This window comes from Narcine bancroftii, chromosome 5, assembly GCF_036971445.1.
Source record: "Narcine bancroftii isolate sNarBan1 chromosome 5, sNarBan1.hap1, whole genome shotgun sequence".
Lineage (NCBI taxonomy): Eukaryota > Metazoa > Chordata > Chondrichthyes > Torpediniformes > Narcinidae > Narcine > Narcine bancroftii.
The window spans coordinates 246,970,732-247,028,032 of NC_091473.1; the positions used below are offsets into that span (position 1 = coordinate 246,970,732).

Here is a 57,301-nt window from a genome sequence, read left to right on the forward strand (position 1 = left end):
ACTTTATAAACATTGCTCTTGACAATTGATTGCAAGACTTTCCCAACCACCATAATTAAACTCATTGATCTATTGTTCCTTAGTTTGCCCTCCCTCCCTGTCTAAATGACGTCTGGCAAGGGGGTTGGACTGGTACAATGCAAGTTGCACGTACATTGGGCAAACAATGAGAGATTGGAGGGACAGTAAATCAAGCAGAAAACTCTCAGACATATACCTTAAAGTAGCAAAGGGTAGACAGTAAAGGAGAGAAACCAACATGTACAACCTTCCTGCGGGCGAGGGAGAATTACCACTTATTGGTCGTGCAAGGCAAGGAACCCACAGAGGCTGTGGGCTGGTGGAGACTGCTGTTGGGAGACTCATGCCAGGCTGCGATCTGCTGGAGACTGGCTTGAAACTGGCTGAAGGGGTACCAGGTGTCAGGACCGGGATGTGAGGGGGTGCTGAAAGATCCCTCACCATATCAGAGGATCTGGCGTTTGGGTTGCTAGAGGTTTGGACTGGTCTCTGCATGGCTGAAGAGGTTGCGGAAATGCTAGGGGCAAATTAACAGATGCTTGGTGACTTTTGTTTCTCTTTCTGATGCTTCAGGCAAATTCTGCCGATGGTGAATCTGTCTGCCTTACCACAGGCAAAAGAAATTTCAGTTACATATGACCCTGTTTTATTACAATGACAAAAAATTGAATCTTGAACCTTGCAAATAAAATGGACTCAAAGTACAAGTGTAAACAAATAAAGAAATGTAAACAATCTGACTGTGCAATACAGAAAAGAATAAATGATAAAGAGTCCTTAAATGAGGCCCTGGTTGAATTTATTGTTGAGGAGTCTGATGGTGGAGGGGTAGCAACTGTTAGTGAACCTGGTGGTGGAGTCTTGTGGCACCGATACCTCTTTCCTGATGGCAGCAGTGAGAACAGAGCATGTGCTGGGTGGCGTGGATCCTTGAATAACAAGGATTGTCATGAACACACGATATGAAATTTGTTTTGCGGCAGCAGTATTGTGCTTTTATTTATGTTATTTCTAATTATTTTAATACCTCTACATCAGAAGTGGTGTGTAAGCAATTGTAGCAGAGGATAGTTGATGTGTTATTTATCTGTTGTAAATTGCCTCCAGAGGGTGGGTGAATGGTAGAATGTAGGAAGAATTAGGGCAAATAATGTAGCATTAGTGACTGTTGGTCAGTACAGATTTTGTTTCTCAGTAACTCTTGCATTTTACAGTTCTTTTGTCATGTAACATGGTGTTTTTCTACCTATGTGTCCATGCCTCAACAGGTCGGGTTGGACATCCTTCCTTCTTGCCAGTTTACTTAGGATTTACATCTAGCTAGGCCAAGCCGGGGTTAATGTTTCATTTAACACCCCTCCTATTACTTTTTGTAAGGTCTGTAAGGCTAGAGACCGAACCGTGGGCGAGGAAGTGACAGTGACCTTAATAGTATCTTGTCTGGATGGCGCGGTCGCGCTGGGCTTAATTTCCACTAGACCCGACAATAACACTTGAGAGTGAAAGTAGCGTGTGGGTAGGACACCGCGGACTCCCGCAGCTGGCTGACAGTTCTCAGGAACTGAGGAGGGAATCCATCAGAAGAAAAGAGGGGGGGGGGGGGTGTGGAGAACCTGACAGCAATCAACACAGTGGAGGGGGGGGGGGGTGTGGGTGAGGAAGAAATGTTTCAGCGTCGATGAGTGATGGAGAGGTCGTGCAGACCCCTGATTCTTCTCGAGGGGGGCGGCTTGTGGGTTTGTGTGAGCTGGAGAGTGTGAGGGGAAGGGAAGGGAGTGTGAGGGGAAGGGAAGGGAGTGTGAGGGGAAGGGAAGGGAGGGGGAGGGAGAGGGGAAGGGAAGGGAGGGAGATAAGGGAAGGGAGGGGAAGGGAAGGAGATAAGGGAAGGGAGGGAGAGGGGAGGAGAGGGAGAGAGGGGGAGGGGAGGAAATACGAAGTCTTGGCCCCACATCGCCTCCCACCGTCGGGACAGAGCGACGGCGCCTTCTCCCCTTTTCTGCAGCTCCGGGAAATCCCCAACACACAGCAGGCGCGGCGAAATTAACAAGCGAGGAATCGACGGGCTCAGAGGTGGGGACATTGAGGAAGACCCGCGCCTCCAAATACAGAGGAAATGCAACCTTTACCCAGACTCTCTCCTTCTCCTTCCTCTCCGTTCCCCGAGCCCTCCTGTAAAGTGACCGGAGAGGCTTTTCTGTGCCCGTGAACCAGATTTTGATATTGTAAATAGAATGATCACCCTGGAACTGCCGATCCTAGAATTTGCAGACTCGCTGGAGTTGGGGTGAGTTTCATGCGTGTGTTGTCGTCTTGCAACATTGTTTCTTTCCCTTTTGTTCTTGGTTCGTGTGTTGCAAAATTCTTCACGAAGGGAGCTGGGGATACAATTGGATTAAAATGTATCGAGTTGGCGGATGTAGCGAAATCAAGCCTAGCTGTCGATTCCATGTTTGCGGTGAGCCAGGGAGCTAATTCAGGGGTTGGCAGTGGACTGACTCGAAAGCATAGAATAAAGTATGAGGATGTGGTTGCTTTTTTTTTAATGGGGTTGCTAAAAAACGGTTTGAATAAGCGAGGTAAATGTATATTTTTTAAAAAAGAACCGCCCACTCTTAAGATTGGGCCTTGTGCAGGCCTAAGTCTGCAGGTTTATATTTTATCTGGTCTCTGGGTTACTTCCCGCTCTGTTTCACACCCGCCAAATATAAAACTCTCTCCCTCCCTCCTCCTCTGCTGGTTCAGGAGCTCCCTGGGCGCGGGAAGAGTTGACCATCAGCTCCTGGACACCCGCCCAGCGATCCTTGCCTGGGAAACGGCCACGCGTGTGGGCAATGGTACGAGGCTGGAACTGACCCCACCCCACCCCACCCCCCATTGCAACGCTCTGACCCAGTTGCGGGCGTCCAGCACTTGGTCTTGCCTGCGATTCACCGTGACCTCGGAGGACAGATGCACCTGTGGCGAGGAGAAGTCGGGGTATGTAGGTGTGAACGTGCCAACGGTGGCCTCTGCTGCTCGCCCGGCCCAGGGGCTTCCACCAGGGAGAGAGAGAGGTGGGAAACCATTGCAAAAGTCATGCCAGAGGACAGCGGCGGCTCAATTAGCTTCACCCCCTCTTTAACCGTGTACATGATCCATCCCCGCGTGATTTCTCCACGGGGAGGCTGGGCGTCCACATCCAAGACGGTGTCAACCTCCCGACCCCGCTGTGGACGTTCCTCGTTCGCTGTCCTGAACAATAAATGCATCCAAGTGCTGGAGCAACTCTCCCGGTCCCACAGAGGGACCGGAACCGAAGTGGCCAAGATGCATTTGCTTTGGCTTCTGCTTGTTAAAATGCGGAGGCAACTGTGTTGGAAAATTAGCCCAAGGCAGGGGAATGTGTGAGGAAGGGCTTTGAGCTACGTCGCCGTGGTTAATTTCGCAGCTTGTTCTCTTGCCTTTGGTCCATAAGCCTCTAACACCTTAACCTGGCACCTTTTCCCAACACTACATCTTAATTGCACCAGTCTCCGCCTCCACCTCGGCTGAAGCATTCAAGGCACTGTCTATGTAAAAAGAAAACCTGCCTCTGACATGGGAATCAGAATTTGTGGCCACGAGTACATCAGGAAATGTGACTTTTTCGGTGTGGGGCAAATATTGCTATAGATGACCTTTTAAAAATAAATAGTGCAAGGAAATCGGAGGCCTGTGGCTCATTGACCATTCAGAAATCCGAGGCAGAGGGGGAGAAGCTGTCTTTGGGCTGCTGGGTGCTCGTCTTCAGGCTCCTGTACTTGGTGAGGTGTTTGAGGAGATTTGATATGTCACTGAAGACTCTCGAAAACCTCTGCAGGTATGTCACTTTCATTATTTCAATATTGAGCTATCTGCAGTGAGCTCATTCTGAAGTGATAAACTCTGACAATAACAATACTGAGCTGATTAAGTTATTTCAGTGATGTTAGTTGATTGATAAGCATTTGTTTGAAACATTTTTTTGACACCCCCCCCCCCGCCCCCCCACCACCACCGAGAGGATGAAAGGGATTTCCAAAAGCAGCACCTTACCTTCCTTAATACAGCTCTGCAATGCCAACCTGATCTGCTTAAGGCTCTGCAGTTCTGCTTGAGCAGCTAACTTCTGACTCTGGTTGTAACCCACCCTCGCTTTCTTCCATAACCAAAGAAAAGGAGTGATGCGGTGCCTCCTTGCCCCAGGGACCCAATTCAGTCCTGACCTTGGGTATAGCCTGGGCACAGCTTGCATCCTTTTATCTGCCACCTCATTCCTTTCCTCCACGTACCCCTGTTTCCTCCCTAATCACTAAGTTACGCTGGTAGATTAACTGGCTGTGTGAACCATGGCGAAAAGAAACAAGGCAAGTCAATGGATATTTGTGAAAGAATATATTTTTTAAAAGTACTGGAGTGGGTGTGGGGGGGGGGTGGGTGAGATTAGTGGGGCTGTTCTGTGAGCTGGCATGGACATGATGGGCTGAATGGCCTGTTTTTTTTTCCAGGGGCAGGGCAAGGCTGTGAACATTCACTTTATTTGTACTCCTATAAGGTCACTCCTGAGACCCCAATGCTTTTGGGGACAAAGACCTAGCCTGTCCCTATAATCTCAAGACCTCTCATCCTGGCACCATCCCAATGAATCTCCTCTGCATCCCCTCCAACTTATGATTATGAAGAGGGTCTGAAAGCAGCTTCATCAGTTTTTTTATATGTAGGTGCACTGACATTCCAATATTTTGTTTTAAGGACCTAGAGACTCTGAGATTAATTCGATTGATGTTTTATTTAATGCAATATTGTCCAGTGTGGCTTATTTCCCTGCAAAGGGTTGGCTAGGAGTCTGGTCACAGCTATTTGAATTTTTGATCAGTAAACAAAATTATAATTTCTTCCAAATGTTTAATTTCACTTTGCATGGCTTGTGCATTAGTTGATGCAAAGATATGACAAATCGCAGAGGGTACAGGATTTTTCTGCTCCTTTCGTTGCTGTGTTTGTTAAACAAAAATGTCTGTTTAGTATTGTGAGGTTTCCGAAATCAATGCTGCGGGCAGCCAACAATTTTTACTGGACTGCACTGAATTAACAAGCCTAGATATGGCCCAGTACTTGAGAGTTTCCATGCACGTTTTCAGGCTGAGAACAGTTAGAAAAATAGAATTTTTAATTGGATACAGACATGACTCAACAATGAGGGATTTTGTATCCTGCCGGTCTAGTATCATTTCTTCTCAAAGGATGAAGCAATCTTGAGAAAACTGCAGCTGCACTTAAATCCTCGAATGTTTCTAGCTGGCTACATTGTGAGGCAGTGAATGGAAAGGCATGATGCACTGTGCAATGTGCAGATGCATTTGCCTGTGGCATTCATAAAGACACAAGGCTGGAGAAATTCAGAAGGTCAAACAGTGCAGTTTATAGAGCAAAGATAAAGACACGTAACCAACATTTTCAGCTTGAACCCTTCATCAGAGCATGAGCAAAACGTGGGCAGGCCTCCAAACGGAATGGTGAGAGGAGGGGCAGGGGGAGGAGCACTGTCCCACAGGCAGGAGGTGATAGGTGGATAAGGGATGGAGGGAAGATCCTGTCTGTGTAGCAACATTACTCAAGTCCAATGCTGTTTGCCTTTAGATGTGAAGCTGCAGAGCAGAGGGTACTTCTTTGACCTTTAGCCTTACTTTTGTTCTGCATGCATTTCTGCCTGCCACATTGACCACCGCCAGTGGGCTGATAACGCCTCAAACCGTGCATCTTGGCGCCTCACAGTTTGGCGGGCAGCAACCTCCTTTGAAGAAGACCGCAGAGCCCACCTCACTGACAAAAGGCAAAGGAGGAAAAACCCAACACCCAACCCCAACCAACCAATTTTCCCTTGCAACCGCTGCAATCGTGTCTGCCTGTCCCGCATCGGACTTGTCAGCCACAAACGAGCCTGCAGCTGACGTGGACTTTTTACCCCCTCCATAAATCTTCGTCCGCGAAGCCAAGCCAAAGAAAAGATTTCTAACGGTCTCCTGTTACTTTTCCATTTGCTACTCTCTATATGCTTTTGTTCATCTAAAATTCCTCTGTACATATCCCATATTCTAACACACTACCTCACACTGGTACCTGTCAATATATGCTAGCTTCCATTTATGAATCTTTCTGTGATCTTCTCCCTTTTCGCTCAGTATTCTTTTCCAACAGGGAAGTGGGCCAAGGAATGGCAAATGGAATTTAATTAATGAGAGTACAAGGTGGTGTATTTTGAGAAGATAAATTAGGGCAGGACTTGCACAGTAAATTGTCAGATCCTGGAGAGTGCTGTAGAACAGAGAGACGTACCAGTATAACACATGCAGATGGGGTGTAGAAGAAGGCATGCCTTTGTGGGTCATGGCAGAGAGTACAGGAGTTGAAACATCATCATATTACAGGTGTGCAAGACATTAGTGAGGCTGCACTTGGACTATCGCGTGCTGTTCTGGTTGCCCAGCTGTTGGAAGGAAGCCATTAAGCTGGAGAGGATGCATACAAATTTACAAGGATGTTACTGGGCTGTTGGCTTTGAGTTATAAGGAGAGACTCGATAGGCTGGGTCTGAGAGGTGACTTTAAAGAGGTATATAAAATTGTGAGAGCCAATCTTCTTCTAGGCTAGGAGTGCCTACAACCAGAGACCAGAGGTTTAAGGTGAGAAAGGAAATATTTAAAAAGGGGCCTGAGGAGTGCCTTCTTCAACACAGAATGTGGTGGAGAAATGGAACCAGCTGCCAGAGGAAGCTGTAGCATGGGGTACAATTACAACATTTAAGCAGGTAAATGGGTTGGAAAGGTATAAAAGGAAATGGGCCAAATGCAAGCTCAGGTAGACCTCTTAGCTGGCAGGATGAGTTGGCCTGTGTCTGTGCTGAGCATATTCAAGTTCAAGTCAATTTATCATCTGATTGTGTTAGTACAACCCAACGAAACAGCGTTCTCTGGTCCACGGTGTAGAACAGTGCAAAACACATATATAGAGAATATACACTTAGAAATGATAAAAATACACAGTGCATCAAATTAAGTTTATTCTCATCTGATTGCACAAGTACAAACCAATGAAACAGCATTCTCTGGTCCTTGGTGCAAAACACAGTCACGCCAGACCTAACACACAAACAGATAAACAATACATATGCAGGACAGGTATTTAAACATAAATAAATATATTTCATGAACATGAGAGTCTCGGATAGTTAGTGTGAGCAGTTCCTTTGGCCGTTCAATATTTTCACTGCCCGTGGGAAGAAGCTGTTCCTCAGCTTGGTGATTCTGCCATTGATGCTCCGGTATCTCTTTCCCTACGGGAGCAGATGAAAAATGCTGAGTGTGGGTTGGAAGGGGTCCTCAGTGGTCCAGACAACGATCTCTGTCAATCACGTCGATGGGGTGGGGGGGGGGGGGGGGGGAAGGGAGACTCCAGTGATCCTCTCTGCCACTCTTATCGACCTCTGATTCAACACTATACAGTACACTGTGATGAAGCCGGCCAGGATGCTCTTGATAGAGCCCCTATGGAAAGTGGACAGAATGGTGGTCGGTAGCTTTTCCCGCATCAGCCTTCTAAGGAATTGGCTTCTGCCAGTTCTGGCTTCATAAAGTCAGACACAGCACGACCCTTTGACCCATTGAATCCACGCTAACCATCATCTCCCATTTCCATTGATCCCATTCAGTGGACCTGATGAAAAGTCATGAACATCAAGCATTGGATCTGGTTCCCATACCACAGATGCTGCCTGACCTGATGAGTATTTCCAGGATTTTTTATCTTTATTTCTAAAAGACAAATATGAACAATTTGACACATTTGTTGGAGCAGAGAGGAAAGACAGCAAGAACAAGAGATTCAATGAGGATCTCTACCATGTGTTATAGACTGACTGCAGAAGCAGAAACCTTGACCAAATAAAGAGTCTAAGATTGTTGCTACTTTGATCTCACCTCTCCTAGTCCCTGAAATTGATCACAGTTTCCCTCCAAGCTCGAGTTGACAAATCTGGTGAATTCTCTTTCTGGAGGCTTATTGCATGTCATTCCACCCCACCCCTGCTCACCTCACTCTGCCAATGGTCACATAAAATGTCAATCCTCACATCCCCCCAGCTTCTCACAGCTAATTGGAGAGTGAAAGATTCTTCACTTCCTGGTTGGATCTTTACGGTCCATCAACCCTTTCCAGTCTCTCCTCCTCTAATGTTATTAAGAAATTAGAAGCATATCAAATCAGTTCAAATCTCGTGTATGTTCTCCTGAGTTCTGTTCACATGGAAAATTTGAAATCCCACAAAGGCACATTTTTGTTTTCTTGGACTCTGACCAGTCTTTCCCATACTGACCTAGATTATCTGATTACCTTAATGCAACATTGATTATGTGATGTCAGTCTTTGTTGCACCATGTTCATCTCTTGTTGAGCAAGACCAGATTTATGCTCCATTTTTATTGATATTCCAGAGTTCTTCAGTGTCAATTATTTGCTTTTGAAGTTTTCTCTTTGTGATATTGTAATTAGATTGCAGTTTTAAGCATAGAAGACTTGAGCGAAACATTTAACTGATCAATGTGGTATTATTGGATCTGCTTCTTCTGAACACAGCATTTAATCAACTTGATTTCTCTTTCCCAGTTCTGACAGACAGCCTTCAACCATGTTTCCCACACATATTACCTGACCAGTCAGAGTAACCGAGTTCCATAGCATGCAAAGAGACCATTTGGCCCAAATTGTCCATGCTGCCAAAACTAGTCCTAATGGCTGCATTCAGCCCATATCACTCTAAACCAGTGCTTTTCCAAGTTTTTCTTTCCACTCACATACCACTAAGTGATCCCTATGCCATTGGTGCTCCGTGATTAGTGAGGAATTACTTAAAGTGGTATATGAGTGTTGGAAAAAAAGGTTGAGAGCCACTGCTCTAGTCTCAATTGTTACCAAAATATTTTGCTTGCAAAAAAATTGTAATTGGCCCATTTCCTTTGGTGCTACGAAATCGTGCATGTAACAAGTCAATTAGGTACGATTAAAACAGTGGTCAAATTTTTCTTCCCACTTCAAGCCATCCTTCATTAATCACAGAGCACTTAGGGATTACTTAAGGTGGTGTGTGAATGGAAAGAAAAAATTTGAACACTACTGCTCTAAATTTTTCCTATCCATGTACCCATCCTTTTAGCATTACATTTGTTCCCATTTCTACCACTTCCTATGGTAGCTCATTCCATGTACCGACCCTGTCTGTGTCAAGAAGGTGCCCCTCATGCCCCTTTTTATATCTTTCCCCTCACATCTATGCCCTCTAATTTTAGATTTCCCTACCAGGGAATAAGACTGATTATTTACCTTATCTATACCCTTCATGATTCTATTCATCTTTATAAAGTCCCCCCATAGTCTCCTGTGCTTCAGTGAGAAAAGTCCCTGCCCATCCTGTCTCTTTTTATAATTCAAGCCTGCCAATCCCAGGAACATTCTCAGCTGAGTGTTTCCAGCATTTCCTGTGTTTATTTCAGTTATTTCCAGCTGCTTTAATTTTCATTTCTTGGTACTACCTTAACCTCACTCAGTTTAAGATGGTCAGCCAGTTAAGAATCAAAATTGGACAATGAAGCCCGACTTCTTGGCTCGACTTCATCACTACCCCAATGTTCCACTCCAATGCAATTTCCTAATAAAAATATTACATTGAATTTTTCTCAGCTACAGTGAGCATATTATATAAATAGCAACTCCAGCTGTACAAATAAATCTACATCCATGAACATTGATTAACATGAGGCAGGTGTACTAACTGTTTAGGAAATATTCTTTCTTTTCTTCTTTGGCTTGGCTTCGCAGATGAAGATTTATGGAGGGGTAAATGTCCACGTCAGCTGCAGGCTCGTTTGTGGCTGACAAGTCCGATGCGGGACAGGCAGACACGGTTGCAGGGGAAAATTGGTTGGTTGGGGTTGGGTGTTGGGTTTTTCCTCCTTTGTCTTTTGTCAGTGAGGTGGGCTCTGAGGTCTTCTTCAAAGGAGGTTGCTGCCCGCCGAACTGTGAGGTGCCAAGATGCACGGTTTGAGGTGAGATCAGCCCACTGGCGGTGGTCAATGGGGCAGGCACCAAGAGATTTCTTTAGGCAGTCCTTGTACCTCTTCTTTGGTGCACCTTTGTCACGGTGGCCAGTGGAGAGCTCGCCATATAACACGATCTTGGGAAGGCGATGGTCCTCCATTCTGGAGACGTGACCTACCCAGTGCAGTTGGATCTTCAGTAGCGTGGATTCGATGCTGTCAGCCTCTGCCATCTCTAGTACTTCGATGTTAGGGATGAAGTTGCCCCATTGAATGTTGAGGATGGAGCGGAGACAATGCTGGTGGAAGCGTTCTAGGAGCCGTAGGTGATGCCAGTAGAGGACCCATGATTCGGAGCCGAACAGGAGTGTGGGTATGACAACGGCTCAGTATACGCTAATCTTTGTGAGGTTTTTCAGTTGGTTGTTTTTCCAGGCTCTTTTGTGTAGTCTTCCAAAGGTGCTATTTGCCTTGGCGAGTCTGTTGTCTATCTCGTTGTCGTTCCTTGCATCCGATGAAATGGTGCAGCCGAGATAGGTAAACTGGTTGACCGTTTTGAGTTTTGTGTGCCTGATGGAGATGTGGGGGGGCTGGTAGTCATGGGGGGGGGGGGGCTGGCTGATGGAGGACCTCAGTTTTCTTAGGCTGACTTCCAGGCCAAACATTTTGGCAGTTTCCACAAAACAGGACGTCATGTGCTGGAGAGCTGGCTCTGAATGGGCAACTAAAGCGGCATCATCTGCAAAGAGTAGTTCACGGACAAGTTGCTCTTGTGTCTTGGTGTGAGCTTGCAGGCGCCTCAGATTGAAGAGACTGCCATCTGTGCGGTACCAGATGTAAACAGTGTCTTCATTGTTGAGGTCTTTCATGGCTTGGTTCAGCATCATGCTGAAGAAGATTGAAAAGAGGGTTGGTGCGAGAACGCAGCCTTGCTTCACGCCATTGTTAACGGAGAAGGACTGCCTGTCACATTTTCTCTATCTGTTTTTCTCTCTCTCTGGACACCTTTCTTTTTCATTATTCCTCTTTCTGTCTCAACCAGTGCATCTCTTTTGCACTTCCCTTCACAGTTGCAGGATATGTGTTTGGCCATCTCTTTCTCTTGTTCCCACTTGATTTGTTCAATTCTTTTGGTGTAAAAAGAGGGCAGTGGACAACATTTCCACAGGTTTCTGCTGCCTCCCTATGTAGGAATCTCACATGTTCCCTTGAGTTGTGATAGAAAGCTTCTTTCACACAAAGATCAAGCTTGTTTTTTAAAAAAAAATCATAAATATGGTTGCGTCCATGGTTATTAAGGCCACGGAAAACAGTAGGTCACTCAGCATCAGAGTGGAGAGAACCAGTCAGTGTTTCAGGTTGTGATCCTTCTTCAATGGATACGGATGTGGTAGGCCAAAGACCAAAGTTATATAATGGCCATCCCCAGTTAAGCCCGAGAAGCTGATGAAAAGTTGGAGTGGTGACGTGCTGTTAAGAAAGGACTGCCGTGATTTTGACCTCGTGAACACCTCAGTTAAGATAACGTTTGCTTTTGAAGTAGTTACAGTAATCGGCCTAGAGACTGCTCTCCCATTCTTCGAGATGTGTGCTCCTTGTCTTTGAGACAGTTATTTTTTTGAAAGAAGGAACAGGTGTAGTTGCCACAAGACTCGAACCACCAGGTTCAGGAACAGCTGCTCCCCCTCCACCATCAGACTCCTCAGCGACAAACTCAATCAGGGGCTCATTTAATGACTCTCACTTTTGCACTTTATTGATTTTTTTTATTCTCTCTGTATTGCACAGTCAGTTTGTTTACATTTCTTCACCTCTCTCTACATTTCCTTATTTGTTACATGTGTACCTCACTGACAAAAGGCAAAGGAGGAAAAACCCAACACCCAACCCCAACCAACCAATTTTCCCCTGCAACCGCTGCAACCGTGTCTGCCTGTCCCGCATCGGACTTGTCAGCCACAAACGAGCCTGCAGCTGACGTGGACTTTTTACCCCCTCCATAAATCTTCGTCCGCGAAGCCAAGCCAAAGAAAGAAAACATGTGTACCATCTATACAGTTTTTTTTGCATTACAAATAAGTGGTAATTATGCCTCACCAGCAGGAGAAAGATTCTCAGGGTTGTCTGTGATGTTAAATATATACTCTGACAATAAATCTGAAATCTGGGACAGTTGGACAGAGTGAAAGTGATCACTCCCTAAGCTTTAATTTTCCATGTCTCTGCTCTGTGCTTTGAATCTAGCAACTTGAAAAGCCAGTCAAAGCTGTTACACAGTAAACCCAGTAATTCAGGTCTGATGTAACCTGCAGGAACAAGTTGGGGCACTGTCTTTGTACAATTATTTAGACGGTAATGCTACATTCCTTTATCACTGTTAGTACATATGCACAATCTGTTAGCTCATATGTACAATCTCCCTCTCACACTATAGACCATCTGTACCCAACCCTCACACAGCCCCCATCCATCACTCCACCCTCACACACTGTATCCCATCCTTCTCCCCTCCCTCTAAAACACATTGTATCCCATCTATCTCACCCTGTCACACGGTAACCCATTTCAAACTCTCACACACTCTACCCCAGGGGTGTCAAACTCAAATTCACGGAGGGCCAAAATTAAAAACTTGGACTAAGTCGAGGGCCGAACTAAATATTTATTGAAAATTTTCAACAACATCTGCATGTTTTCTCTTCTTTCAACATATGTAATGTTAAACTTTAGGAGGATAATGTTACAGGTCAGGAGTAGGGAGCTCAAGTTCACCCTTTGCTTGACCTGAGGGAAACCTATTTGGTCCCTGTGGAGATGTAGTCAGCATTCACAGGCTGTGTCCATTTTGGCCTGCATCAGGACTCAGCATTTCCTGCTCACTCCTCAGGCTCTAGGCCTCTATTCACCCTCGACCCACCATCCCTCTACCTGACCAGTCCTTTACCCAACCTCTACTCACCCCTCGCTCTGCCTCTACCCACCCCATCCTATACACGCCCCTCTACTGCCTCTCCCCTCAACCTGTTCCTCCCTCTACCCGTCTCTCACCCTCTAATCACCCCTCCCCTACTCGCCCTGCCCCTCCCCTTTTACCTCTTCCCTATCCACCCCTCCTTCTACTCATCCCTCCCTCTAACTGCCCCCGCACCACCCTAACTTCCCCTGCCCATTACTCCTCACTTTGTGCTCTCTTACCATCTAACTCAGTGGAGTGATGTTCTTTGTTCTGAACCTCACTCCTGCTAGCACTTCCTGCTTACCGTCATCACTTCAAACTCCCAGCCCCTCACCTTGAAATGTAATGGATCAGTAACAGCACCTCCAAGACTATCACACTGAGCAGGGGGGCCCCCCCCAGGGTTGTGTGCTTAGTCTTCTGCTGTTCAATCTACTTGACCCACGACTCCAGCGAAACGCAGCTCGAACCACATCCAGTTTGCTGATAACATGACCGTGGTGGACCTTATTAGTAGGAATAAGGAGTCAGTGTACAGAGATAGGTGCAGTCGATAACAGACTGGTGCAGAGCCAACAACCTGCATCTGAACATTAATAAAACAAAAGAGATGGTTGTCACCTTCAGGAGGACCCGGGGGACCACACTCCACTGACCATTGATAGCTTGACTGTTTAGGACATCAAGAGTATCAAATTCCTTGGAATACACCTGGCGGACAATCTCACCTGGTCCCTTAACACCAGCTTCATAGCCAAGAAAACCCAGTAGCACCTCTACTTCCTGCGAAGGCTGAGGAAAGTTCATCTCCCATCCTCCATCCTCACTACATTCTGGATGTACCGAGAGCATCTAGTGCAACTGCATCACTGCCTGGTTTGGAAGCTGTACCTCCATGGACTGGAAGATCCTGCAGAGAATAATGAAGTCAGTAGAAAAGATCATTGGGGGGGCTCTCTTCCTACCATGAACACTCGATGCAGACGAAAGGCAATAAATGGTTTGAAAGGCTCCACCAACCCCTCATGTAAACTGTTCTCCCTTCTGCCATCTGGTAGGAGGTACCGTAGCACTTGGGTCATTACGACCAAATAGGGCAACAGTTTTTACCCCCCCCCCCCGCCCCACAAGCCATCAGGCTCCTGAATTCCCAGGACATATGTGGATAATGTATTTTTACTGTATACATCTTAATATTTTAATATTTCAATGTTTAACTTCTATTCTAACTTAAATCTATGTAAATATGCTCCATGGTCTGGAGAAATGCTATCTGGTCTTTACCGTGCGAGCGTAGTATGAACGATAAATAAAGGTGACTTGACCTCGCAGCAAGCAAGAGGTCGCCATGGATTTAAATTTTAGACACACAACACAGTAATAGGTCCTTCCGGACGTTAACCCTGTAGCGCTGAAATATACCAATTAACCTACAACCTCGTGCGTTTTTGAAGGGTGGAAGGAAACTGGAGCATTGGAAGAAACCCCCGCAGACAGGGGAAGAACATACAAACTCCTTACAGACAGCACCGGATTTGAACCCTGGTGCTCTAATAGCATTGTGCTAACCTCTATGCTAACCATGCAGCTCATGTACTGTAGACATGGAGTAGAAATTTACATTGACCTGTTAACTGTGTGATGAGGTCAGAGTTGCTGAATACTTTGCATGAGTGAATTGCCTCCTGCCAGGGAAGAGGTCCTAGGCAAATATGGGTGGAAGAGACAAAAGCTGAGGTGATAGGGGGAGAGAGGAGCTCTAATATGTTGCCTGGTTTTCCGAGCCAATGGGAAGAGTTGATGGAGGGGTATTTAACTGATGACGTGAGCTGTGTTCACAACTCCGAATGTAGCTTCACATTACAGCTTTGAAAGAAACATAAGTGGGGGTTTAGTGATGCGGGAAGAGCATTAATATTACTACACACTTCTGTCCCTCCAGATTCTATTTGACTCCATCCCCTATTGTGAAATTTAGGGGGTCAATCCTGATTATTCCTTCTTGTCCTCGTCCCCCCACCCCCACAATCTTGTAAAACTTGAAACAAGTTATTGTATTATGATAATTCCTCATTACAATTTTTTTTACTTCTCTTTAATAATTTAAATTCAGATATACAGCATGGAAACAGTTCCCAAAGCCATGCCACCTAAATACCCAACCCCATATATTTTGAACAGTGGGAGGAAACCAGAGCACCCTGAGAAAACCCATGCAGACACAGGGTCAGATTTGAACCAGGTCGGTGGTGCTGTATTAACACTGCAATAACCACTACATTAACCATGCCGCCTTCACATCATTGCCAGAGCTTTGTGACAGTTGAATGATAATTGGGTCATTCTGGTCAAAGTGGCATCATTTTTTTGGGACTTGATCCCCATTTATCAGTTGCCGGTGAAGGGAAGGGGTGGTTGATGGCAGACTTCTCTGATCCTTGGCCTTGGTCTTTGGTTTCTGTGTCTCGTATACAAGGTGCCCTAGAGTTAGGATACAGAAATGTGGGCCTGTTCCTGCAGGTTCCCTTCACTCTCCTTTGAAATGCTGCCAGTTTTCACCAAGGCTTGTCTGTGCAGGCTCTCCACCCCCCCCCCCCCCCCCCCACCCCACCCCCCCACCCCCGGTTTATATTTCACCTTCTGTGTGATTCCCTCAAGGAAATGTTTTGACTCGAGTTCACACTAGGTCCTGAAACACGAACGTCTGCAGATGCTGCGATTGCAGTAAAACACACTGAAATGCTGAAGGAACTCAGCCGGTCTTTCAACGTCCATAGGAGACAAAGATATATTGCCAGCGTTCTTGAAGTAGGGCTCAGGCCCGTAATGTCGGCAATATATCTTGGCTTCCTATTAACGCTGAAAGACTGGCTGAGTTCCTCCAGCATTTCTGTGTGTGTTTATATCACAGTATTCCTTGGGGGGGGGGGGGGGTGGGAGGGATAATGGGAGTTGGGGAGAACAGTGAGCAGGTCAAAGAAGGGTAAGGACTCTGATGCAGGAAGGTTGGATTGATGGGCATGGGCTGTAAATTCTATGATAATCCAAGGCTTTTAAACTAAGCTATAGTGTCCTGTGCAATACTGCCTCTACTCAGTTAAAGTTTTGTATTTGTTATATAGAACAGAAGAAATCTATTCTGCCCATCAAAGCTGTACTAGCTCTTTGAAAGGGCTTTTTTAAAGCAGCTAGAATCCTCTTCATTTTAACAGACTGCTTGTGGAATACAGTACATCAAACAGCATCCATGGAAGGAAGTGGACAGTGGATCTCCTGGGTCATTGTAGTCAAAACACAGAGATACTGGAGGAATCCAGCTGGTCTCGCTGCGTTCATCGGAGGTAGAGGTATGTTACCGACGTTTCAGGCCTGAGCCTTTCCTCGGTGTGAGTGTAAAAAGTCAGGCGTCCGAGTTAAATGCTGGGGAAAGAGAAGGAGAAGAAGGAGAGGGGGAGGAGTACAGACCAACACGCACGCACTGGATACTCAGCCAATCGTGTCTAATCTGGGTTACAAAGTAAGTTCATTTATTCCACTACATTTCCCTGTAAATATTTTCCCTCGTGCTCAGTTGGTGCCTGGAATGTGCTTCCAGGGATAACGTGGGAGCAGATACAAGGCACATGAATATGCAGGGAGTGGAAAGATATTTATCATGTCAAGTAGCAGAGTTTTAGTTGGTCATCGTGTTCAGAGCAGGCATCATGGGTCCAAGGGCTTGTTCCTGTGCTTTTCTCTTTCTTATATTACCCTCCCATATTCAATGCAGTCTGCAGTGGCCAATTAACCTGTGTTTCTAGTCTTCTTGGAATTTGGGAGGAACCTTGAGGATTCTCTTTCACACTTCAGAGAAGAGGTGAAAATCTTGTATTATGGTCTGAGTCTCAACATGGACAAGACGAAGGAGATGATTGTGGACTTCAGAAGGGCCAGGAATGACCACTCTCCACCACACATCAATAACCTCGTAGTGGAGAGAATAGAGAACACCAAGTTCCTTGGAGTCCACTTAACTAGTGACCTATCGTGGATATACAACATCTCCTCTCTTGACAGGAAGGTGCTGCTCCCATTGGAAAAGATGTACAGGAGGATCAGAGCCAGCACCACCAGGCTGAGGAACAACTTCTTCCCACGGGCAGTGAGAATGCAGAACGACCAAAGGAACAGCTCGCTCTAATCGTCCGAGATTCTTATATTCATGAAAACAATATTTATTTGTATATAGGAAAACTTGTCCTGCGTAGGTATTGTTTGTCTGTATGTGGGTTATGTCTGGTTGTGTGTCTGTCTTTTGCTGTTTTGTCAGGTTTACTTGTGCAATCAGGTGATAATAAAACTTGACTTGAAATGCTGACAGACACCTGGAGAATTTGGAAACTCCATCAGGATGTAGCCTGGATTGAAGAAAGTGTCATTTGATGCAAAGTTGATGAGCTAGGGCTTTTCTCTTTGGTGTGACGAAGGATGAGGGGTGGCTCTAGTGAGCTGTATATGATTATGAGGGGATTAGGCAGGGTGGACAGCCAGCCCCTTATTCCAGGGGCAACAATAGCAAATGCCAAAGTACATCGATTTAAGGTGAATGGAAGATTTAGGGGCGATGTCATAGTTAAGCTTTTAACTCTGAGTGTGGTGGGTGCCTGGAATGCATTGCCAAGGGTGGTGGTGGAGGCTGGTACAATGCAGACATTCAGGCATATGGATGTAAGAAAAATAGAGGGTTATTGTGGGGAGGGTGGGGGGGAGAGAGGCAGGGAAGGATTAGATTGTTATGGAGTTCATTTTCATAGTTTGGCACAACTTTATGGGCTGAAGGGTCTGTACTGTGCTATAATGTGTTATGTTCTACCAGAGCTCAGTACTGAACCTAGGTGCTGATAGTGTGATGCAGCAGTTTTACTAACTGTACCACTCTGTCACCCAGAATCAGAGACCTGTGCCACTAGAGGCCTGGACTACTAACCCAGAATCATAATTTAAATTCTCTGCCATTACAGTGTAAGAATTCAAAATCCATTTATATAGAAAGTACAAATGAAGTTCCACTTTTATATAACACCTCAGATATCTTTCAGGAAGTCCAAAATGTTTTAGAATGAAGTGATTTTGAGATTTTATCACATGGAAAACACCAGCCAATTTCCTGTTAGCCAGCTTCCATCAAAGAGTCATTTTTAATGTACAAAAACACAATGCTGGGGAAACTCTGCAGGTCAAATAGTGTGCTTTATGAAGCAAAGATATATAATGAATGCTTTTGGGCTCGAGAGTGGTCATCAAGGTATATGAAGTTATTTTTGATGGTTGCGTTAATGAGATAAAGTTTGGCCTGGACACTGGGGATAAGTCGCTGATCTTTGATAGCCACTGTTTTTCACTCAAGGGTGTGGACTTAACAGGATGAGCCAGGATTTAACTGGCAATTCCTAATCTTCCTTGAGAAGGCAGTGGTGAGCTCCTACCTTGAACCGCTGCAGTCTTTGAATGAGCATATGTGTTTATAGTTGATAGACTTGCTTGAAAGGCAGTTCCTACAACAGAGGAACACCACACTATATTGCATGGGTTCAATGGATGGTAACTATTGAGAATTTCCCCTTGAAACAAGTCAATGACATTGGTGAGGCTTGAATGACTTATAACTCAAACTTGGGAAGGGACAGAAGATTTCTTTCCCCAGAATACAATAACACCACCCCCCCACCCCCCACCCCACCGAGTATCTGGCACATTTGGGGATTAGTAGATGCCAGAAAAGTGTATTTTCGGGTTGCTTGAGATGGCGCGTCGTGTGATTTGCGAACTAACTGCTAGGGTACCAATTTTAAACTTTTGTATTTTTTACCACAGTTATTTTTCTGGTTGCTTGAGGCTGTTGGTTGCTTGAATTCCAGATATCGGGAATTTTACTGTACATCAGTAAATCAGACAGGCATTTTCACTACCAAAATTAAAAGGCCAAGTTTTTCTTTCTTGAGTTGTTCCATGGTTGGAATTTAAATTGCTATCTGGCTTAACGGGATTTGAACTGGTGGCTCGTGATCAGATCTCTGGAACATTAACTTTTCTACCACATTTGCATTTCTAGAATACTCTGACAACAAGTGTGAGTGAGCCATAAATAACTGAGAAATGATTTGTACAAATAAGTAAGAATCTATTGTCTTGTGGAAAACCCTGACTGAGGTCATTAATGATTCTGAGGGGAAGAATCTTTTCTTGAGGAGCTCTATTATGTCCTGGCCAGCTGTATCACAGTATGGTACAATTGCTGTACCATAAGGTGTTCAACCTTTTTCTATCCACTCACATAAGTAATCCCTATGCCATAGGTGCTCTGTGATTAGTAAGGGATTGCTTAAAGTGGTATGTAAGTGGGAAGAAAAAGTTTGAAAACCACTGTTATAATCATGTCTAATTGACTCGTTATGTGCACAGTTTCAGAACTCCAAAGGAAATGGACCAATGACAATTTTTCTCAACCAAAATACTTCAGTAACAATTGGATCTGGAGCAGATTTTCCCACTCACGTACCCCTTACTAATCACAGAGCACCAATGGCTGTGAGTGTATGTGAGTGGAAAGAAAAAGTTTGCAAATCACTGCATCAGATTAGAGGTCAATCCATAGAGCCATAAGAGTGGCAGGGAGGATCACTGGGGTCACCCTGCCCCACTCCCCACATCGATGCGATTTACTGGGATCGTTGTTCGAGATTGCTTTACACAGATTCCCATTCCCCTAACCACAATCAACATGCAACCATTTTGAGAAAAGATGAGGTGACATGGTTTTAAAAAAAAAGGTCACACAATCTGAGATGACCTTGGGCTCCGAAGAGAAAAAGAGTCTCATTCTGGATGAACTCCTGCTCCAATTGCCCTACCTAGTTCAAAGTCTTCATTTGCCGGTTTTATGGACAAAACATTAAATGATAAGACACATCATTGCCTCGCAGGAATAGTTCTCGCGTACCATTGTTCCAGAGATTAATCCTCAGTTCTTGGGGAGGGAAGGGGGAATTGGACTGAGTTACAGTTATTTGGTCTATATGACTAAGTCCTGATTACTCTTCTTGGAATGCTTGGTTTTGAAGTTACATTTAAGCTATTAGCTGAAACCTTCACGAGTTATGTGGAAAAGGGAGAGGCCTAGAAAGTCACCCTCCATGATATAGCTGTTTGTTTTGTCCATTCTATATTTAATTTGGTCATGTTTACTCCAGTGTCATCAGTACAACAGTAATAGCTACTGGCTGCCACACATTTGCCCTTGAGGACCTGCCAGCTTCTTAAATATCGCCTAATCTCTCGCTATTTTATCCAGGACCTTTACTCTTGCATGAAGAGTAATTGTTTGATAGGGAATGGATATGCATGTATGGAACTGTTGTCTAAGGAAGCTTTAACCTTGCGGAGACTCTGGAAACAAATAAATGACAAAAATCTGTAGACTCAGTGGTTAACCAAAAACACAAAATGTTGGAGAAACTCAGCTAGTCAAGCAGTGTCCTTTATGAAACAAAGGTAAAAATACATAACTGATGTTTTGGGCTTGGGTCAAGATTAAAGAGAATTTCAACAGGCATCCAAACAAAAAGATGGGGGGAGGGGGGGAAAAATGGCAAAGTTAGGAGATGATAGGTGGAGAATGGAGGGAGATTCTGGAAAGTTCTCTCAGATGTGAAGTCAGAAGAATACAAGTTGAGATTTTGGTGGTTTTCATGGCCTGATTGGTTTTTGAATCATCATACATCGCTATGGCACTTCCCTTTGCAAATGTAGGCAGGCGCCAAAACAAACTGGTGGAGAGGAGGGGCAAGGGGAGGAGCACAGTCCCACAGGCAGGAGGTAATAGGTGGATAACGGAGGGAGGGCACACCAGCAAATGGGGGAGGGGGAATGGCTCTGTGAATGGAGAGGGAAGGGAGTGGAGAGCTGGATGGAAGACAGAGGGATGGGGAAGAGAATGAGAACAGGGAATCGGCTAGCAGAAACCGGAGAAGTCACTGTTAATGCCATCCAGTTGGAGAGTTCCCAGTCAGAAAATTAGGTGTTGCTCCTCTAATTTGGTCTTGTTTTGACAGTATATGGGGCCACGGACAGACATGTCAGCACTGGAATGGGGCACAGAATTGAAATGTTTGGTCACTGGGAGATCCCTGTCACTGATGTGGACAAAGTGAAGGTGCTCAGCGAAGCGATCTCCCAGTCTGCGCCCAGTCTTTCCCTTTGCTACTTTTGTTCAGACACCTGCCTACATTTTGCTCATACCTTGATGAAGGGCTCAAGCCCGAATCATTGGTTATGTAGCTTTATCTTTAATACATAAAGCACGCTGTTTGGCGTGCCGAGTTTCTCCGGCGTTGGGTTTTACTTCTAACACAGTGTCTGCAGACTTTCACGTTTTACTCCTGCCCTTCTTGTACCTTTCTTGACCTCAAGTTGACACAGGGCCCAACTACTCATGATGTACTTAGAAATATTACCTGTTATAATTGTTTTTAACAATTGTCAATTTCCGAGCTGTCTATGTTACGAACAATGTCAGCAGTGTTACATTGACTGGACTACTTCTTACCAATGTTAGTTGAGGAATGAAGGACTTTGGGGAAGAACATCCTTTTGTCTTCAATACTATATATCATTAGATCTTTTTATAGAGTCTGAATATTGCAGACAGAGTCTAAAGGGTATGTTGCTCTGGGAACATTAGTCATGGTTCTGTCACACCATGGTGCCAGTAATTCCAAAATGCACTTGTGCATACCCAAGTCAAGTAAAGTTTACTGTCTTCTGATTGTATAAGTACAACCTGATGGTCCTCAGTGCAAAACACATAGGCGTGCAAGCAGGCGTGCAAGCAGGCGTGCAAGCAGGCGTGCAAGCAGGCGTGCAAGCAGGCGTGCAAGCAGGCGTGCAAGCAGGCGTGCAAGCAGGCGTGCAAGCAGGCGTGCAAGCAGGCGTGCAAGCAGGCGTGCAAGCAGGCGTGCAAGCAGGCGTGCAAGCAGGCGTGCAAGCAGGCGTACAGACAAATAATACATATGCAGGGCAAGTATTCCATCTATACCAGTAAATATTGTTTCATGAATATGAGAGTCTTGGATGGCTAGTGTGATCAGTTTCTTTGGTCGTTCAGCTTTCTCACTGCCCGTGGGAAAAAGCTGTTCCTCAGCCTGGTGGTGCTGGTTCTGATACTCCTGTATCTCTTTCCCGACAGGAGCGGCTGAAATAAGCTGTGGGCAGGGTGAAAGGGGTCCTTACTGATTTTGCATGCCCTCTTCTGACAACATTCTTGATAAATCATGTTGATGGGGGGGGGGGAGGGTGGGGGAGGGAGAGAGACTCCATTGATCAAGTGATCCTCTCCTCTACTTTATGGTCCTGTGGATTGATCTCTAATCCATTTTTCTGCAGGAACCATACCACTCATTAAGGCTACTCTGATCCCTTCTCCCACCACTAACCTTTTCACTAAGAGGGACAAGAGTGGTACTATCTTGTCAGTTTGCCTCCAAATTACATGCTGTCATTTGCCAATGACACCATGGTCGTAATCATAGATGATAATGAGAAAGCATACAGGAGGGAGATAGATCAGCTAGTTGAGTGGTGTCACAACAACAACCTTGCACTCGTAGTTAGCAAAACCAAGGAGATGATTGTGGACTTCAGGAAGGGGAAATCAGGAGAACATGAAATAGTCTTCCTTGAGGGGTCAACAGCAGAGAGGGTCAAGAACTTCAAATTCCTGGGTGTCAACATCTCTGAAGATCTGGGACCTTCATGTCAATTCAATCATGAAGAAGGCTCGCCAGCGGCTATACTTCGTGAGGAGTTTGAGGAGATTCGTCATGTCACTAAAGACTCTTGAATATTTCTACAGGAGAGCATTTTGTCTGGTATGGAGGTGCCACTGCACAGAACAGGAAAAAACTCCAGGGAGTTGTTAACTCAACAAGCAACATCACGGGCATCAGTCTTCACTCAATTAAGGACATGTACAAGAGGTGGTGTCTTAAAAAAGCAGCCTCTATCCTCAAGGACCCCCACCACCCAGACCAGGCCCTCCTCACACTGTTACCATCAGAAAAACCGGTACAGGAGCCAGAAGATGAGCACTCAGTGGCACAAGGACAGCGCCTTCCCCATGGCCATCAGATCTCTGAATGGAGAATGAACCACCGACACTGTCTCACTTTCTCCTATTTCCTTGCTCTGTAATGAAATGTAATGTACTGCTGCAAAACAACAAATTTTATGATATGTTCATGACAATAAATTCTGATTCTGAAATGAAATGAAAAGGAACCTCAGGGCTGTATGTGTACTTTGACAATAAATTTGAACTTAAATGAAATATTATCACTGAGTATGGAACACTCAGCCCAATAATGTGATCACCAGAAGTGTAGCACCTGAAGAAAATGACTCTTCACCTTCCCAAGGGCTATAAGGAAAGGGAAATAGTGTTGCTCTTGTCAGTAATGAGAAAAAAATCCAGTGAAGTTCAATGTGACCAAGGATACACCATCAGTGTCCTAACAGTCATGTTCAACTTTGAACTAAGGCAAAAATAGCTCCCACAGTTGATGCTGCTATGTAAATAAATCCTGCTCGAGACTATACAGAGCAGTGAATGTAAAAGCCTTCAAAACATTTGATCAATGAACTGTTATGTCAGGGCTGTTCTCATTTGGCTAAAGGTTAGTGTAGGGTTCAAGTTAATGGATGAGCAGACAGAATCTGGGACCCTGGTTTCAAATCCCATTGTGTTTGCTGATCATGGGCGGCACGGTTGGCGCAGCAGTTAGCGCAGCATCTTTACAGCGCTAGCGATTGTGACCAGGGTTGGAATTCCGAGCTGTCTCTGTAAGGAGTTTGTTCTTTCTCCCCATATCTGCGTGGGTTTTCCTCAGGGGCTTCGGTTTCCTCCCACCATTCGAAACATACGAGGGGGTTGTAGGTCAACGGGGTGTAAATTGGGCGCACGGACTTTTGGGCCGAAATGGCCTGTTACTGTGCTCTATGTCTAAATTTAATTTAAATGTAAAAAAAAATTAAATTTAGATTCAAGCAGTAATATCTGGAATTTGGAGGAAAAATAGCTGGTCTTGGTAACATTTGTTACGAACCACGCGTAACGAGCACCAGTAGACAATGAACCAGGCAGTGTTTAATTTTTAAAGCACTAATTTTATTTCTAACTCTTAAACTATAGTTTTAACTTTTAAACTATCCTTAACACTAAATCCATCCCCAACTAAGCACAGGTGTGTGTGTGTAGTGTGTGTAGTGTGTGTAGTGTGTGTGTGTGTAGGCAAGACTGGAACTCAGTGGCCTCCACAAAGCTTCCAAGACACTGGCACCAGTCTCTCCAAGTGACCTTCACTGTTGGTCACAATCAAAATGAAGCACTTTGCTTCCCTAAAGACCCTCCTGGCTCAGGTCCATCCACCAAAAAGGTCCAGTCATTCACAGAGCATGCTTTGAATGGTTGGCCACAAGAGCTGCTTCAAGAAGCTATTTTGTCTTCAGCAGTCAGAATGGTTCCCCTCTGCAAAATCACAAATGCATCGAATCTGGAACAGACTGTGACAAACCTTCCTTCAGTTCTTCCAGTGTATCGAATTGTCGCTGGGCTGTGAGTTGTGATAGTGCTTGTGTGAAATGTTAAATGTTACTGTGACCATTCAGTCCCCCTTGTCTATACTATCCCTTACAGTGATGATCCCATTTTACTAAAACAGGAGCTCGTAATACAGGTATGCAATCCTTTAACCGGACATCCAAGATCCAGAAAGCTCCAAAAACCGGCAATTTTTCCCTGGTGCTGGTACAGCGGAGAGGGAGAGAGAGAGAGAGACAGCAGTGCGACTAGGTTGGGCAGGCGGGGGGGTGGTGGAGACGGCAGCGCGACTCGGGTGGGCGTGTTGGGGGGAGATGCCAGCACCACTGGAATGGGGTGGATAAGGCTTAAATCTGGGGCAGCTGAAATCCGGAAAAATCTGAAATTCGGAACACACTGTTCCCCCCAGGGTTCTGGATAAATGATCGTATACCTGTACATGATCATGAAAATACTGGATTACTGTAAAAACCCACCTTCCACCTCTCCAGGCAGGTCCATCCGTTTGCTTGATTCACAAAAGTGCAAGAGAAAGTCAGTAGGTCTCGCAGCATCTAGAGTAAGTCTTTGTCTCTTTGGCTTGGCTTCGCGGACGAAGATTTATGGAGGGGGTAAAAAGTCCACGTCAGCTGCAGGCTCGTTTGTGGCTGACCAGTCCGATGCGGGACAGGCAGACACGATTGCAGCGGTTGCAAGGGAAAATTGGTTGGTTGGGGTTGGGTGTTGGGTTTTTCCTCCTTTGCCTTTTGTCAGTGAGGTGGGCTCTGCGGTCTTCTTCAAAGGAGGCTGCTGCCCGCCAAACTGTGAGGCGCCAAGATGCACGGTTTGAGGCGTTATCAGCCCACTGGCGGTGGTCAATGTGGCAGGCACCAAGAGATTTCTTTAGGCAGTCCTTGTACCTTTTCTTTGGTGCACCTCTGTCACGGTGGCCAGTGGAGAGCTCGCCATATAATACGATCTTGGGAAGGCGATGGTCCTCCATTCTGGAGACGTGACCCATCCAGCGCAGCTGGATCTTCAGCAGCGTGGACTCGATGCTGTCGACCTCTGCCATCTCGAGTACCTCGACGTTAGGGGTGTGAGCGCTCCAATGGATGTTGAGGATGGAGCGGAGACAACGCTGGTGGAAGCGTTCTAGGAGCCGTAGGTGGTGCCGGTAGAGGACCCATGATTCGGAGCCGAACAGGAGTGTGGGTATGACAACGGCTCTGTATACGCTTATCTTTGTGAGGTTTTTCAGTTGGTTGTTTTTCCAGACTCTTTTGTGTAGTCTTCCAAAGGCGCTATTTGCCTTGGCGAGTCTGTTGTCTATCTCATTGTCGATCCTTGCATCTGATGAAATGGTGCAGCCGAGATAGGTAAACTGGTTGACCGTTTTGAGTTTTGTGTGCCCGATGGAGATGTGGGGGGGCTGGTAGTCATGGTGGGGAGCTGGCTGATGGAGGACCTAAGTAAAGGATAACCAACCTATCAGGACTGAGTCCTTTGTGGAGATACAAAAAAAAAGACAGGCACCTGGGGGGAGGGGAAGGAGGTCGGGGGGGGGGGGGGTGGGGAATGCAGGCTAACAGGTAAAAGGTCATAGGTGGATACTGGTGGGAGGGTGGAAGAGAAAAAAAACCTCATATCATCCCACCTTTATCTACCTTTGACCTCTTACCTGCTAGCCTCTGCTCCTCCCTCTGCCCTTTCCTCCCTCCTCTCCTCCCGCACACCTTTTTATTCAGCCATCTGCCTGCTTTTCCTTCCTATCGATGCCGCATGACCTGCAGAGTTTCTCTAGCACGTGTTTTCCACTCAACTCCAGTGTCGGCAGTCTTCCCCGGGCACGATTCTTCAATTTAATTCAGCATAATTTCAGGGATAGACAATAGATGCTGCCTTTGTCAGGGTAACCCGAATCCTGGGAGTGATTTGTGACAGTGTAGATAACCCCCCTGATTTGTTTGCACACATTGTCATGGAAGGTTGCCTGAGGTTTGGAAGGAATTCCCTTTAAACGTCATGAACAAGTTCTTCATGATTTATTTCCGAATGCATGGTTAGACATAAGTGTGTTGCTGAGATGGCAAACCTCAGAATATACGCAGTTATATACAAAGCTTGTACAATCTGATGGCTGACAGATTTGATGCAATCTGGGTGGCTCTCTGAGGTTGTATAACCACTGGACAGAGCTTCTATCCTGAAGCGTATCGGAGGTCAATCTGCAGGACCCCCCCCCTGCATAATCTACCAGGATCATTGTCTGAAGGGGAGACATGAAATCATTGAGGACCCCTTCTACACTGCATGCAACATCTTTCAGCTGGTCCCATCAGGAAAGAGATACAGGAGTATCAGAGCCGGCACCACCAGGCTGAGAAACAGCTTCTTCCCACGGGCAGTGAGAATGCTGAATGACCATAGGAACGGCCCACACTGACCATCCGAGGTTCTTGTAGGGACAAAACTATATTTATTTGTACCTATGAATACTTGTCTTGCATATGTGTGTTGTATCTTGTTGTGTGTCTGCATGTTTGCACCGAGGACCGGCGAACGCTGTTTCGTCAGGATGTACTTATGCAATCAGATGATAATGAACTTGACTTGATTTGATAATAACCTTTCTTTTTCCTTTTTATTATTAAGGCAAAGAAGCAAAAGGGGTTTTAACTACAGATTACAGAACAACATGATCACATCAGAGATGTATAAAATATCTTGTATAAGGGAATTTTACCTGTGCTGTTTGTATAATTTTTGTATTCAATATTATTTTTGGACGTAGTACGAGTTATGATTTATTTGTTTAATTATTATATTTCTAGAATTGGATGTCCTGAATGAAATAAGTAATGTAATAATTATGGTTAATGCTTCTAATTTACAATTGATATGTGATATGTATGTGAAATGAATTGTTTTATGTTATTTTATTTCCTTGTGTAAAGAGTTTTTAAACTCAATAAAATATTTTAAAAAGAAAGACTTGACAATAGCTATCACACGGACACTCTTTAAAAATATATTGCTTGGGAAGTGCAATGAAAGTAAATTCTATTCATGAGTACACAAAGTTCCTGCAGCAATTTTTTTGCTACTTCACTTTCCAGCTTCTGCTGTTTCTCGTGGGATCAATGTAACTGGATTATTTGGTTATTAATTCAGTCCGATTTTTGTGGAGGATTGCTGGCATAGATGGGAAATGCAATTCCCTGGATTGACAATGCTTGAAATATTCTGTGGATGTGAAGTGTTTGTTTGTCGTAGAGCTGTACAGTCGATGAAGGGAAGTCTCAGCTCCCACGATTCATTCAGAGAGAGGGGACCAATTGCACCCATTGGGACTGAGTCTCTGTCTGGATGCCAGCTCTGCAGTTTCCCAGGAAAGCATCACGAAAAAACTTGGGTCGCTTCACTTCCTGCATGGTTCCTCAATACTTCGGGACATTTGCCAACCTGGCTTGTCTTCCTCCAGGCACAGAAGGTCAAAAGGTTTGGTGAATATCGACGTGCAGAGAAGTCGGTAACCAGAAGACTTGTGTTTAACATAACTCCCGAAAAGGCATGTGGTAACAGGAGGATAGCTCATGACTTGCACTGTTAGTTGTTGATGGGTGGAGAAGGCTAATTCAACAGCGATATTCAGAGAAGTGATTGAAATTATAGGACAACGGGGAACAAGCTAGAAATGTGAATAAAATCCACCATCAAAATGCCAGCACATGCTCAATGGCTGCTTCTGCATTCTGTTTATTCTGATTATGAATTATTTTCCAAGTGGCACCTAGTGATTGGGTGGCCACCTTCAATAAATACTCTCTGATTTTATAGAAAAATCTGATCATCAAAATATAGAACATGACAGCACAGTACAAGCCCTTCGGCCACAATGTTGTGCTGACCTATGTACTCCTACTAAAAAAGTATTAAACTCTTCCTACCTTGTAATCCTCAATTTTTCTTTCATCATGCCCAAGAGTCTCTTAAATGCCCCAAAAGTTCCAGCCTCCACTACCACCCCTGGCAAGGCACTCCAGGTAATCTCACTCTCTGTGTAAGTTTAAAAAAAACCCTAAACTTTCCTCGCTTCATTTTGTACAGATGTCCTCTGGTGTCTGCTATTCCCAGTGCATTGGCTGCCCACCTTATCTATGCCTCTCAGAAACTTGTAGACCTCTATTAAGTCTCCTCTCATCCTTCTTCGCTCCAAAGAGAAAAGTCCCAGCTCTGCTAACCTTGCCTCATAAGACATAGTTTTCAACCCAGGCAACATCCTGGTAAATCTCTTCTGCATCCTCTCCGTAGCTTCCACATCCTTCTGAAGTGACCAGAATGGAACACAATACCGTAAGTGTGGTCTCACCAGAGGTTTCTACAGTTGCCACATGACCTCTCGACTTTTGAACTCAGTCTTCTGACTAATGAAGTCCAGCATCCAATAAGCTTTCTTAACTACCCTATCAACCTGCACGGCAGGTTGAGAGAATTTGGGATTTGGACCCCAACGTCCGTTTGTTCCTCCACACTGTTAAATATCCGACCATTAACGCTGTAGTCAGCCTTCTGGTTTGACAGACCAAATTGCATCACCTCACACTTATCTGGATAAACATGAGCTTCCACTACTAGATGATAACAGACTTGTTGATACTGATCAGTTTATTCTCATCATATTTTACAATGTATGTAGGTACCAAACTTGCTGCAGCCAAACTGGTAACTTATGAAAAAAAAGTATTATATTAAACTAATTGAATTAAATAAAAAGAGTCAATAAATACCTAAGGATAGATAATAAATATTCATAGTTATTCTAGTGCAAAAAAAGTGATTTGTAATAATGCAGACAGACTTTTTGTGCTGTGGGAGCAGTTGAAGATCAGTGTTACAAGGGGAGGTTCAAGAGTCTGACAGCTGTTGGAAAGAAGCTGGTTTTCAGGCCTCTGTACCTTTTGCCCGGAGGAAGCAGTGAGAAGAGGTTGGGACCAGGGTGATGAGAGTCTTTTATGATGTTGGCTGCCTTCTTGAGGCTGCGTCTCACATAGATGGGAGGTCAGATCTTGAGATGGACCTGGCTCTGTTTAGCAATTTATTTTTGGCAATGCTAAAATGCCTACTGATTTACAAAGTTGCTTTGGATTTTCACCATCTAACAGTATTTCTAACTTCCTTTTACTCCCTAATTACTTCCCCTGCTCATACTGATTTTAAAGAATTTTTTAAACCCCTCCATTTGTTGCTTTTGCTCTTTGATTTCATGTCACTACCAACTCTCTAGTCACCACCAGTCTATTTCTGACTTTCTCTCTCTCCATTGTTTATGTCCACTGAAACACAACCTATGGAATGCTAAAATGTTAACTTAATCTCCTCTGTACATGCGTTTAATGAGTAACCCCAACCTTCGACATGCTTCTGGCATCTTACATTTGATGGCAGAAGCAGGAGTTATCTCCAGAGAACTTCTGGACTATTGCTGTTAATGTAACTTGGCAAAGTGAGTGGCATCTCCTCTGAATCTCCTCTTTGGGTTCAAGACCCCCGCCTCAAAGCTTACCTTGCATTATTCAGGCTGACAGCTCTGTACCAGCATCGAGAGGTTGCTGGGATTGAAGTTTAGATATAAATTTAGACATACAGCACGATAACAGGCCCACAAGCCCGTGCCTTTCAAACACCCCAATTAACCTACAACTCCCATACATTTTAAAACAAAACATTATATCAAGTTCCCATCCCAGGTACAAATCGAACATCTTGTCATACCCTTACATAGAGGCAGGGGAATTATATCAGATCATGCCACTCAGTTTGTAACAAGCAGATGATATATTCACAATTGCATTACAGTGTTTCATACATTGCTGCATGTTTCTTCTTTCTTTCTTTTCTTTGGCTTGGCTTCGCGGACGAAGATTTATGGAGGGGGTAAAAAGTCCACGTCAGCTGCAGGCTCGTTTGTGGCTGACCAGTCCGATGCGGGACAGGCAGACACGATTGCAGCGGTTGCAAGGGAAAATTGGTTGGTTGGGGTTGGGTGTTGGGTTTTTCCTCCTTTGCCTTTTGTCAGTGAGGTGGGCTCTGCGGTCTTCTTCAAAGGAGGCTGCTGCCCGCCAAACTGTGAGGCGCCAAGATGCACGGTTTGAGGCGTTATCAGCCCACTGGCGGTGGTCAATGTGGCAGGCACCAAGAGATTTCTTTAGGCAGTCCTTGTACCTTTTCTTTGGTGCACCTCTGTCACGGTGGCCAGTGGAGAGCTCGCCATATAATACGATCTTGGGAAGGCGATGGTCCTCCATTCTGGAGACGTGACCCATCCAGCGCAGCTGATCTTGCTGCATGTATACAAAAAATGATTCCACTACCTGTGTAGAGATTTAAGATTTTCTATGATATAAACAGATGCTGGTTGTAGAAAGAGCTGGAGACATTCAAATCACAGAGGTAACATTGGGATGCTTCACTGGTTGGGGAATTGTTTGAGGGAATAAGTGATCTAAATGGAAAAAATTGTACGCTGACACTTGGCTGTTCTGCTCCAACCTCTCCAAGATGCTACCCATGACTCCCTGTGGTCAAAGATGCAGGTGCCGTTTGTTCCTTAACTTGAGTGGGTGGAACACGGGGAGTTGATGTGCACATCACATTAAACACCTTCTATGCCTGTTCAACAGGTGGCAGTTCCAGACATGGACAACACCATCACCTTGTGGCAGTTTTTGCTGCAGTTGCTCCTTGAGCCCAAGAATGACCACCTAATCCGCTGGACGTCCAATGATGGAGAGTTCAAACTTCTCAAGGCCGAAGACGTGGCCAAACTCTGGGGATTTCGCAAGAACAAACCCAACATGAATTACGATAAGCTGAGTCGTGCCCTGCGATATTATTATGACAAGGTACAGGTATTATTTTTACTCCTTGTAAACTGGTTGCATGTCCAAACACTGCAGATAGACAGGACAGCCCTCATTATTAAAGAACAAGTGTAGACAACAGGAGCAATGACTGATCAACTGGCCCCTGGAACTGACTCCACCATGCAATATCACAGTTTGGGCCCCAAACAGTCCATCCAAGTGAAGCCACATTTCACTTGTGTATCTTACTGAAGATGCTCATCGAGCTCAGCAATGTAGAGAAGACCACAATGGAAGTCATTTATCACATCTAGTGCTCCCATTGTGGTCTTCTCTACTTTACTGAGCTTGATGAGCATCTTCGCTCTATCCACATCAGTATCAGTGATCTCCCAGTGGCCAATCATTTAAATTCTGTACCCCACTCCCCATCTGACATGTCTGTCAGTGACCTCATGTATCGTCAGATCAAGACCTCCCATAAATTGGAGGAGCAACACCTAATTTTCCATCTGGGCTCTCTTCAACCAGATGGCATTAACATCAACTTCTCCGGTTTCTAATAACCTACTTTCGATCTCTCTCCCTTCCCTATCCCTCTCTTTTCTTTCCTCCAGCTGTCCACCCCTTTCCATCTCCATTCACAGAGCCATCCCCCTGCTTGTTGATGTGCCCTCCCTCCTTTATTCACCTATTACTTCCTACCTGTGGGACTGTGCTCCTCCCCCTACCCCTCCATCCCACCATTCTATTCAAGCATTTTATCCAGACCATGATGAAGGACTCAAGCCCAAAGCATTGGTGTGTATCTTTATCTTTGCTACATAAAGGACACTGTTTGACCTGCTAAGTTTTTCCAACATTGTGTTTTTACTTCAACAACGATGTTGGCAGACATTTGTGTTTTGCTCATATCACAAATGATATTCCTCTCAATGTCAGGAGCCTTCAGCAGAAATGAGTGCAGCCCTCACCCCTCCACATCAGTGGTGCTGAAGTGGGGACAGTAGAAAGCTTCAAGATCTTGGACGTAAATATTTCCAATGATTGGAACTGGACCAACCCCATTGAAGCAATGGTCGAGAAAAGGCTAATGGTTAGCACAATGTTGTTACAGCGCCAGCGTTCCGGGTTCAAATCTAGTGTTGCCTGTAAGGAATTTGTGCATTCGCCCCATGACTGCTTGGGTTTCCTCTCACACTTCAAATTGTAGCAGGGGTTGTAGGTCAAATGGGTGTAATTGGGTGTTACGAGCTCATCGGCCAGAAGGACCTGTAACCGTGCCGTCTGTCTAAATTTTAAAAATTAAAAGCTCTTCGCCGCCTCTACTTTCTTAGACAGGTGAGGAAGTTTGTCATGTGGGTGTGAGGAACTTTCCCTGACAAGTAGTAGAAGAAAACTTCTATCTGAGCTTGATACATTTTTACCATGCATAGGCTAGAGGGATGCAAAAACAAGGCAATCTTGGTGTTTAATACACAGACCATTGAAGATCACACCTGAAGCAAATCAAAAACCAGCACTGGAGTCAGTCTGTAAACTGCAATTTTTTCAGAGCACGACTAACTGATGCATTAGGAGAATGACCCAGAGCTGATCTGACTTGCAGAGTGGTGGCAAAGTATACTGTGGCAGACGTCAGCATTCACAATCAAAGTTTAGCACAATGTTATCAGCGCCCATACTGCCCGCGTGCACGTCCTTTTCAAAATGCTGGAGCCATCTTCGTGCTGCATCTTGATTGCTCAGCTACCCGAGAGGTCGTGGCAAGACGAAGAAAAACGAGAAAACTACATTTTCTTCACTTGTGAAACCTCTCCGTCACTCTGCCTGTCAAACTCTATGACCCTCACTAATTATATTGACATACCTAATTACCTTATATTATCCTGCGGGTCTAATTCTATTATTTCCCAACAGTCATTACCAATTATTCCCGACTGACACTTAATCAGCTGTGACTTTTCTCTGATTCTTATTTCTGACATCTTGCATCCCTGTGGTCACTTTTGTAAGTGCTGCACTTGATTCCATCTAAGAACCATAGAACATTACAGCACAGAAAACAGGCCCTTCTATTCTGTGGCAAACAATTATGCTGCCTAGACCCACTGACCTGCACCCTGAGCCTTCCATACCTCTCCTATCCATGTACCTATCCACATTTTTCATAAATATTAAAATTGAGCCCGCATTCACCACTTCTGGCAGCTCGTTCCATACTCCCACTACTCTCTGTGTGAAGACGTTCCTTCCACCCTTAACCCATGTCCTCTGGCTTGTATCTCACCGACCCTCAGAGGAAAAAGCCGACCCACATTTACTCTGTCTCTCCCCCTCATAAGTTAATGAGTTTGACTCTGAACTGATCAAGGTATGTTTTTGCCGGGGGGGGGGGGGGAATGTTATTTTAGGAACATTAATGAATTGACTTCCTTCTGTATTTTCTGCCTCTTCCACAGAACATTATTAAAAAGGTGAACGGACAGAAGTTTGTGTACAAGTTTGTGTGCTATCCAGAGATATTGAAGATGGATGTCAACATGGTGGGCAAGTCGGAGAATGGAGTGGAATCCAGCTTGCCAGAAATGAGTCAGTTGCAGAAGGACAAGGAGAACCACACTCAAGAAAAAGGAACCTCATCTTCCTCGAAGATCTCCAGCCGTAACGATTACATCCGCTCTGGCCTCTACTCCTCTTTCACCCTGAATTCTTTGCAAGCCAACCCAAATATCTTTAAATCCATCAAAATCGAGAACCCTGCTGAGAAGCTGTCCGAGGAGAAGAAGAAGCCACCCTGCCAGGAACTGGTGACCGTCATTAAATTCGTAACCAACCCGCCAAAGGGAGCATCGCTGAATCCCGCGGTGGAGCCTGTGCCAATTCCTGCACTTGCGGTGCCCTCGCCCAAGCCTCCAATGGCAGAGGATGGCCTGTCCGTGCCGTGCATGGAGACCTCCTTCACCACCACCCCGCCCATCTCCTCTGTCTCGCCCTCCGCACCACCCCCCTTGAGCCCTGGGTCCCCACTATTAGCTTCCTCCTTTGACCCTCCTGCCAGTGAAGACATCAAAGGGGAACTGGACACTAGCCATCCGCCATCCCTGGAGCTCTCCTCGGATGGGGAAGATCCCTCGCAGGACAACGCGGAAGCAAAACATCAGAAGGGCAGGTCAAAGAAACCCAAGGAGCTGGAACTTACCCCTACACTGGTCATCACCAGCAGTGAGCCTAGTCCACTAGCCTTACCAAGCCCACCCCTGCCAGCAGCATCGCTTACACCAGCCTACTTGACCCAGGTTAGCTCTCCTGATAAAATGTTTTCCCAGCAGTACTTATTTCCTGAAGTGTTTTATGGGAATCTGTTCTGATAATAGTTTTATGAAGGTAAAAAGAATTGGAACTAATGGTAGACTTGATAGTCTACTTCACTAATCCAAAGATCCTGGCCGATCTTTTATCTCTTGTGCTATCTTTCCATAATTCTTTTAATATCTAATGAAATTAAGCTTGTTTTCTCTTCCCCACTCTTTGACTCCCTTGGTGCTCAAATGTTTATTGTTTTTCTTGGAGTTGGATTCACTGAACACCCTCAGCCTTCTACACTAGAGAGTTCCCAAGATCTCCGTAAGGATATTTCTCCCCAGTCACTGTCCCCTTGGGTCTATGACCCTGGTTCTAAATTCAGTGGACTGGAGTTAAAAATCACAATGAAAATCAGATAAATAAAACTGCTGTTCTTGCTAAAGGGGCCACATGCTAAAAACTTCAAGTAATACTGCATCCAGTGCATTCCAATCCCTCATTCAAATATTCAAAGTAGGAGCAGGGACAGGCCATGGGGCTTCTTAACTTTGACCCATCATATAATAATGGCTGATCTGATCATAACTGAAACTCCACATTTTTTTATCTCTGCATTTCACCCCCAAACTTTTCGAGAATCTGTCTACATCTGCCTTAAAAATAGTGATTGTGTATGATGGCCTTTGTGTGGTATTTGCATGTTCTCTCTGTGACTTCATGGATGACCCAAGACGTCTCCCTCTCCCCATCCCCCCCCCCCCCCCATCCAACCTCCTAAAGACGCCCAGGTAGGTTAATAGCTGACTCTAAGTTACCTCAACTGTTAGGGTCAATTGAAGGGCATAAAATGGGTTAGAGTGAGATTGGTCTGATTGTTGTGTGAGGCAGAACAGCTGAGCCAATAATCTCCTTTTGAATCATGAGGAAACATTAAAAAAAACCAATAACATGGAATGAGGCTGTTCTTGTTTGTTCAGTAAATGGTACACATTTTTCATTTCAAAACACTCTCTGAAGGAATGGAAACTCTGTTTTTCTCCCTTACCTCGCAAGCAGTGACTCCATAGCTGGGCCCTCCCCAGTATAAGAAATACCTTCCCAAACTCTTTCTATTCTTCTGAGTTGATGCTTCAGAATAGATTTGCCATTACAATCTGGTTTTTACATTTTGAATGTTGGCCGAATGTTACATGAGCTTTTCCCATAGCAGATAGTGCCATAACTCAACCTGTTCTTGCAGGAATAAGAGGGGCCTCTCTTGCCCTGCTTCAAATTACAGATCAACTTGGTTTACCTGCTTTTGTTATAAATTCAATGAAATTGTCAAATTTAGCCTTAAAAATTCTTTGTCCTCCTTGCATGTTCACACCTTTTCAGGTTCCAGATTTCAGCATTGCCGTAATAATGGATGAAGCCTGTGGTCCAGGATTTGCTGATTGTATGATCCTAATCTTGTGGTCCTTGTTTCAGACCCCGTTCTTGCTGACTCCCAGTCCACTGCTCTCCAGCATCCATTTCTGGAGCACTCTCAGTCCCGTGGCCACTCTCAGCCCGGCACGGATGACGGGAACCAACACTTTATTTCAGGTGTGTATTGGAGGTGGGGACTCCTGATTGATTGAACTGTGAATAGATGAAGACATGATGCTGCCAGAAGCTGAGTGGAAAGATGCACCATTAAGACCTCTGCCTGGATTACTCAAAGCTAAGGAACCTGATCTGGATTAGATCATGTGGACAAGGGACAATCATTTAGACTTTCTCATTAGAATCTTGCCTCTTTACCCAAAAATCTGAACTGACAGAAGGGTACTTTGGGAAAGAGGAAGGGCAAATGGTTTTCCAGGTTTTCTTATCTCTATCCAGTTATACCTAGCAGAATGTTCATGCTGGCTTGAGACCAGATGTAATTACCTAGTCGGTGATTGGAAAGGGGGGGAGGGGATACTGAGAGCAGCCAGTGTCCAGCAGACTATAGATCAGAGAAAGTCCTTGCTGAGGACCGGGAGAAAATGGGCCTTGACTGCAGTGCAGGGAAGTAGCTCAGGTTGCTGATGTCTAAGGTTGGGCCGGCAAGTAGATTTGCTGCCACACCGCTCCAACAATCCTGACCACTTTGTGGAATGTGCACCATCACCCTGTGACCACGTGTGGTTCCTGACCACTTTGTGGAATCTGCACCATCACCTGCATTTTGCTTTCCTGCATTCCAAAGATGTAGCAGTTGGTCATTGTAAAGTGCTCCTGGGGTGGGTGAGGGGTACAATCTGGTGGAATTTATGGGATAGAACATTGAGCATTACATCACAGTACAGTCCCTCAATATCGTGCCAACTTTTATATTCCTAAAACCCCAAAATCCTTCCAACTTCACAGTGCTCTGTTTTTCGTGCATCCATGAGCCTGTCTAAGAGTCTGTAACGGCACTGACTTACCAGAGCTTACCAACAAGTAAAGAATACACTCACTCATTTCTTTCTGCACACCATGAAGTCCACTTTCTTTTATTATTCATTAGACACAACATTGCATTCTTCAACTCCCCAAACACCAGCCACCCAAACTCCTCCGACCATCTCACTGCCATACAGGTGATCCTAACACTCTCACACTCCTCCTCCTGCATCTGAGGTTCCTCACCCGCATACCGAGGCTTATCTAACCCCGCCTATGTACGCTATTGTCCCCGCACATCCCATCGCTTATGTCACCAGCAGCAGCCAGCTCCGCTCCCAGCAAACGTAAGCACAGGACTGCGACGGGTTTCTTAAATGCCCCTAATGTTCCAACCTCCACCACCAACCCTGGTGAGGTAATCCAGGCACCCACAACTCTGTGTAAAAGAACTTACCCGTTAGGTCTCCCCTAAACCTTTGTCCCTTAAGTTTGTACAGTGAAAACTTTCCCCTGATGTCTCCCCTGAACTGTCCTCCCTTCACTTTAGACAGTAGTGAGAACAAAGAGGGATCAGACTAGGACTAGTGTAAATTTGGTGTTTGATGGTTTGCAAGGATCTGGTGGGCAGAGGTGCCTGTTTCCAAGTCACATGAGCCCATGATTCCTAGGTAATTAAGAGTGAACTAGAAAGATTATGGGAAGAATAAATACATAGAACAGAACAGCACAGGGCCAGTCCTTTTGGCCACGTGTCTGCTTCAAACATAATGCCCAAATTAAACTAAAACTGTGCTTGCACATGATACATATCCCTCTATTTCCTGAACATTCAAGTGTCTAGATGAAGAACTTAAATGCTACTATTGTATCTGCCACCAGTCTGCCTTTTCCAATGATCTTCTACGCCCTTGGCCTACATACGTGATTAAACTCCCCCACCCCCACACGTCAAATACCTGTCTTGAGGATGTGACATTTTGCTTCCAACTGTCTACTTATCAACACTTCTGATAATTTTATAAACTTCTATCATGTCACACCAGGGAAAACCCCAAGTTTGTCCAACCACTCCCTTTTGCTCAATTGTTCTAATCTAGGAAACAACCTGACAAAATTCTTCAGTAACCTTTCCAAAGCCTCCATTTCTGCCTTGGGAGGGGATGACTAGAATTACACTCAACACTCCAAATGCAGCCAAATCAAAGTCTTGTAATATGGCTTCCATTTATACTCAATGCCCCTGTCTAATGATGATGTGCAGAGCGTCCGCCTTCTTTATCGTCCTATCTGCTTTCAAGAAGCCGTTGTCCTGGGCCCCTGATTTCTCTGCACGTCATATCATGCTTTTACGCATCTTGCCATTAACAGGATGCAATCTCCTTCCATTTTTCTCATAAAGGGAAACATCTCACACTTGTCCAGATTAAACTCAATCTGTCATTTCTTTCCCCATGTCTATAACTGATCTTTATCCTTTAATGGACCTCTACACAACTCCACCGATCATAGTATCGTTTCCAACTTATTAACCCACCCACCTACCTTTTCATCCAAAGTCTAAATATAGCTCGAGACAAAAGCTGCCTCCTACATTTGATATTAGTGTCTGAGATAACAATAAAACAATTCCAAAGCCTGCTTATTGTGACCACCAGCCAAGGTGAGTTTCTAGCCCTTGGGAAAGGAGACATCTTAAAGTAATCCTTTACGAATAATTAAATAAATCACTTGCATTTTTACATAATGGTTTTCGTGAACCTGAGAGCCATTTAAGCTCTATAAAAGTTTGCTTGCTTTAATTGGAAATGTGGCAGCCGGTTGGTAGCAATGACTTTAGTAATGTTGTTTGATGGATATTGGTTGGCTGCAGGTGTGGGGTCGTCTGGTCTTTGGATGATTATTTTTTAGAGGGCAGCATGGCTAGAACAGCGGTCAATGCCACGCTGTTACAGGGCCAGTGACCCAGCTTCAAATCCGGTGCAGTCTGTAAGGAGTTTGTGCATTCTTCCCCATGTCTGCATGGATTTCCTCTGGGTGCTCAAGTTTTGTCCCACCTTGCAAAATGTTACGGGGGTTGTAGGTTAATTGGGTGTAATTTGGCAGCACGGGTTCATGGGCCTGTTACTTTGCTGTATGTCTAAATTATAAAAACTTAAATTTAAAATACAATGTAACACAGTATGGTAATAGGCTCATCTGGCCCACAAGCCTGAGCCATCCAATTACACTGATAAAACTACAAATCCTGTATTTTTTTTTTGGAGGGTGTGATTAAACGAGCGCATCCAGAGGTAACCCATGCAGACATGGGGAGAACATACAAACTCCTTACAGACAGCACAGGATTCAAACCTGTAATAGCATCGTGAAAGCCCATTATTTTCTATGTCTATACAAATAGATGCATATCACCTTCTTTTAATGTCACATCCACTGCACGAAATATGAGTATATAATTAAGAGAAGGTAAATCTGAAATGTTATTTCCATTAAAATTGCAAGGTAATCTAGGTTGAAATTAGTAAAAGGCTAAAGTAGATCTGAAATATTGAAATATTTCTGCACCTAATTAAACAAATAAAATTTGGGCTCCCCATTTAAGAAAGGATGTGCTGATCTTGGAGAGGGTTCAGTGGAGGTTCACAAGGATGATTCTGGGAATGAACGGGTTATCTGAGAGGAATATTTGATGGCTCTTGGCCGGGACTTGTTAGAATTTAGGAGAATGGTGGGGGGTGGGGGGAGTGGGGTGGGGGGGGAGAAACTCATTGAAATATTTTGAATGTTGAAAAGCATGGACAGAGTAGATGTAGAAAGGTTCTTTTCCATAGTTGGAGAGCCTAGGACAAGAGGACACAAATTCAGGATTGTAGGATGGTACTTAGAACAGAGATGCGGAAGAATTTCTTTAGCCAGAGGGAATTGAATCTGTGGAACTTGTTGCCACAGGCGGTTATGGTCATTGGGTGTATTTAAGTGAGAGATTGATAGGTTCTTGATTAGCCAGGGCATCAATAGTTATGGGGAGAAAATGGGGCTGTGGGAGAATGGATCAGCTCAGTGACAAGGAAGCCTATTTAAGCTCCTATGCCTTAGAGTCTGATAGTCTTTCAATGAACTAACTGCATTGCAGGGGATGTCTCAGAAACCACTGGGAATAATAAGGATTGTGAGTTAACTCTGGATGGATGAACTCATTGCTCTGTAGATTTTGCATGATGTTGGATGTAAACAATATGGATGGACTTGAGAGGAAGCTGGATGTTGATGAGGGACACGAGGACAAGCTGACGTGGTGAGATGAAATCGGTTGTGTGGAGGTTTCTTCATAGCACAAGATCCACCTTTACCAATAGGTTGAATGGGCCTCATCAGTGCTGTCACGTAACTTAGTTACACATAGTGCAGCTAGTAGAGCTGCTGCCTTACAGAGTCAAAGACTCTGGTTCAACCCTGACCTCTGCTCCTGTTGATGTGAAGTTTGCATATTTCCCCCTGCGACCATGTTGGCTTCTTCTAGGAGCTCCAGTTTCAAAAGTTGTACAGGCTGGTCGATTAATTGGCAGCTGAAAATTACCCCTGGGGCATAGCTGAGTTCTAGAATGTGGGATGAGAATGAAATGATGGATTAAATGGGTGACTGATGACTGGTGTGAATTTGTTGTGCCAACAGGCCTGTTTCATGCTGTGTCTGTCTATTCCTGTGAAACACCTTAAAATATTTCACTGCATCTCCTGTGCAATGCTCTTGTTTTGTAATGAGGACACTCAGTCATGGAAAAGATGACGTGAAAGTTGTTCATTCAAGTTTGACAGTTGGCTGAGACAGGAATCATATTACCTAGTCTCACAATAGTTATTATTAGTGGGCATGGCTTGCGATTGAAAATATTTGGTATGTATACAGTACATATGCAGAGATATGCAGTCGATACCATGTAAAAGTCAACCACCCACCCACCCAAGCTCCCAACTGCCAGGTCCCAGCCACCCATCCTCTGTACCTCTCGATGGCCTGACTAGGAACCAGAGTCACGGTCAAAATAAATCTAGTTGGGGGGCATTAAGGTAATAGGGGAAGTGAGGGAAACTGCTGTTCTCTGTGAGTTGCTCTCACTGACTCTGACCAGTGTGTGGGGGGGGGGTGCTCAGTAACTCATTTGAGGAGGGGGCAAGGCCCACAAATGCCCCCCCAACCCATAACGCCGACCCTACCAAGAAATCTCACCTAGATCAGCCCACCAGAGCTCCTGATGCCCTGACCACGGACTCTCGCCTAGGCTCTGTCTGCCCTCCCATCCAAGCTCCTGCTGTCCCGGCTGCTCTCCCATCTGAACTTCAATGCCCCTGCTGCCCTCTTTTCTGAGCTCCTGACACTTTGACCGCGGGATTCTCTACTAGGCCCAGCCACTCGCCCATCCATCCAAACTCTCAAAGAACCGAACTTGGACTTACCACCCAGCCCCGTCTGCCCATCTGAGCTCCCGATGCCTATAAAGATGCAAATACTTAACACGTTCAAAAAGAAATATATGTGTAATTGTCGACTCCTTAACTTTTCCCCTAAAAATTGATTGACAAAATTTGACTGTAACACATGTGTTTATGGTATGTGTACTTTTTGATTATTGAAACTAATACAAATTATCAGTTTAAAAACAACATACATGAATTAATATTATGATGTACATGTATTTCTTAATATTTATATAATTTTTTGTAACAAAATGTGCATGTAAGAGTAAAAATGTGTATGTACTCTTTCTCATGTCTTGTGGCTCTCAAACATCTGAAGTTTATTGTATGTGGCTCTTGTGTTAAGCAAATTTGACCACCCCTGCCCTAATGCTTGCTGGATGGGGCATACAAATTGGATTAATTTTTCAATGAGGCTTGAATGGATCAAGACACTCTGGAGAGTTTGGGTAGAAACTGACACAATTCTATCATCAGTCAGTGGCATTACACAGGTTGATAACTAATTCTAAAGCAGCAATGGTTTCCTAATTTTTATTGAACGTTTGAGGTGCTGAGCAGTAAAAGGGTCTTGATGGTTTTGCCACTGAAATGGTTTAATCAGGAGGTGGTAAATAGACCAATCAGTTATCAAACACAAAGCACAGATTTCCCAGTTACATACGATCTCCTTACAAAGAATCATGCCACATTGGAACTTTGTGTCCATCGAAGCTCTCTGAAAGAGCTTTCCAATTCATCTCATTTCCCCACTTTATCCACATCATCTTGAGGCTTTTATCCTGCAAGTTTATATTCAAACCCCTTTTTTAAAAAATAAGCAGGTTGTGGATTCTAGTTCACTGCCTGACTTCATTTTTCCTTTAACTTCACTGTGATACTTCTGCTAGTTACCATAATAGGGTGGCTGTCAACACCATGCTCAAATTTTAATGTTAGACTTGAATCCAATTGTCACTTGTGGGTATAGATCTGCCTGAAGAACAGGACCACTTTCTCTTTTGAGTCAGAAGGTGACAGGACATAGTTTTTGAAACAGATAATCGAGGCTGACATTTGGAGGCGTAGCTCGATAGTAGCTATCCATCTGGCGTGGACACTCCCCTCCTGCAGTGCCAAGGGGTCGAGTATGGTCGGAGGCACAGTCTTTAGACTGATAATTAAATGAAACTTGTAGCAGGTCTAATCTTTGGTTATGCGCCAACATTCTTCAACTCATAAAATTAATCCAAAATAAGGTTTTCAGATTTCATTTTGTTGCTCACATCAAATATTTGAAAATGTTCCCATCATGTTTTATTACATTCTCCATAAATGCATGCTCCTCTATATATGCTCCTCTATATATATATATATATATATATAAAATGTTCAAACCAAGATTGATATATCTTTTTCTTTTAGTTTCCTAATATAGCCAACAGCCACATGCAGATTCCATTCTCGAGTGTGGATGGATCTTCAACTCCTGCCTCCCTGTCTCCAGACCTTCAAAAGGCCTAACCAGGAGGGTCTCAACTCAATAATCCACTCTGATAAGGCTACAAAAGGATCCCATACCCAAAAGACAGTAAGATGCCAATTTAAATTGAAAGGCCTGGCATCTTTGAGAGTTCCTTGCTGGATAAACCGATCTCAGGGGTATACCTTATCCCCCAGCACAGTGCCGGATGCTGATGTAACCAGGCAACGTCAATATCTTGGGTTATCTCTTTCTGAATTTGATTTGGAATTTACTCATTTACTGATTCCACTTATTTGAACAACAGTGACATTGTTTAATGACTTAACAATGCAAATGGTAGAAGGTGGACAACTTTTGGATATCTCAAGATTTTAATGACACTATATTTGTGCCAAGTTCCTTTAACTGTTTTTTAAGCTTCTCCTGCACAGACTTCACATGCAAGTTTGAGGAATTTATCTCCATGGATTCAGTGACCTATGCTTAAATCTGTTCCTGATTTTAACTTCCATTAGCTCACTGATTAAAGGGTTTCAGGGAGAAAGGTTGTGGATAACTGGAAGACAAGAAGCAACTTTTATCAGACCTGCAGCTCCCTCTCTGAATATCAGTGCTTAAAACTCAAATAGTCTTGGTCACACAATGACTTCAGGAGACTGGGCATAAGCTCAACCACATATCATTGTTGCAGCCCCCTTCTACAGATCAGTCTAGTTCTTGTTGTTTGGATTCCATGCCTTTAAGAGTTTGAGGTGGCAAACTGGTCCCTGTCTGGAGTCTCCTAAGAACCCTTGGTGGATGGTACTACTGAGCTCCTTCTGCTCCTTGCATCAGGATATGCCGTGAGCAGGATCACTTGCTAATTCATGAACGTCACGCTGGAGCAGATGGCTAAACTTGCTGTGCAAGGCTGGAGAAGCCCACTTGCCCAATAACCCACAGAAGGTGGCACTGTAGACCAGGCAGATTTGAAAAGCAGAATATCATGCCAAGTTTCTATGAACAGCTTTAATTACATGCAATAAAAGCAGAAAGTGTTGGAGAGTGTAAACAAGCACAGTAAAATCCCTGTTATCCAAATTCAAGCAACCAGCAAAAAATAATTGGGGAAAATAAATGGGTAAAAATTATGAAAGTTAAAATCTGCGCCCCCTTGTGGTCAGTTCAGCAATCCACACAACACCAAATTTCAAGCAATCCTCACTTATCCGGCATCTACCAATCCCCAGAGGTGCCGGATACTGGTGTTTTACATTTTTTTTTCAAATCAATGATCTTTTATTCCAGTCTTTGATCTGTCCCTCTATCTATAGATGCTAACTTGTTGAGTATTTTTGGCATTCCCCATATTTTATTTTAATTTCTGAATATCTACAGTATTTTGTTCCCTTTCTCCTCTGTGATATGATGTGCCTCTTCTTCCATATTCCACTCTCATGATGGGTTTGTTGCTCCATCTGCTGTCCATCAGTTCATTTATCCTCCATGCCCAGACTCTCCGTCTCTCTCTCCCTCTCCTCTTTCCGCATCTCTATTTTATCCCTTACTTTTATGCTGATCCCTGCTATACCCTTCCTCAAGACGGATTCAAGAGACAATAGGTTTAAGAGATATGCTACTATTTGTGTGAAGGGACAATGTGAAACATTAAAGCCTTATTTTGAACAATCACTCTTCAAAGCAGTTCTTGTCACTATATTTGGCCCTGGGTGGGTGACATCTCCTCGTGTGCAGTGATATTGTGGGACACTTGCCAGGAAAGATTTATTGAGAGTTGGGTGCACCTGCTACAAACCACACCAAGCAGAGAATAAATTCAAATTCTCCATGCTGGGGTGAATCCAAACTCTCCTCCATGAAGTGAATCCGTTCTGGTTCACGTCAGTGTACTGGATATCTGGTTGTGTTAAAAGGAGCAAAAAGGGATTAATTAGTCAAATGTATTAATGATATTTTATCAATTAAGGCACTGAACTATGCTTTTCCAAAGCCTAGTCTCATTGCTGTCCAAGAGGAGAATAATCTGCATCTACAATAGAGGATTTATCATCCCAGTGACCCAACTTCGTGGCCCCAAACTATCTGACCACTCGATCTAAATCTAAAACAATCCTTGAAGGATGGTGCTTGGCCCTTGTTTTTGGAGTGTCACCATGTTATGAATAGGAATGTTGAACCAACCTCTTGGATTCAGTTGAATAGAAAAGATCCCATTGGAACAATGTGAAGAAGTACATGGAATGGCCGCAGTCCCTTGGCCAACATTCCTCCCTCACAAAGCCGAAGCTAAAATAATAAACAAGCTGTTTATCTACTTGCTCCTTGTGGGAGACCTTCTGTTGCTCAGCAATTTACAAAACTGCTGGGGCTGCACTTAACAAAGTAACAACCCTGTAAAGAGCACTTTTGAGCTCTGCATCAAAGAAGACATCATCCATATGGAAGGTGCTAAATTGTCCGATTAAAGTAAAAGATTCTGAAATCAGAATTAGGTGGATGCAGTTGGGACACGAGGACATCAGACTAACTGTGGCAGCAATTGATAACCATTTCTAATCCAACCAACTTTGTGAATAAGGAGCACCTTTGTAACCTTGAAGAAGGGCTCAGGCCCGAAATATCAGTTCTATATCTTTACCTCCTATGGGCATTGCGAGACCTTCTGAGTTCCTCCAGCATTTTTGTGTTTTTACTACAATCATCTGCGGACTTTTGTGTTTCAGCACCTACTGATTGCATCGATTCCAATGAATTGTACTCTAAAGGAGTGATTAGATTCTTTTGGTTGAATGCCCCTTTATAACTCACAAACTGAATGCCTGGAAGAGAGCTAGCTGGCTGGCTGAAGATGCATAAAATCAGAACATTGGAACTGGTCAACTATGAATTAATGAACCAGGGAGTGAAATGAGCTAGTAGAGATGAAGTACCCTGAGTCAAACCTTCTGGAAGTCCTAGACTTCCCTTGAGCTGAAATGGGCAGCTAGGAACTTCTTGTGACAAAGAGCTATTCCAAATGCCATAGACGTGTACAGAATGCGAGCCACTGCTTTGGAGTTGGTTTTGTAAAATTTAATTCCATTTCTATGGCAATTGGTAAGATGAAATAATGCTCTTCCTGATTCTGTGGATGTTGGGACTGAGATCTCTTCGAATGCTGTAGCACAGAAGTAACAGAAAACATTGGAGATCCGTGAAATGAACCACTTGGGAATCCACGCGCACCATTTTCAAAATCGCACAAAGGTGCCGTGATTCTGAGTGAGACATCAACCATACGTCTTCATTTCTTAGTGATCGTCAATTGAAATATTTTAGAACAAACAACTTCAGAGCAGAGGATTCAGGAATAAATGGAGGAAAAATAGTTGTTAAAGAAGACTTTTTTTGGGCGTCTGGTTTACTTTCTAAGAATTTATATTAAACATTTATTCAAAAACCGGACAGGATACTGGTACTGAAACAACCAGAAAGGAAAGAGAGAGAACACTGCTAAAGCCAAAAATTGAGAAAAGGTTGTGGAGTTGGCCACGATCTATTACCGAGAGCCTTGTGAACGTTTCATCTGAATCAAGAATCTTGAGAGGGTTGTGTTTGGACCGAGAACCTTGAGAAGTTGCTGTTGAATGTAGAATGGGATGAGATTGAATTGATAGTGCAATTAAATTGGAGAGTGTCACTGCGGCAGTGACTTAGAGAAAGCATGCCAAACCTCTAGGATCGAATGGGAATCACCGTGAGTTAATGATTTATCTCCTGGACACAGCTGTCAAAGGAAAAGAAATAATTGAGGAGGTTTAAAAAAAATCAGTGTCTTTTTTTGCATTTCATTTTAGTTACAAAACTATTGGAAAGATTTTTGGGGGAAAAAAGGGCTGTTTCACTGAACACAGTTGTCCAGAGGAGGGAATAAAACCTCTGGGATGTGCCCATGAAGAGCTGTGTTTCCTTTAATGAGCAGAATTCCTCTTAAATAGTAAAGGAGCAATCTGCTGCAAGAACTGGCAACATCCTTCCCAACAGTACTGAAGTGGCATCATTTGCAAGGCTGGGCATCTTCTTGGCCAAAGGTGGGTGACCTTCAATAGCCTTAAACCTGTAAAGAGAGTACTATGGATGTTTATTGAGAGATCAGCTGAAATGGTTGTGAGACACTAGTGTTTCTATGGAAATGTTCTTGTACAAGAATTCTGTGGTATTTGGATTTCAAAAGGGATAAGTCTTAAAAATGTTCATGTTTATTGATTTTTATCTAAAATATGTAAAGAGCCATGTATTATTACATCTATGTAACTGAACAATTATTTGACCAAACAGGGCTTATTCAATAGGGATTAACGTCCATTGACTGGAAACCAGTCGTTGGGCTTTTAGCAATCAGAGAATGTTGGCACTACAGTTATTGATTCTTTATACCTTCAGATTGGCTGGTGATTTGTGGAATTCTGTACATAGATGCTGTTTAACTGCATAGTTTATGTAAAGGTGTTATGCGTTTCACTTTAAAATACATTCACACCTCTGCCACATATGGAACCTAAGGGTTGAAATTAAACTCTGTGACATTAGAATTGGATTGATTTACACAAATCTCTGATAGCCATTCTTTTAGCACAGACACGTTGATAAAGGAGGTGACCTGTGCATGAGTGACATTTGAGAGATTCATCATATTAGTCCCATTCCTCAGCCATTTCAGATCACTCTTTCCTTCTCTCCCATTTAAAAGGCAACACCAATTGATTTTTTGCACAATTAGGTCACAAATAGAACATTTTCAATCTATTGCACCTGTGCCAACTTGCCAAGAGACGAGTGAAATTATTCCAAGTTTCCAAACTACACTACAACTGCAGTCTGGTCTCACCTTCTATGGAAGTATATATACACAGGGGTCTGCAGGTTGCAAATGACCTTGTAAAATTCTGACATTGCTCAAATTCTCCCATACATTTTTAAAGCATTTTTTTCAAGCCAGTAATATCAATGATAAACAATCCATGGTTTTCGTTAATGACAGACTAATGTATGTATTGCATTAGTTTAACTACAGGTAGTGAGGCTAATTGTACAATGCAAAAAATAATCTTGAAGTTGAAGAATTATAGTAAATGCATATAGAGCGATAAGATAGGGGGTTACAATAGAAAACATGTTTCTGACATGGAGAAATTAGCTTGCAGACAGTTCCCAGGACGTGAACCCTCATAACTTGGGGTCGGCAGAGTTTTAGCACATCGATTGTGTTGGAGAAATTTTATCAAGGAATATTGGGCTTGCTGTTGTTATACTCTCTTGAGTTGAGAAGAACTGAGAGGCATTCTCTCACCAGGCTTTGAAGTGATCGTGCTTTCTGGTCTGGGTCTATAGAACTAGGGGTTAACTTCAGAATAAGGATTTGCTCATTTAATAAATTTCTTGAAATGTTCTTGATATTTCTTGAAACAAAACAATTCTTCACCCTGAGAGTAGCAAATCTTGCAGTTCTCTTGGTAGGATGGTTATGGAGACTTCGCCATTGAATATATTCAAGACACAGATTTATAGGATTCTGCATATGATGGAAGTCCAGGACTATGCACCAAAGTGACAAAGTAGAGCTGACAAAAAAAGATCAACAATGATTTCGTTGAATGGCAGAGCTGTTGAAAGCAGCTGAATAGCCTTCTCTCCATTCCACGCCTCTTACTCTTCTAACCTTTTTTTTTCAGCCACTCCTCTCGAGGGTCTCCCCTTTATGTTGTCCAATCCAAGGTGAACAATCTCAACTTGGGTGGTCTCACCAAGGAGCCTTGTTTTCAATCACTGATGTCACACAGAGTTCAACCCCTTTAGGTTCATTATTTGTGGACTAATTCTTCTGGTCAATGTTTGAAACAGGGAGAAAATTCAAATGCAATCAATCAGTGAAACTACACTTACAGGGACATGGGTTGTGTAGTTGTATACTGTTTTCTGTGATCTGAGTGGTGTACCTTGTTGAAATATTATCCCTTTACATTTTGGGCCCAAGCTGGAATCCAGTATTGTCTCATGGAAGTTTGGTGAATTTTCCCTGGTGTGCGAATTAAAATGGGCCCAGTTGGTGAATGTCTACAATGCAAAAACTGCAAACACATAAATTGATCTCAAGGATTTCTAACAAAAAAAATCTGTCACTCTAATTTGTAATGGTGTTCTGGGCATCGGGTCAGATTATTGAGACAGAGCTTTAATCTGCACATAACTTGTTTTGTACCTGACCCAGGAATGGTTCGATGTACCTACCCAGATGTACCTCAATGGTTGAGAACATGTTAGCAAAAATAAGAAAATGCTGTATTTGTGTGCACTGTCAAGGAGTGGCCAAGAAACCAATTTCATTGATGTGACAAATTAGAAATAAGCCAAAAGTTAAAGCCTTATGATTGACCTTTCATTGTTAGTAGACCAATGTTGAAGCTTTGTGTTTCAAAATAAATATGTTCCCTTAAAGTAAGAACAAGAAACTTAGCCAAGAGTAGCAGTGACTTTAAAAATAACAAACGGCTTTATAGGGACAGTGGTTCCGAACAAGTTTTGGTCTGTGTGGCCTGATACCAAGTGTCACTCCATTTGCTGTCTGAGAAAATGATCCAGCTTTGGCTTCTCAGATGGTCCTAAAAGATCCCATGTCAATTTTTCAAACAACAGTGGGGAAAGTGTCTCCTAGTCAATATTCATTTCTCAAACAACATTTTTATTTAAAAAAAAAGCAATCAGGACTGTATCCCTTTGATTTGGAACCTTATTCTGCACAGGTTGGCTGCCAGGTTTAGTTACAGCGCAATATAAAATTGTGCAATAGAATCCCCGTTAACCGGAATTCAATCATCCGCCCAAAAAAATTGCAGAAATTAAATAGATTAAAAAATATGTAAGTTTAAACTCGTACCCCCTAGGTGGTAGTTCACCAATCACACAACATGCAATCTCAAGCAACTGGCAAATTCACTTATCCAGAGTCTACCATTCCCCATAGGTGCTGGATATCGGTGGTTTCACTGTATAAGATTATGAGGGGCTTAGGCAAGGTGGACAGCCAGCATCTTTTTCCTGGAGTAGCAATCGCAAATACCAGAGGACATCCATTTAAGGTGAGTGGAGGACATTTTAGGGAAGGTATCAAAGGCACTTTTTTTTTACACAGAGAGTGGTGGGTGCCTACAATGCATTGCTGGGGTGAGTGGTAAAGGCTGGTACAATAGGGACATTGTTGGGTAGCAACATGGATGCAAGAAAAATCGTGGGTTATAGATGTGAGATATTGGTCGTGGCATAGGTCAGCACAACATAGGCTAAAGGGCCTGCAGTATGCTACAATGTTCTATATTATAACACTGATGCATTTCTTTGAGATTGGGTAGTATCTGGGAGATGCAGCAGCCTTCCCCCCCACCCCCCCCCCCCCCCCCCACCCTCCGGGAGTAAAATACCACAAGTGTGCAGTAGAGGGCAATGTTCAGAGCTTTGTGCAGAATGGCGGGAGCTACATTCTAATCACACCGAGCCAAAACCCAGATTGGCCTACATATTGTATATTGAAATAGTTCCCGTCCCATTTCTGGAACTCCTCACCATTGCCTGATGAGGAGAAAATATCATCCATCCTTCCTCATTCTTGGCAGGGTGAAAGAATGCAGAAAACAGAGGTAGAAGTGATCAGTTGTTCACAGCTTGGTTTTGTTAATGATTCTCTGATATTGGTAACCTCTCTTACTGCTTAAATTGAGGTGGTTATCTACTGAAGAGAACTAACAGTTAAAGTTAATGCACATGTAGTATTATTTAAAGCTATAAGCTTTTAAGCTCATAGAGAAAATTGTTTAGCAAGAGCTGTGGTTCTGGTCACCACCTCATGGTTGAGGTTTCTGGTTGTTTCTCGATGTTTCTCACCCAATGATGCTCAGGGCTATGGAAGAGAGCTTCTGCAGTGCAATATTTAATGCTTTATCCCTCTTATTTGCCTTGAAACTATGAATGATTAAGAGATCCAAAGCCATTTGAAGAATTGTTTCAACCAGCCTATTTCCGTGGTGGTGTAAGCATGAGCAGAGAGAGACCATTCAGAGTTTTATATTCAAGAGTTTACATTGCTGGGTGGTTGTGGCTTTATTGGAATGTAAGTCATTGTTCAAACCAGTGCTGAGACCTGGGCTCCGAGCCCAGCATGACACTTCCAAATATGGCACAGCTTCAGTGACGCTGGGGCATTGGCTTGGGGCTGGTTGAGATGCTTACTGCTCTCAGGTGGACCTAACGTTGTTGCGTTTAAACATGTTGCTGTATGAAATGAAGTACTGATTTGATGCAAGATAGAACAAGGTCATTTGGCCCATCGGTCTGTCCACATCAGTGCCAGGGATCTCCCAGTGGCCAACCATTTCAATTCTGCACCACACTCCCATACTAACATGCCTGTCCATGGTCTCATGTACTGTCAAACCAAGACCGCCCATAAATTGGAGAAGCAATGTCTAATTTTCTGTCTGGGCCCTCTCTGACCAGGTGGCATTAACATAGACTTCTCCTAGCCCACTACCCATTCTTCCTCTCTCCCCATCCCTCTGTCTCTTTCCCTTCACCTCTCCTCTCCCTTCCCCCCCTCCATTAACAGAGCCATCGACCCCACCTTCTTTGCTGCAGTGCCCTCCTTCCCTTATCCACCCCCTACCTTCTGACTATGGGACTATGAACCCCCCCCCCAACATTTTCTTCGTGGATGCCTGCCAACATTTTCCTCACACCTTGATGAAGGGCTCAAGCCCGAAACGTTGATTATGTGTTTTTTTAAATCTTTGCTGTATAAAGTACACTGTTTCACCTGCTGAGTTTCTTCAGCACTGTTTTTACTTCGATCGTGGTGTTGTAGACTTTTGCGTTTTACTCCTTACTGTGATTTTTTTGGTGAGAGAATTATTTTCCTTCAAATGCACGATCGAACGTGCAAGATAGGTCTGAATCTAATAGCTGTGTGAAGCAGGGCAAACCAAACCACCCTGCCACAATGTTATGTACACAGAACTGTACGTGGAACAACCTTACAAGGTCATTTTGTGAGCCCAGATAATAAGTTCAACAAGAAGTATTCTGCAGGAACCCATATGCACTTATTTTTAGACCTATTAGTTCCCATGGTAACAGTAACTATGCATCAAAAAGTAATGAGATGGCTGTGAAGCAATTTGGTATGTAAATGGTGTTAAAGAGAAGCTTGTCTTGTTACTTGAACTGTGGGGATGACCGACCTCCTCTTCAGTTCTGACATTTTGTATGATTCACTGCAAATGCAAAGATAGACTGAGAAAGTCTTGGGGAATTTCGTTGATCCTATTATAGCAAGAGGAACTAGGATTTAGACATCTTCAACATGGTGAAATGATAAAAAGGTGCCTAAGCATTACCAGACCACATTTGACATAAAAACACCACGCTGGAGAAATTCAGCAGGTCAACAATGTGCTTTACATAGCTGCGGTGTATAAAGGATGCTGTTTGTCTTGCTGGGTTCTGGTGTTTTTGGTGTCTGCAGACTTTTTAGTGTTTTACTTCCTTCCTAAACCACGTGAGGCCCTCAGCCTCATGAGGAGATTTTTAGCATTTATCACAAAACTTTGTCAGGATGGTGGGTTTGAAGAATTAAACGCAGTAGGTTGGGGGGGGGGGGGGTAAATCCAGATGGGTCTGTAGCTGAAACCACTGGTGGTGGAGTTGATTAACATCAGACAAAGTCAACAAGTAGGAAGGAACGTTGAAATCTCAAGGGATTGTTTGGAAGCCAAGGGAACAGGGGAAAGCTGAGATCTGAAAATGAAGATGCTCATTTTGGAAGCCACCTAAAGTATAATGCAGAACAACTTATTCTGAAGTAAAAGTGCGATGTTGGAGAAACTCAGCAGGTAGTTTATATGAAGCAAAGACAAAGATAATGTTTCAGGCTTGACCCCTTAATCAACGTGTGAGCATAATGTGATTTTCTCATTAACATCGACTTCTCCGGTTTCTGCTAGCCCACTCCCCATTCTCCTTCCCTTTCCCTTTGTCTTCTTTCCTCCAGCTCTCCACCCCCTTCACAGAGCCATCCCTCCTCCCCCTGCTTGCTGGTGTGCCCTTCCTCCCTAATCCCTCTATTACCTCCTGCCTATTGGAGCGTGTTCCTCCCCTCCACACTACCATTATATTTGGGTGCCTGCTGACATTTTTTCAAACCTCGATGAGGGCCTCAAACACGAAATGTCGGTTAAGTATTTTTACCTTTGCTATATCAAGGACACTGTTTGACCTGCTGAGTTTCTCCAGCGTTGTGTGTTTTTACTTCAACCACGGTGGCTGCAGACTTTTGTGTTTTACGACAACATGCTCCAATTCGGATGGTGTAAGATGGGACCTGAAAAGAGGAGGAGAGGATTAACAAGGTTGGACTGGGCTGCAAAACAAGAAAGTCTGCAGGCGCTGGGTCGAGAACGATACACAAATGCATAGGAGAAACTCAGCAGGTCACGCATCATCCTTAAGAAGTAAAGGGTCACCAACGCATTGTTCCAGGTCAGATTTAAGAATGAAAAGGTGTCTGAATGAAAAGGTGGAGGGGGAGGGGAAGAAACTGCCCAGGAGACGACCGGAGGAGTGTGGAGATATGAAAGGAGTAGGGTAGGGGTCTGGCTGTGCGAGGGGATATTTAATGAAGCAATCTGGTAATTTCTTGTTAAAACCAAGTCTGATTTCCACTTGCAGCCCACTCTCTCTTAGATCCTCCAGTTCTTTTGCTTCTATTTCATCCCTATGAGCCACTCGGTATTACAAATCCAAGCTGCCTGTTACCTAGCAACGACTGCTATATTAACCATGTAATTTCACTTCTGTTTTTAAACCTCATTCTATTCCTTCTCAATTGTGGGTGATATACAACTTGGATCAGTGGGGGTGGGGAGAGGTTTGACCCGGTTGCTAGTTAGTATCTGCCCAATCTCCTTCGGAACGCATCCTTCTCCAGTCTGACGCTGGTCCTAATTAATTCTTCCCAGTTGGTTCTCAACTCACCGCCCCCACCTCCCCTCTCTCCCCCGACCTTCCCCCCCCCCCCCCCCCCCACCGGGGTCAAACTCTTCACGAGGAGCTACACGTCGTGGCAGATTGACTGACTTCCCTGCGAGCCTTTGGGATGTGGTGCAGGATTTGAAGGGTGGCCGGATAGGTTGAATTGGACTGTGAGGGTAGAGCACCACAACTAACATCAGTGCCTCATTTAAGTGAAAAATATCATCCACAAAAGCGATAGTTATTTAAAATCCCAATAGGGGAGTAACAGTAAACATGTATGCTGGAGGAACTCAACAAGAGAAAACAAAAGAATACTTGACATTTCAAGATCAAACTCCAGTCTCAATTAAGAGTTTTGGCTCAAAACATCAACCACTCTTTTTCTCGCACTGATGCTGCTCCAGTAGATTGTGTTTAGCTTCAGATTCTGGCATCTGCAGTCTCCTGGGAAGGAAATTTTCCATCCCAGTCGGTTTCGGACCTTCCCATGATGAGAGCAGTACTTCCCAATCCTTTAGCAGTGAACCTCCTTAAGTGAAACACGAAAGCTGCCAGAGGATCTTGGCAGATCTCACAGATCATACCTTGAAGAAGGGCTCAGGCCCAAAACGTTTGTTATTTATCTTTACCTCTTATCGATTCCCCCTGACTTGCTGAGGACCTTCTTAAGTGTTCCTTTGCTTCCCATGGACCACCTTTAACAAACCTAACGAGCACACGGCCCCATCCCAGACCACCAAGCAGATTTCAGTCTTGGTGGGAATAAATTTTGAGAATTTTCGTTATTTTTTTCATCAAATCCACAAGCTTGTTTTACATTATAGCTTGTTTATTATATGTTATCTGCGTCACCGTGGAACACCTCCTACAAACCCACAGACCACCAGTAGTTCTCTGACCTCAGATTGTGAACCACTACTCTCGAGCTGGGTCCTTAACTGATTTTCCGTACTGATTTAGAACATCACTCAGTCACATTCCTGGGGCAGTAAATGTTAAACCTTGCCAGCAACACCCACACCTGTGAATTATTATTGAAAACCATCAGTGGGGAAGAGCTGTTGGAATTGAACAATTACTATTCTGGTGTCATTGCATCGAGTCAGGTGAACATGCTGCATCTGAATCAGGGGTCAAAATAACTTCATTGTGGGAGTGATGTGAATCTTTCTGGGCTCTTAACTCTGCTTGTATTATCCTGAAAGATGATAAGTCACTGCCATTGATGGTAGCAGGGACACTTCAGAGGAATATGAGAGATGTTTTCTACATTTAGTTCATCTCTCCTTGATTTCCTCCCCCCCCCCCCCCCCCCCCAACTTACCTCTCCAGTTTCACCACCTCTCTTCCTATAGATTAGTTATTGTGTTGTTTCTTTGAATTTTTGAGTTTTGGATGTCTACAAACCCTACCACATTTCACAAAATTGGGATTGAATCAAATGATTGCTGTCCTCTCCTGTTAGCCACGCACGGTTAGCTAAGTGGTTGGGATTCGAATCCCACTCTGTCTGTAAGGAGATTGTGCATCCTCCCCATGTCTGCGCGAGTTTCCCCTGGGTGCTCCAGTTTCCTCCCACCATTCAAAAACCAACGGGAGGGGGTTGTAGGTTAATTGAGTGTAATGGGCAGCACGGGCTCGTGGGCTGAAACCATCTGTTACTGTGCTGTATGTCTAATTTTTTAAAAATTCAATTTAAATCTCAATCACTCTCCCTTTTAGCTTTCCTTGAAACTCATTCGTCTGATCAGAATTTTGCCTCCTTTATTATTAGGCATCTGCCTCCATGAACTGTGATTGGTAACACTTGTGGTGCACCATGGGATATTTAACTGCATTAAGGGCGCTGGGGAAGTGCAACTTGTTGATGAAGCAATTAACTTTTCACTCTGGAATCCTTGGCCAGTCGGCCACCTGTGTCCCTTGATGAGAACGTAGGCCCTTTGCTTTGGGATTGAAGTGTGGAACAAAACCTTAGCGTGGTTCTATTTAATTTTATACTCCCTGCAGAGGCCAGCACCAAAACAGTAACCTTCAAGCACAAACACAATACGGGCAAGGATAGGACCCTTGGGGTGGCATGGTTAGTGTAGCAGTTAGTATGATGCTATTACAGCGCCAACAACCCGGGTTCAAATCTGGCACTGTGTATGTATGTTGTTGTGATCTGCGTGGGTCTACCCTGGGTGCTCCGGTTTTCTCCCATCTACCAAAATGTACTGGGTTGTAGGCTAACTGGATACAATGCATTGACATGGGCAGAATCTGCTTCTACCATGTTGTAAATAAAATATTTAAAATTTAATCAAAAAAATGATTTGCTCGTGTTGGTCATTTAATAAGGCCACCCAACCATACACTGATTCAGCAAATATCGACAACGTTCAGATTTTATTGCCATTCTATGTGCAGCATGGAAATGGTGTCCTTGTTCCAGCAGGGACCTATGCTAATCCCATTTTCCTGCATTCTATTTGCAGCCATGTTGTTGGAAGTTGCTTCAAATATGTACCGGGGGTGTGGGTCACTTGAGTGTAGTTTGGCAGCACGGGCTCATGGGCTGAAAGAGCTTGCTACTGTATAACAGGACCCCAGAGTCAGTCTGTGTCTAAATGAAATTGAATGTAAAGTGTTGACATATAAGCCTCCCTAAATGTTATGAGTGTAAGCCTTCACTGCACTCTTGAGCTATTTGTTCCAGATATCCAACCAATCCATTCCTAAAACTGTCCACTTTGGTTGTGAACACATCTATTAAGAGGAAAAAATTCCCATTCCCTACCCTATCTATGCCCATCCCACACTTTTTTTGATTACTCGATCTGCCTTCTGCTCTCCGAGGAAAACAACCCCTGTCTATCCATGGTCTCAGCAGCTTGAAATGCTTGATCTCAGCCAGCTAAGAATCTCCTCTGTACCTTCTCCAGTGCAGTCCCATTTGTGAGAGAGAATGTGCAATTCTTACCAAACACGTTCTGGCTGTGGTTTTACTATCCGTTCTCTGCTTCCTGCTTTAATTGGAGATTTGGCTAGCATGAGCATCCCATACGTATTTGTGTC

At 44.1% G+C, this 57,301-nt stretch overlaps 1 protein-coding gene across 6 annotated transcripts; it reads left to right on the plus strand.

Moving 5' to 3' along the window:
- Positions 1-1,928: 1,928 nt before the first annotated feature.
- Positions 1,929-44,854, plus strand: elk4 (ETS transcription factor ELK4). Of its 6 annotated transcripts, none has more exons than XM_069941974.1 (6): positions 1,929-2,305; positions 16,275-16,409; positions 31,357-31,578; positions 34,002-34,838; positions 36,316-36,432; positions 43,123-44,854. In XM_069941974.1, exons 3-6 carry the CDS (start codon positions 31,372-31,374, stop codon positions 43,219-43,221), a joined length of 1,260 nt encoding a protein of 419 aa, XP_069798075.1. In that variant the 5' UTR covers positions 1,929-2,305; positions 16,275-16,409; positions 31,357-31,371; the 3' UTR covers positions 43,222-44,854. The 6 variants fall into 6 exon arrangements, with proteins under 6 accessions (XP_069798075.1, XP_069798074.1, XP_069798073.1 ...); XM_069941975.1 differs by lacking the exon at positions 1,929-2,305 and adding an exon at positions 2,523-3,859; XM_069941973.1 differs by lacking the exon at positions 16,275-16,409.
- Positions 44,855-57,301: the final 12,447 nt, after the last annotated feature.

Coding starts and splice junctions, on each gene's coding strand:
- elk4 (XM_069941972.1), top strand. Junction 34,839..36,315: donor CACCAGCCTACTTGACCCAG/GTTAGCTCTCCT, acceptor TCCTTGTTTCAG/ACCCCGTTCTTGCTGACTCC. Junction 36,433..43,122: donor GAACCAACACTTTATTTCAG/GTGTGTATTGGA, acceptor TTTTTCTTTTAG/TTTCCTAATATAGCCAACAG.